A 72089-nucleotide genomic window follows, 5' to 3' on the forward strand; every position below is an offset into this window, starting at 1 on the left:
TTATCATCTTTTTTTTTTTTTTTTTTGGATTCAAAAAAAAAAATGGCGCAACGCACTGCCAAGGTGTTGCGAGCACCAACGCAAGGCGATGTGCGCACCAAGAGCTGCGAGCACCACCGTGGTGCAGTGTGCACCGGCGAAGTGGTGCGGCAGACCCAGTTGCTTGGACCAAGTTTTTCCGACGTCTACGATGCTGCGTGGTAGTCTCGAGCGGCGTCTCTGCTACTGCTGTGGAACGGCTACTGTTCACGTGAACACAGCTGACTGGAGGAAGAAGATGACCATTAGGTCATCTGTTTTCTTCCATGGGCCTGGGCCTCACGACCCATAATGTTTTTTATTTTTTTAAAAAGCCTAATAAAAATGGGCTAGGCTTTCTACAGTTTAAAAAAAAAAATATCTGGGCTATTTTCAAAGCCCAACCTTGTTTAAACCCATTTTTAATAGAAAATAAAAGAAGGGATGAAATTGGCATCCCTGAGACTCGAACCTAGGACCACCAGTCAAAGGCTGCGCGCACCACTGGGTTGCGACTTACCTTTGGTTTAGGTGAGGTTTTTTAAATGTATTTATTATACATTTATTTCGTTTCCTTAAAAAAAAAATTGCATGATTAAATATATACTTAGATATATTGTTATATTACATGTGATCTATTATTTAATGTTTTAGATTAAATGTGATTACATGTGAATATATAGTTGTATTCATGCTATTTTTTTTATTATTCCATTATGTTATATTACATGTGATCTTTTATTTAATTTGTTGTATTAAATGTGATTACATGTATATGTAAATTGAACATGTAGATATGTGATTACATGTATAGCTAGGGTTTGAACTCCAGAATTACACTTGGAGTCATTTGGGTTCATAATTCATTTTCTATTAGAAGTGGCTTTGTTAGACAAGGGATGTGTGTTCCTTTATGGTCAACAACATTTTTTAAATTGTAGATATTCTTTGAATATTTTGTTACTTTTTTTACATTAAAAGCATGACCCCTTTGAGAAAAGAAAAATATTTTATAAATAAGACCGTTGGGAGAATACGATTTTTTTTTTTAATCTAACAATTAGGAAAAGGCGATATTTCGAAAATATGATTATTGCAAAGAGATAATATCTATATACAATTTATTTTTAATGGGGTTTATGATGTTTTAAAAAAGACTAATAGAAACCCATTATTTTTAATTAAGTTTTAACTGTGAGATTCACTAAAAATGTGATTATCCTAATATGATTGAATTACCCACAACCTCTTCCATGTGGAAAATTATATACATCAAGTATTATTTTTTAATGACATTGACATCTTATAATAGAGAGTATCACATATCTGTACTGTGAGACTGCCTGATTATTGGTTGGGGCTCAGACCATTTCCTAGTGAGAGTTATGAATTTTTGTGTCTTAATTATGAAACTATTTTCTCTCTTACATAATTATTGATCTATTCAACAATCTTTTAGCCACATGCTGACGCACACAATTGAGACCGCAATTTGATTCACTAAATGTGTATATATATATAAATATATATATATATATATATTTCTAAAAATGATGGTATTACTACTGATCGTTTCGGACAGTAGTTAAAATAGTAACCATCTCAAGTTGTTTGAGATTGTTATTAATATAAGCATTTGCAACCATAGATATTTTACTCGTGATATTGAGGATCTCTTGTTCAGACAATCTATCAATATTCTATTTATAAATTTTGTCAGAAGAAATAGAAAACTAAGTTTGAAAAACTCTTTCTTCAAACTGTAAATCAGGAGATGTAGGTTTGGGATACCAGTTCTTCGTCAAATTCATTGGTTTGGATCCTTTTGAATAAAATCTGGCGATCTCAAGTTTTCTTAAATCAATATATTGAAAATTCTTTTCAAGCAAAACAAGATCTTTAACGGTAGAAGAATCACTTCAGTAGAAAACTCAGAAATAACAATTTCTTTGAAATTGCTATTTAAAGCACTGGTAGAACGTTACTCTTTCTTAATATCAACAAGCATTTGATTGATTTTATCAAGAATATTGGCATGTTTGTTTTTGAAATCAAGATTTGGTCTAACTTCTGGTAAAATAGTCAAAGATTTTTCAACAGTTTTTAAAATAGTTTTTGAAGACGGACTAGAAATAGATTTTTCTACCTTTTCTTCAATACGATCTAACTGTTGTCCTATAACATTGAGAGTTTGGTTAACAAAATTGTTTTGTTCAATAATCTTTTTTGTCTCCATTGTAATAGTAGCATTTGGATTAGTATTGGGTATCTTGAGGGGAAAAGCTTTTACCTCAGTTCCCTTATGAAAAATAATAATTGTCTCAAAAGGAGGGTGACTAGATTTAACCACTGCCTTGCCTTCTTGATCTTGGACAAAATTAGTTTTAACAAAATTTAAACTATATTTAGAAACATAATGAGTTTTGAGAAAATTAAAGAAAAATATATGTTTTTGAAAAGTATACATTTTTTCTTTCCATTTTCTTTTAACACGTAATTTTTCAGAATTAGAAAAAGTAGTATGATAAGTTTTTCTTTTATCACGATTTTTAGTAGAACTATATTCTTTAAACAAAGAAATTAAATCAATTTCAAAAACTCTATTTATTATAGTAAGCTAGTTGTGATGAATAGGAGCAACCATATCCGAAGCTATAAGAGATAAATTTTAAGCATCTTCTTCTTCTTTATTAGCTTCTTCCTTTACGGTTTTTCCTTTAGATGTTTCGGCATCATTGGTAGTATAATAATCAGAAGTAACCTGAGAGAAGGTAGAAACTCTTTTTAGTTTTAAATCAGGATTAACATGATAAGCTGTCTTTATAGAATCTTCTCGAGACTTACTACGAGTTGTTTTAACAGGATTTCTAATCACGTTGAAATTTAGGATTTTGCAAAAATGAAATTCATGATTTGCTTGCTAAGAAAATTATTAGGCATAGTAGGCCTCGTTTGCTTTCAGGAAACTTCTCAACTTATCTCATCTCATTTCATAATTACAAGTTTCTCAAATTCTCATACAAAATGAAATAAACAATTCAACTTTTTCAAATCTCAAAACAAAAATAATATTAAAAAATATATTCTTACAATATTTTATTCAATTTTTAACTTTAATTTCAACTCATCTCATCTGCAAAAATAAACGAGACCACTTCCTAGTCTTGTGCTGCTTTTTATGTCCAGAAAATGCAGAAATTCAGAGAGGGACACCCCACCTAGTGATTAATTACAAACCTTTGAATAAGGTCTTATAGTGGATTATGTACCCTATTTTCAATAAAAATGACTTAATTCATAGGCTATGTGATGCAGTTGTCTTCTCCAAGTTTGACCTAAAATCAAGATTTTGGCCAATCAAGATTAGTGAGTCAGATATGTATATGATTGCCTTTACCATCCCATTTGGACACTACGAGTGGAATGTCATGCCTTTTGGCCTAAAAAATACCCCTAGTGAATTCCAAAATATTATGAATGATATTTTCAATTCATTCACCCATTTCACCATTGTTTACATTGATGTTGTTCTTATATTTTTCAAGTCTATTGATGAACATTGAAAACATTTACATTCGTTTCTATATATCATCAGACAAAATATTCTTGTTGTTTCTGCTAAAAAGATTAAATTGTTTTAAACCCAGATTAGATTATTTGGTTATGATATATTTGAAAGCAAGATTCGACCTATTAATCGGGCCATTGAATTTGCTGATAAATTTCTTAATGTTATTCTTGATAAAATCCAATTGCAAAGATTTCTTGGTTCTCTCAATTATGTAGTAGAATTTTACAAGGATATAAGAAAACAATGTCGCCCCCTCTTTGAGCGACTACATTCCAACCATCCTCCTTTGTATAAAATTCATACTAATCTTGTTATACTAATCAAGACACATATCAAAACTCTTCCGTGTCTTGGTATTTCTATTTCTGATTCTTTTAAAACTGTTGAAACTGATGCTTCTGATATTAGATATGGTGGCATTATGAAACAAACTGTTTTACCAGATTCATCTAAACAAATTATTCATTTTCACTCTGGAATCTGGAATAATGCACAAATTAATTATGGCATTATTAAAAAGGAAATACTATTTATAGTATTATGTATTTCTAAATTTCAAAGTGATTTACTAAAGAATTTTTTTTTATTATGTATTGATTGTAAAAGTGTTAAATATGGTTTAGAAAAAAATGTTAAAAATATTGCATCAAAACATATTTTTACTTGATGACAAGCTATTTTAAACGTTTTCAATTTTGATATTGAGTATATTAAGGGATTCGATAATTTTATTGTTGATTTTCTTATTTGTGAATGTCTACATAAAACATGAGCAAAAAAGACAAAAGGAAGAATATTGCAACTCCTCTCCCAATTTTTGACACCAAACTTGTTAAACATGAACCCGCTACTCCTTTGGACATTACTAACACGTTTGCTACTCTTGATAGTATGTATACTATTAAACTAGTTTCATTTTCATCCGTCTTTAGTATTCCTTATGATCTTTATGCTAAACCTATTACTTCTTCTAAGTCTACTTAATATTACCTTGCTTCCAGAACCAAATGAAGGTAAGGAACAAGTAATATTCAAGAAAGATGGGAGGAAAAGATGATGAAGAAGAAAAGTGATGCTCCTTCTAGAGAGCTAGGTTCCCTTTTTATAGATGAAGGGTCGTCTTTACAATTATTTGAACAGAAAAAAATAGTAGTTTACACTATTGAATAGTATAGATAAGTACAATAAACAATAGTGAACAGTAAAATTGACTCATTTTTACTATTCATTTGACCATTGGAAACAAACTTCTTTTGCAAAGATGACTTGCTCAACTGAAATTATGGGAGAGTCAATTTTTTGTCTTCTTGTATTGAAAGCAAAGCAATGAGAATCAAAAGCAAGAGGCCAATCAATCTTTTATATATATATATATATATATATATATATATATATATTGAGTCCATGCAATTTTTCTCTAATCAATGATGTATTGAAATTAAAACCAGAAATACAAGAGGAGTAGGGTGCTTCACACAAAAATCCCATTACAGTGATTACAATGCTAGAAGTGAGAGTGGGGTAGAATAAAAAGAAAATGTTGATAAAAAAAAGAAAAAGAAAATGGCAATGAATCATATGTTAAAGAGGAGACCACCAAATACAAATCCGCGCGTTTTAAAGGAAAGGGACTAGATCTAAACAATTAATAATTTGGCTCCATAATTGATATAAAGACCTTTCTCCATTTTATTTGAAGGAAATGTGTACCATTTAATGCAAATATTGGGTACTTTTTGTCATTTCACGTGAATCTACTATTTTCAAACTCAATGATTAAAATACCAAATGATGCTATTATTTGCAAATGAAGTTGAAACAGATCAAAATTTAATTTACTGCTTTACATTGCATTTCATATTTCAATTTCAATTTCATGCCCATGTAACGTTCTCACTTTTGAGTCATCCAAACTAGAAGAGCTACCTATCACCTATCGCCATGATTTTCTCAATCATATTACTAAGATGAGTATAGGTTTTAACAGAACTAAATTCTTTTGCTAACTAAAAAGAAAAGTAATGTTACTCCCACTTGCCATTGAGATTATGGTCCTCCGTATTAACAAGAGAAAGTACTAAGATCTACACGGAGATCTTATAAAAGTAAATTTATAAAATGACGTAGCTTGATGTAATTCGTTAGATCTATTTGTAATAAAAAATATTTTACAATCTAACATACCAAATCAAGCCATGCCAATTTATAAGTTTATTTTTGTAACATTTCTGTGAAGACTAGTTATTTCTCTATTAACAAAAGAAAACAATGGTAATTCCATTTAATCAATTCTGGTGAGTCGCTGAACATGACAACAATCCTCCAATGCGTTTTATTAAAACAGTGCCAGCAACTATTCATGCCTACACCATGTATAATCTCCTCTTGCCAATCTCTTTAAAAGCTACTAACAGCATAGCAAAATATTTCTAGTGGGTACTTGCTTCCTACAAATGATAAAAAAAACTTCACACTAAAGCTAATTACGATATTTTAATGGGTATTTATAACGTCCTAATGGAAGGCTCAAACTACATGACCTATACTCTAAAAGAATTAGTCAATGTTATAATTGGAGCCCCATTAAAACCTTATAAAGAGCAAGAACTTCTTATTTCCAAGTAATGTGAAATCTCGTACACCACCTATCATTATCCTTATCACATGAGTATCACAATATTATACTTTGCTAGATATTACTAGCACTACCACGCATACAGCTTCAGTGCTAAATATTTTTAGAGGGACACAATGTTTGTTCCTCTCCTTGGCGAGCCCAAAAACAACAAAGAAGAAATGACACATTGGATGAATAGCTCGAAGAAAATGTTAAACCTTCAACTAGCATTCGCAATCAGTGTTTTACAATGTAATAATATTACTACAACTTTGCAATCACTTGTTTATAATTGATCATAAAGAAATGGAGAAAAAGAAAAGCTCCAAGCACCAAATAGAAGAGATTCTTCTTTGAGTTTTCAACTTACTTGGGCCACCCAGGTTGGTGAGAAACGGCCGCATCCACATGGACAAATCGAAACAGAGGCCTTCTATTAGGACTGAAAAAGGAATTCACTGAAGACTGTAAATGGAAAACCAGCACACTGCTGCATCTATCTATGGCATACACTGTTTCGATCATCCTCTTTCAAGCAGAAAAAACAGCCTCAACAATGGCATGTTTCTTCTTAGGGTATCCCATGCCGAACAAGTGATTGAGATACACCTTTCCATCCTTCACGGTTGCTGCTGTGGCCAAACGATGCCTAGGCCCGGAGAATGTTGCCACAACAGAAGCAGTCTCCCACCCATCATGACTCTCCACTAATCTCCCAGAAGGATTCCCTACAACTACAAGCTTAGTTGGCGAGATTAATTCCAAACCATCTCCAAATGTCAGAGGCCCACCTACTATGTCTATTAACTTAACCTCCTCTCCATTTGCTAAATCGATCTTAAACAAATTGCCGCTGAATGTATGAATTACAATCAGAAAACCATCTGGATGGTAGACAATTCCATTAAGTCCAGCCAAGGTTTTGTACCACTCTTTTGGAGTGAAGAGTGGACTTCTAATGATCGATAGGAACTTGCCATCAACACCAACTTTCCAGATTTTACTAGCTTTTACATCAGTAACATAGGCATTGCCTTCTGCATCAACTGCTACATCATCCGCGAAAGACTTCTCATCGCCTACTCCATTAAAAAAAATTTCAAACCATGAGGGAAGAAAAACAATCATGAAGTCTATAGATGGTGCTTTGACCTCAAAAATAGAATAATACCAGCCAGACCATGGTTAGGTGTATCAGATCCCATCACGGTTGTGAGCATACATTATTTGATCATGTCATAACAGCGTGTTTCTACCATTTTAATCATAACATTCATTTTTCAACCATTCTTGAGTTGACATAGTCAAACTGTTCCATAATCTATAGACTGACTACACAACTTAGAGAAAACCAAGTTGGCTAAAAAAACCGCACGGTGACAATATTCCCTTTAGTTACCTACAAATACCGTGGCGCCCAGAATCACAAAAAGGCCAAGAAAAGGCTAAAATAAATAGTTGAAAAAAAACCGGCTGGTAGGCAATGAGTAACGATGTAGACCTGGTCCACGGATTCATGGGTTCCAAGCTTTTTAGAAAGAAAAATTCTTCACTCACTATTCACTATTTCACATCCCACAGCCTGAAAAATACTCACACCCCACATCCTATGGGAAAAAAAAAAAAAAACTGTAGGAATGGGTGTGAAAATGAATAGTAGCTGATGGATACAATTCCTCGGTATGCATATATATTCAAGGATCAGACACCAAGAAATCCGTCTTCAGCGTACTCAACCAGTAAAATAAGACTAAAATCGTCCCCAAGTTACTTGCTTTCTTTTTAAACAAAACAAAAAAATCAGTCATAATTAGGCTACAAAATTGAAATTGACGCAGAATCAAAACAATTCATGGCATGACAAGTTCATTCTGCCTTCTGACTCTCTATCAGAAGAGCTAGGTCTCACCAAGTGTTTTGGTTTTGGTAGTCATATATTAGCTTTTTGTTGAGAAATATGGTCATCTGGATTAATGAAAAACAACGGTATTCGAATGCACCAAGCAGAAGAGATTCTTCTTCGAGTTTTTAACTTACTTGGGCCACTCAGGGGGGTGAGAAACAACCGCTTCCAGGTCGATAAATCATAGGCCGCGACCGCACTGTAACGGTTCCCTATGACATCGGCGATCGCCACTAGGAGCCGATTCCTCGGTCGGTCGACGACGAGACCGAGGGAAGAATTTCCGGCCAAGTCAAAGTCCTTCACCACCGTGACCTCCTCCAAGATGGCCTCAGGAGGATACCGGTCTCCATCCTTTTTCTCGGGAATTGAAATTTGGCCCACACCACCCTCGAGGAAAGAGACGAGGAACCGACGATTAAGATCGTCCCACTTGGAGCACTCGCGGAACCAGCCGGAGCTGTGGTAGTGGTAGACATGGGTGGAGGGCTTTGCGAGCTCGAGAGAGATGAGGTAGGCGATGGGTATGGCTGAGAGGAGGAAGAAGAGGAACAGCGACTTGGTGGAGCAACAAGCCATGGCCATGACCGACACACACACAGAGAGATGGGGCAGTAGTAGTACTGGTTTATGTATGTATTAATATTAATTAATATAATTATTATGGGATTATGGTTGAAGAGTGGGCACTGGGAAGTGGGACCAGTTGGGTATTTTATGGGTGAGGGGTTGAAGATTCTTTCTTTTGGACTCTACTTATGGGAAAAAAATATTAACGTTATTTATGATTTTTTTTCAAGAAAATTTTGAATAATTTTTTTTTTTTTTTTATGTAATTTTCTTTTCTTTTCTAGATCATCTCTTAATTGTTCACAATCCAATTGAATTATTGTCTCATTTAATACTTAAACCACAAACAGTTGATCATCTCTTTAATATTAATTGAAATTGTCATAAAAACAATGATTTCTACTAGCTTCAACTATACAGACCGTTTATTAAAAAAAAAAAAAAATCTATCATAAAAAAAATATATTTTTAGAAGAAAATTCCACACGACTTGTGATAACTGATAAGGCAACTTTTACCTAATTTCCTATGCATTGGGAACGTCCTTTGTCTTGGAATAAATGATTGTAATATTTATAGAAATATTTTTATAAGATATTTTATAAAAATATTTTTTATTTAAAATATAATTATATAAAATATTATAAAAAATATTGCGTAGAAATCATTTTCTATTTCAAATAGATAAATATCATATAAGTATTTATAAAAAGATAGATATCATATTAAAAAATATAAAAAATAATTATTTTTTATTAATGTAACTCACTTTTTTATTAAAAAAAATTATATCTGACTTATTTACTTAAAGTTTATATAATATTAATCTTGCATTGCACATGCCTTCCTTGAGTTGATTTTTGCATAAAGAAATAAGCAGAATAGTCCAAAATTGTGTAAAATGAGGCGTTTTAAACAATGATTTTCAGACTAGACTTTGCTTACTTCAATGACTACATTTTTTTTCAAATGGTTTGTTCAGAGTCAGACCTGATCATCTATAAAATCTTTTGGAATGGTTGGCATTATCTAAAAGATGAGACTCTTCCCTTACAAGTTTACTTGGCTTCTGTTTTAAGAAAGTCCTAAAAGTCTTGCATCCCAACCATAACTTTGTAATTATTTACCGTTTAGGTTTATAGATGAGTTAAGATGATTTTAAATAAATTAAATAAGATATTATTATAATATTATTTTTTTAATATTAATTTTAGTGATGTCCAAAGCCCTGCAAAAGAAAAGGGGATAAAATGGGAGTAAATTAATACCATAAATAAATAGAGTTTTGTTATACAACTTCTACCACACTCCACACTTCACATTTTTTTAAATTTTTAATATTTTTTTAAATATATTTTTTGAGTTTATTTTTTTAAAATTATTTTAAATTTTATATTCATTATTCATATAATAAATATTTGATAAAAGAAAAAAATAATAAAAATTAAAAAAATATAGAATGTTGAATATGAAGAAGTTGCGAAGATTTATTAAAATAAATATGCAGTTCTGCTACGTATAAGCAATCTTGTGTACCGATTGTGTACCAATTACTAGGTACAAACATTAATGTTTGATAAAAATAACAAATAATGATTAATTCGTTTCGTTTGAATAATAAATGAATTGTTAATACAAAAATTATATTCTCAAATTAAGATGACTTCTTCTACCCATCAGATCGAATTTTTATTATTCAATCTTAATTATTTATTTGGTTGTTGAGAAAATGTTTGTTAGCTCAAAAGTGGGCTGCATTGTACTGGACAAACGTCCAAAGCTCCACTTTTGAATCCAAAGCTCTACTTTTGAGTTACAGTAATTTTATATTTTTTTTTAAATTTGACTAGTTACTGTTTATCTATAAACTATTATTTTACTGTATAATTATTCCCAACAAACATCTTTTTTCTCAGTTCTTCACTTTTCTTTTTTTCTGTGTTGTCAACAGTGTTTTTTCTTTTTATTTTATTTTTTCTTTTTTATCATGAATATGAAAGCTAAAGCTCTACAAATTGTGCTGAAGTAGAAAAGTCCAGCTAAAGAAAAATTGTATGCTTGCAAATGCTAGAGGACATGCTCATGAAAATTTGTAAATAAAATTTTGAGATATAATATAAATAATTTATTTTGTTAAATTTATTTTACAAAATATAAAAAAAAAAATTTAAAAATTATTAAAATATATAATATTATATTATTTTGACTTTGAAATGATTAATCTAATGTGGATTAACCTATCCAAAGTTTTTGACTTTAGCCAAAACCTCAAGTCTTAGTCAAAATTTAGGTGTCGTTTGGATTCGAAGATGAGTTGAGATGAGTTGAGATGGATTGTGAATAATAATGAGATTTGTGAGTTAAAGTAGCAGTAGTGAATAGTAGTAAGATGAGTTGAGATGAATTGAGATGATGAATTAGCATAAACTGTCTTTCCTAAAAAAAGAAAAAGAAGACTTTTTTTTTCTTTTTTTATTTTATTTTATTTTTATGTTTATTGTTGAAATCTGCAGTCTGCTCTTTGTTAATCAAGATTTACTTCTTACGGAAGTGTGTAATAACTAGATTGTCCCTGTTCAATATGATGCACCGATATATACATACATATATATATATATATATATATATATATATATATATTTATATATTCAAAATTTATTGGCTTGTTAGTTGTACTTTTGTGCCTCTGAAAAGAAATGAAAATGAAATGTTTTCAACTTCAGATTTTACAGGCTTCCATTTACAGAAGAAAAATGGCTGGTTCTGGGGCTGATCATGCCATCTTGAAGGGATCAAGTGTCACTCAAGGAGCTATTCATCGGGATGGCACTTGCTTTGGACGCTGGGTAGCCTCTGGAAAATGCATCACTGGCATGAGCAGTGGAAAAAGGCAATTTTATAGCTTGTTGAAGAAGGGTGAGACGAGCGTTGTTGCTGAAGAAGAATAAGGTCTCATTTGGATGTTGAGTTGAGATGAAATGAGAAATTTGTGAATGTTAATGAAATAGTTTGTGAATAGTTCAATGCAAGAGGTTTATGAACACACAAGCAACCAATACAGGAAAAAACATATCCCCACAAAAATCCACAAATCACTGATCAAAGTTAGGTAAAATTTGGATAAAATGATGACATTCTGGGTCTCAATTGTGATTTATATATACCACATAACCAAACTTCAACAACATAAAGTTCATGTATGCCTGCACTGTTCTGACTTTGACGCCATATTCACTACAAGAGATATGCTTTTTTACTATGAATTTTTTTTCCAAGACACGCCCTCGTGGCAAATAAAGTGCTTATTGCACGAAAATTGATCGTGGGAAAAGAAAGAGCGTTTTTCCCACGATATTTAATCGGCAAGTAAACATTTGTGGGAAAAAATGTTTTTTTTGGCGAGAAAATGGTTTTTTCTGGCGATAAGAAGTCGCCGAAAATAGTTTCACGATTTTTTCTGCATTTATCGGATCATTACTTTTTGTAACGACTTTAAGTACCTTTTGCGGCGACTTATTCCTGCCGGAATAAGCCATCTTGGTATTTTGCAGCAATAAAAGGTCGACGCAAAAATTTTAATGAAATTTTTTTTACATTTATCGGATTTTTACTTTTTGTGACGACGTCATAAATTTTTGCGGCGACTTGTTGTCGCCACAAATAAACCACCCTAGTGGCCAATGATCAGCAATTCAATCTTTTTTTTTTTATTTTTTTTTATGAAGTGATACCATTATATTGGTTTGTTGTAAAATAGATTGTAATATAATTTTATGAATATCATTATTTACCAAAATGATGAACTGTGAGTGAAATCCGCCCCTGGACCACTGCCTTCACTAGCAACACAATATTTCTGCAGCCATCTCTCAGTTTCCCAAAGGAAATGCATGATACTTTCCCTTGCAGCATAGATGTGGCTTTCAAATGGAAGAATCACTAGGCGACAAAGAGCACTATGTCCTTTCAAAGCATGGAAGAAACGACTGGACTGCAGGGCATAACAACACAAAATTAACTGCTGGGTTAATGAGTAGGAAAAGAAGAAAGGAGCTAGCCACAGAGCATAGCTTCAATCCACTTGGAAAAACTGAAACTAATCAAAGGGACTGTTAAGATCTATTGAAGGAAGTTTACATAATTCTTTAGATAATGAAAATGCAGGAAAAAAATGTTGAATGAAACAGGAGAAACAACCGATGAAAGTGGGAAAGAAAGCTTCCCCTTTAAATCTTTTACCAGCGTCATAAAAGTCCTAGGATCATTGTCTTCTTCTCCATGGATAAGCAATATTGGCTTCTTAATTCTATTGGCTGACATGAAAGGACTCATCTCTACGTTAAGTACTTGTGGGCTCCCAAAGAGTTATGTCTTCATTCTACAAAAGCATAATGAAAAGTACATTAGACCATCAAGAACTAAAATCTAACACTAGGCAAAAAGTCTATTAGGAAGAGAAAAGGTTCAACTCCAAAGCATCCAGTTAGTTGAGTGAAAAATATTTCCATCAGTGTCTTACCTGAAAATCAAAAGAAGTAAGAGTTCTGTTGTAAGCACCAGAGCAACCAATTCCACAACAGAAAAGATGAGGGGCATGCGCTAAAAGGTTTGCAGTCATGAATGCACCATAGGAATGTCCCCCAATAGCAATTTTGTCTGGATGAGCCACCTTACCAAGGGAAGCATCAAAATAATTTGGATCAAAATTTCACACTCAGAACCACAAAAACAAAATTCATAAGAAAAAGAATGGTGCAGCTCACTCCACTTCGGATAATTTCTTTGACCACAGCATCTGCACTCGCAACCAACTGCTCTACATACCTGCCCCAAGTCATTTCAAATATACATCCTGAAGCTATATTTGCATAGTTTCTCCAATGAAACCTAATTAGCCAGAAAAGAAAACCAAAGACAAGCAAGCTTATTTGGTTAACAATGGGATTAATCTCCTTGTCATCATCAATCAAATGAAAAATTATGTTGAGTTCAGAAAGGCGTTATATATCATCATGTGATTAGGATGGGATTCCCACGTCCTTGAAATTATTTGAAACTTAGGAGTGGTTTAGATTCAGAAATGAGGTTTGTGAATAGTAGAATAAAATATTTTTAGAATATTATTTTTTAATATTATTATTGTTTTGGGATTTGAAAAAATTGATTATATTTTGTGTGGGAATTTTGGAAAGTTGTAATGATAATAATGAAATGAGTTGAGGTGGTTTGTGAATTCAAACAAGGCCAAACATTCTATCCATTTACCTGTCATTTGCCTCCTCATTGCCCTTGCCAATAATAGGAATTGTTGGTCCGGATAGAATAGCAAACCTGCTCTGAGGAATCAAAAATTTTTCAATCACGTTCACCCCAAACTAGACACTAAATGGAAGTAATCAGACAGAGGATAATAACAAAATGCCAAAGAAACCAAAAGAGAGAGTATAACCAAACAATGGGAAGAGCTAAATCATGCATTCTAGCCAGTCAAAGGAGCGGTGATGTAGGAGCTATGGCAGCAAATTCATTAGGAGAACCACGAACTTGTCCAGCAGCATCTTTGCTTTTCAAGTTTTCAGGGAAGGCCCAAACCAGACATGGAAGAGGACCGTCTTTTGATGAAACATAGCCTGGTGGCAGATATAATGTTGCAGTCCTTTCTCTGGTACCTGATAATCTCTTTCTGCAATGATGCCAGCTGTGGGTAAGGATGAGGGAAATTCATCATTTCACATGATTGCTTGTGTGGCCAGCTTAGGATGTGGTACTGGGTGTTCTCAGTTTTTGACTCTTTGGAAATCAGTATTTTCAACTGATCAAGTCGCAGATCCCCTACTTTTTTACATGACAATAAAGCAACAACGGTCTCATAATATTTCTCTGTCGCTCTGCCATATTCTTTCTTTGTTGCCTGTATTTCTGTGAGTATTTGGTATAGAACCCCAAGGTAGCATTCAGTATTCAGGAAGAAACACACCAGAAAGAAGTGATTTTAAAACACTTACATGTCAAATAAGTCGAGGAATGGAAAGTTCCCTTTAGGTGTAGCACCACTTCCGTTCAGTAGAATGTAAGTGTTTTCGTCATTTTCCTTAATTTTGCAATTGTTCCAGAAGTAGTTGTCCACAGCATTGGAGAGCCAGGATCCGAGTATACATCTTATGATGACCTATCAAACAGAATGCGTGGACTAGCATCTATGGATCCAGGAGAATCACCCAGGTTCTTGTTTGCCGTGTCTTGTACCAAGATTCATAAACTAGAGCCAGCGAATCATCACACCACGAAATACCTCTGGCTGTGATAGAAAAGGTCACACATCAAAACAAGATTCTAAGTTAAACGTTCAGGTAGGTATGCATAAAAAAACCAGAGATGGCCTTAAGGTTGCATATTTCGTGTCTACTGCACCTAAAAGAAGCCTTGACTATGGACATGAAAGGCAACCCTCTCTGACATCTGATCATACATTGGATTTGGTGGATATTATAAGCTTCAGAAATCTAGGGATAACAAGTACCTATTCATCGTATCAATGATATACTTATGTACTAAAACCATTATGCAACTATTTTTTCCAATAAGGTAAGGGAGTTGAAATAAAATGAGCACCAAAATCATGTTTATCAAACTTTTCTGTTCAACAGGTTAAAGCATGATTATCAAACACATGCAAACACATATATAAACATGTCATTGTTGAGTTCAATAAAGGAGGAACATAATCCTACTCTAGCTTCTATTAAACCTACTAGTACCTTCTTGAGATTGGCAAGTCTTCTAAAATAAAGTTTGTGGGAAAACCTCATTGCCACACAAAGAAAAGGAAGGTCAATCAATGTTATTAACAAGACTTTGGGTTTAGATGCAGAGAAAGATCAATCTCCTATATATATATATATATATATATTTTTTATAAGTAAAATAAGTATTATTAATCCAAGAATGGGCAACAACTGTCAATTACAAAGTAAGTATGTCTTATCTACGTAGGCACATTAGAAATTAAGAAATCATGAAGGTCCATGCCATTAAAGTCCACAGCAATGGCCCAAGTACAAAGCGTTCTGAAAAAGAAAACTTTTAACTCCTCCATAGATCTCTCTTTGTCTTCAAACATTCTCTCATTTCTTTCCAGCCATAAGCACCACATAATATATATAGGGATCATCTTCCAAATCACTTTGATCTGATACACACCTCGGATAGAGGTCCAACACACCAATATATCCACTACAGATTCCGGCATAACCCATGCTAGTTCCATCCTTTTAAACACCTCATTCCAGAGAGTCCTGGCTACATCACAATGTACTAGTAAATGGTTCACCGACTCACCTCCTCTTTTACACATACAACACCAGTCTGCAATGATTATCCTCCTCTTTCTCAGATTATCTGTAGTAAGAATCTTGCCTAGTGACGCTGTCCACACAAAGAAAGACGCTTTAGGAGGCGCCTTGTGTTGCCAGATCCTTCTCCAGGGAAACTGTATCTCCAGCGTTTGTGTGAGGACCTTATAAAAGGACCTATCAGTGAAAACCTCTCTCCCTGTAGGACTCCACCACAGGCTATCTTTATGGTGGATACTTGGACGACACGAATACAAGAGACTAGAAATCTGCAAAACTCTCGATCTCCCAATCCTGTGCCGCCCGGTTAAAGTTGATATTCCAGTGAATACGGCCTACTAAAATTCCCATAACCTTCGTCACTGTGACATCTTTGGCACTTGCTATCAGGAAAAGCAAAGGAAACAAGTCTTGGAAAGCACCGTTGCCACACCAAATATCCTTCCAAAATCTAATCCTTGAGCCTGTACCCAACTGGAAACTAGTATGTTGTTGAAAGACCTCCCACCCTTTTCTAATATGCTTCCATAACCCCATACCATGTGCCCCTCTAACTTCTCTAGTGCACCAACCCTCCCCTAAACCATCATATTTCTTCACAATCACAATTTTCCATAAGGCTTCTAGTTCCTTGGTATATCGCCACAACCATTTACTAAGGAGCGCCCGATTAAACAACCTTAAGTTTCTAATACCCAAGCCTCCACTCGAGATAGGACGGCATACCATCTCCCACCTGACAAGATGAAATTTAAACTCTTCTCCTAAGTCACCCCACAGAAAATCTCTTTGTAACTTTTCAAGACGACCCGCCACGCTTGCCGGTATAGGGAATAATGATAAGAAATACGTGGATAGATTAGAAAGTGTACTTTTAATCAATGTAATCCGGCCTCCTTTTGACAAGTACATTCTCTTCCACCCTGCTAGTCTCCTCTCTACTTTTTCAATCACTATATCCCAGATTGAGCATGCCCTTGAAGCTATACCCAACGGTAATCCCAGATAAGTCATCGGAAGAGATGCTATCTTGCAACTCAATGTGTCCGCCAGTTCCCTAATATTATGAACCTCTCCAATCGGCACCAGCTCGGATTTATCATAGTTCACTTTTAAACCAGACACTACTTCAAAACAAAGCAAACATGCCTTCACTGCCCGCAACTGGTCTAAATTAGCTTCACACATTATAAGTGTGTCATCTGCAAACAGCATATGAGAAATAGAGATAAAACCCCTGCTCGGAGATCCAATTTGGAAACCACTAAAAAACCCATTAGCCAACAACGCCGCAATCATTCTGCTTAGTGCTTCCATAACAATAACAAAAAGTAATTGAGACAACGGATCCTCTTGTCTCAAACCACGAGAACTCTGGAAGAAACCCTCGGGGTTGCCATTGATCAACACCGAGAACCTTACCGTAGATATACACCAACTAATCCAAGACCTCCATCTTTCACCAAAACCGCATCTATCCAGTAGGTATAGAAGGAAATCCCAGTTTACATGGTCATACGCCTTCTCCATATCCAACTTACACATAATTTCTGGGTCCTATATATAATTCCTGACTCAACTTACACATAATACCCATAGCGGAGATCAAGTTGGTGTAAAATCACTGGCTGTTCACCTTCTAGTGGCTTAGCAGGCTGTGTATAAACTATATCATGTGGCAAAACTTCCACTTTCGCATCGCCTCCATCTTGTGTCTCTACACTATAAAAGTCAACAGTCAGAGTTAACCAAGCATTTCAAAATTGTCGTCTGTGAAACAAGTAATTGAATGTTTGAAACAAATTGGATACTATTCATTTCAAGTGAAATGGAAAGGGTTCTATCTTCTTCTCCAGAGTTGTACATGTAAAAATTCAAAATAAACAGAACAAAAGCGAACCATTGAAACAAAGTGTAGAGGAATGACAACATTGGTTAAGACCATTATTAGCAGGCTCAGATAATTTACTCAATAGTCACTTGAAAAGCAACTGAGAAAAAGAAGCTTGTAAAATACAAGACTGTTGTGTTGAAGGCGGAAAAATTAAAAGAAGAATGAGATTTTGAAAGTACATTTATCTTGTCAAACTTACCAATCAATGGCTGTAATTGAGTACTACAACTATTTTTCTAATAGAGTAGGGACCCAAAATATTGCAGCTATTTTCTTTCTTGGACACATGTGAATAGAATCTTGGATATGTACCAGTAGTGTGTTGATGGCTTATCTGCTTTCCAACTGATAGAGCGCATCCTTTTTCGCACACTATTGGATGTAATGGCAATTTCCTCAGCAAGGGGCAAATCACAGAGTTCCCTAACAAACTCTCCATCAGTTGTCCACAAATCAACCTTCTTAGGAAATCTTTCGCAAGGTACAATGAAAGAGGACGGTTTGTGCATTGAACTAATCAAAAGATACTTCCCATCTGGGGAGGGTTCCATTGATGTATACACAGCTGGTGGGCCGATCTCCTTCACAGTCCCACCTAAAGAAGCCAATACAAGTTGCATAGTAGTCGAACAGATCTTCTTCATGTTCATCTTTTGGCAAATCCTGGAAGGTTTTAACTTGAACAATGCTTTTCTGCTCATTGGACTGTATCTTTGGGCCAGTGGGAAGGAGAGGTTTACTTGGCGGGCCTCCTCGAGACAAGGGGATGATGGAAACTAAGTGAGTAGAATCGTTAATCCAAACATAAATATTTTTGAAAACCACATTTAGATAGACATCAGGCGACTGAAACAACGGTCTAGCATTCCTTGTCTCCACATCAGCAACCCATACTCTAAGCATACCGCTACTGTTTTCTTCCTCATCGACTTGAACACTGAATGCTAAATTCTGGCCATTTGGGGACCACGTAATGGAATTGATCTTAACACCATCCGGGTAGCCTCGTACCTCTTTCTCTAGCCCGAGTGTACCATCTGGCAATAAATGATGAATGTTAATGCCTGTGTATGATGACAAGCGACTCCTAGTATTAGATTTTCCATCGATACGAATACCGGCAAACTTTTCTTCTGGTCTTGCTAGTTCTGCCAATGGAGGTAAACCTCTCCGCTTAATAAACAATATCTTATTCTTATGCGGTTAGAATGACCATGCAGGAATTGGAGGAGCATCCACAATATCTTTAATCTCCGGTGGAGGAAGACTATATCCAACTCCCAGCGCCAAATCGTCTGCATAATGTGAATCCAAAGTACATGTCACCCACGTTACATACACTCATGGTAAAAATAGCAGGACCTCATCGCACTTCATGCAAAGATTATAAAATGTCAAATTCAATACAAGTACAAACAATCGGAATCCATTGAAGTAGTATATATAATTAGCTTCAAATTTGAAGAAACGAATGCATAACAAGACTACCTCAAGAACGCAGAATGCAAGTTGACTAATAAGAGTACTATGAGCAAGAGCAAAGTCCAATTTGGATCATTAAACTCAAAATAAAAAGATCGGGAAAAAAATGAAAAATCACTTCCACCATCAGACACATATAGCAATAAAACTTTTTAAGCTGAAAAGGTCAGAGGTTTGCCCAAAAATCAGCTTCTGTAAAAGATCAAACTAGTGGTCAGCATTCCGGAAACAATTCCCCTGCTTCCTGAAACAATGTAAGGTGGAAGCAATCCAACAAAGCCCATTTCTTAAAATTTTTATTTCAAGTTAAAGTCATTATCAGTGGGAGTAGAAGCAGTAGTAGAAGAAGAAGAAGGAGAAGAAAAAGAAGAAGAAGAAGAAGAGACAGCACCGTTTTCTTTGCTGACAACCAATGCCGCATTGCCGGAGATGAGATTGCTGAATCTAGAGGTGGTCATAGTGGAGGCGGTCTTGATGGCGTATCCTAAGGGAGGCAATATGAAGATTACGAGAGGAGAGAGGAAGAGAAAGGAAGGGTAAGTGAGAGGAGATCGAGCGAGGGAAACAAGGGAGCAAGCAGAGTATATAGGCTGTGAATCGCCTGCGATGGTAGACTTTGTGAAGTATTTTTGTAAGAGCGCGGTTGTGCAGTTTACCTATTTGAATTTTCAAAATTATAAATAAGTAAATAGAAAATCTACTCCAAAGCCGGTCCACCTCTAACTCCACACACTAGCTGATGTGGCAGATCCGGTTTAAGTAAATGGTCGAGTAAAATCTTGAAATCTCTGAAACTCATTTGCAAAAAAACCTGTCTCCCCCACAGCACACCTCCATCTACGCAATCTCCCCCCTCTGTGCCCTAACTCCACGCACTTTCGCTCCCTCCATCTACAAACCCCCTCCCCTCCATCTGCGAATCTATCTTAACGGATCCCGAAATCTACGAAACTCATTTGTGAAAAACCCATCTCCCCCACAGCACACCTCCATCTATACAATCGCCCCTTCCATCTGCGAATCCATCTTAGACGCAGAGAACCCTAAACACAGAACCCCCTCCATCTTCTCCTTCATATTTCTCTAAGAAGTGCATAAACCCTAAACGTAGAACCTAACGCCATTTCTCTCTCCCATCTTCGAGTGTTGCGTTGTTGTGTCTGCTGGTGCACGTCTTCCACTCCATGACGGTAAGCTAATCCCCCTCTCATTCTGTGCAAATTTTCTCTACATTGAAGAGTAGTAATTGCACTGTTCATGAGTCTTGCCCGTGCGAGTAGTAATTTGATTTTAGCAATTTGATTCTATACCCAATGATGCCAACTATTGGAAGAAAATCTTTACAATGGGCATGATCTTCTAATTGCATGCAAATGTATTGTTAGTTGTGGAACTTAGCCAAAAAAATGAATTTTATCCTCTAAAGAGAGAGATTATGGTTTGAACTCTATTTGTGAATTTGTTAACTCTCTGTTTTGAATCTATTTCCTTGTTTCCTTGTTTTGAATCTGTTTTAATTCTTTTTATGGAGTTTTTCACACATTAGTTTTTCATGCTAAAGTAATAATTAGTTTTGATAAATAGTAATCACTTCAACAAAACTAAAAAAGGGCAAAGCCAAAGCACATGGGGTGTATGGTCCATCAATAAACTACAGAAAAGAAAGTGGGTGGAATCGGATGAAAGAAAATGAAAGTCAGATTCAAACTTAGGTCCTGAAGTCAAATCTTTGGATAAAAATTATTTGCTTAATATTTTCAAGTTTATACAATCTACTCTTAAGATATCCATTATGAGCTCTTAAGATATTGGAAGAAACTCTTTACAATGGGCATGATCTTCTAATTGCATGCAAATGTATTGTTAGTTGTGGAGCTTAGCCAAAAAAATGAATTTTATCCTCTAAAGAGAGAGATTATGGTTTGAACTCTATGTGTGAATTTGTTAACTCTCTGTTTTGAATCTATTTCCTTGTTTCCTTGTTTTGAATCTGTTTTAATTCTTTTTATGGAGTTTTTCACACATTAGTTTTTCATGCTAAAGTAATAATTAGTTTTGATAAATAGTAATCACTTCAACAAAATTAAAAGAGGGCAAAGCCAAAGCACATGGGGTGTATGGTCCATCAATAAACTACAGAAAAGAAAGTTGGTGGAATCGGATGAAAGAAAATGAAAATCAGATTCAAACTTAGGTCCTGAAGTCAAATCTTTGGATACAAATTATTTGCTTAATATTTTCAAGTTTATATAATCTACTCTTAAGATATTCATTATGAGCTCTCTCTCCTATAAAAAAAAGTTCTATGTTACCTATAAAAAAAAAAATCCATTATGAGCTCCCCCCCCCCAACCCTCCAAACATATGTTATCTACAGGAGCTGCTCTCACATGGGTACCTATGGAGGAGCAGAGCCATATGCATGAATGCATGCATATCAGAGAGATTCTTTGATTGTTACTTCTGGTTGTTGTATTTTTATTGTTGGTGGAGCCTGGTAGTTTGTCGGGTATTTTAAAGGTTTGAGGCATCATGTGTTTGATTACCATTATTAAGTGGTTATTGAAGTGTTGGGTTATTGAAGTGTTTTCGATAATGATGCATTTATCCTTATCCATGCTCAATGCTTCATTTAGATAACCTATGGCCTCGAATCAATCATCATGTGTTGTTGATGAGTTGCAAATCGAAGCACCAACTTGTTGGTGTGGGTTGAAAGTTTCATTAAAGACCTCCCATACTAACAAAAATCCTAGAAGGAAATTTTACGCTTGCCCAAAGTTTAAAATAGTAAAGCATATATTTTTTTTTTTATCATAATTTTGTATTACTTTTTAACTTGTCATATTTAACATTTGTCGAATTGACAATTTGTATGCAGGGAGAAGCAATGTGTCAATTCTTTATCTGGGCAGATATACTTCAATTGGTAGAGGAGAAAATAGGCACAAGAGAGAATGCAGCTTGAAAAATGGAGGATGATTTACTGTTGCGCGAGTATGAAGTTTAGAAAACGAAAGATAAACTAGTTGAGAGAGAGAATGTCCTTTACAAGCAAGAGAAGAAAATTAGAAAGCAGCTCATAGAGAATATCTGTGCATGGATATTATTATGTATTTATTATTTATCAATTGTAATAATTTTTGTTTGCCTTGGACTATAAATGTATTTTAAAGAAGTAAATTGTAGATGGATGGTACATATTAATGTATATTAATTGTACTATTTGTATTAATGTTAAGGCCTGTGTTGGAAATATATTGTTAATTGTACTGTTTTGGGATGACACATATATTGTTAATCAGGGCTAAAATCACTACCATGATGTTTTCCTAAAATTACACATATATTATTAAACAAGGTAAAATCACTACCAGACTTTGGGATGACACATATTGTACAAATAATTGAATTTTCTCCTAAATTACAAAGTAGAATGATGTTGAGACAAAGTACATCAAAATATATCACAATCTTCCAACCTTGATAAAAATACATCACAACACTCAATATACATCAAAATACATCACAGTCTTCCAAAATTCATAAAAATACAAAACAATACCCAAACTATATCAAAATACATCACAGTCTCCCAAACTACATCAAAATACAAAACAATATCCAAATTATATCAAAATACATCACAGTCTTCCAAAATCCATAAAAATACAAAACAATACCCAAACTACATAAAAATACATCACAGTCTCCCAAACTACATAAAAATACATCACAGTCTTCCTGGAGCACCTACTCATTGCCCTATGGCTTTAGTTGTGTGACAGTGTTGCACTGTGTTAGAACCATAAAATCATCATTGCTTGCACTAGGTATCTGCTCCTAATTTCAAGTAAAAAAAATTGCCATTAGAAAATGGTTATGAATGCAATGAGAATTAATATACATAAAAATTTATTACCTGAACACTTTCTGGAGCTTCCAACACCTCAGAATCTTAGGATGTATCATCAAATATTTTCTACGTGTCTAAATAAATTTCAAATACAAAAATATACATCCGTTAGAAAGAAATATGCATGCAGTGGCAATGCACATAATAAATACTTGTAATAAATTTATTACATGTTTCTTCTTTCACTTGGTCCCAGCCTTCTCAACAGACAGAACTTTCTGTTTTGTTGGCGGCCTCCATTTCCCTCTGACAATGAGTAGGCTTAATATTTTCTTACCATTGTTCGTGGTCACAGTCTCTATTACCTTGGTTGAACCAGACTCAAGTGTTAATCATTTAAATTGATTCTCAAACTCATTCAAGTGGTGCATAAATGCAGTAACATGGGCATGACTCGACGATACACGGGTAGCTAATGTCACACATTGTCTCACCACAAACTCATACCTCCGTGAGTCCACATTTTGCCACAAGTCGTCGTAGCTACTTTTTACCATTATGTATCTCATCTTTAAGTCCTTCATCCATTGATCTAAGAAGTATTTCTCTGGTAGTGCATGAATTTTGTTCATCTGACAAACATTCAATGCATGCCTACAGACAATCCCTTTCATCTCAAACAATGCACATGTGCATTTCACATCAATCTCATCATCATTAAAGTAAATTGTGTACTTTATGCTCTTGACATGGTCATCATCAGTCGTTATTTCATCCAAAATATCGTAGGTGGAAATGCAACCCTCTTTACTGATAAGTATGCAGTTACATAAAATAATTCCCCAGACCTCTCTTTAGACCTCTTTAAATTTTGCATTCGTATACACCGCTTGAAACTGTATTTTAATGCGGAACGCGGATAAACATGGGATGGTTTGGTTGTAGGAATTGAAATCAGTTGTCTTCTCGACCTCCACCTTCTTCCTAAGCGTATTGTCAAATTGATCGACAAATTATTGTAATGTCTTACCATAATGTACAAACCTATCAAAGAAAGCATTCATGCTTTCAGAACGCTGTGTTCTGCTCATGTCAGCCCAAAAAACTCTCTTAAGGTAAACCGGTACTCAAAATGACCTCTCGTTGTACAATCCTTGCAACCATGCATTTTCACCTCGTTCATACTTCTGAATAAGTTGCCCCCACTTCTCCTCAACCTTATCACATGTCTGTGAATCATATATGGCAGTCTGGATGGCAGTCTTCAAACCTGCATTGAAGGTAGCATGAGATCTCAATTTTTTGAACAATTTTCACATTATATGCCATAGACAATATCTATGGTGAGAGTCTGGGAATACCAACGCAATAGCAGCCTTCATTGCTCAGTCTTGGTCTGTTATGATCACTTTTGGAGCCCGATCATCCATCCACTCCAACCATGCTTGAAACAACCACACAAAAGTACTTGTGTCCTCGCTTGAAATCAAGTCAACCCCTAACAGTATAGATTACCCATAATGATTTACACCAATAAATGGAGAAAACGGCATACTGTATCTATTTGTTAGGTATGTCGTATCGAAGGTGATAACATCTCCAAAATACATCACGCTGCTCTACTACGTGCTTCAGCACAGAACACATTTATCAGTCTCTACTCCTCATCCACATCAATCACATAAACAAAACCATCATTCTGCAACCTCATCCTCTTGAAGTACTCAGTGAGTGCTTCACTACTACCTTTACCCAGCCTTAATTGTTGGGCTTTATCAATAAAATTCCGATAGTATTTTTCTTGAAATTACAGATTCTTGAAACCCCCATCAAGTGTCCTAGAATTCTTGTTCATTCGAATACCTGCTTTGTCGTTCAAATAAAGCATCCTCTGACTATATTCGTCTAAATACTTGTGCGATCTAAAGAGTCTAGACTTTTGTGGGCTGTCAGTACTATGATTATGAGCAATCTCAACAGTGGTTACCACCCAAATACCCTCCACCTAGTGAGCATTTATCATTGTCTTATAATCCGTTTTAATAGTTGGACATGGCCTCAAGCTATTACTATGGCTAGGATAGTACTTTCCACCATGCTCATACCCAATCGTCAAATACTTCACCCTCTCATTAGCCTCTCTCTTCGTCCTTTGTGTTATAACACCAAAACCTTGTTGCTTGGCATATAGCATGTAATAGGCCATAAGCTCATGATCAGTGACAAACTTCATACTAGGTTTGGGCTCCTCCTCAACTCGGTCATGATCATAATTTTCTTCATTTATCTCCTCGGCTTTTGTCTCTACGTCTAATGAAGTACCTCCAACATTATTTTCACTTTCAGATATAAATGGCGCCGTCTCCGTATTACTTGCGGTCTTTTCAAAGCTTGTCAAGTCCTCTCCGGTACTCGACGGAGTGCATGGCATTTGTTGAAGACGGCCTGAACCCTCCACATTAGTTGACATGAATGTTATTGGAAAATGTGGCATTGGTGGGGGTTGCAATCAGGCACGGTTTTAGAACATGTAACAGCGCACTCATCCAAAAAAATAAAAGATTTGAAATGAATCTACCTGGTTCGTTTGTTGAACACGACCTGACTCCTCCACATTAGTCGACGGAGGGTAGATGAACGTTGTTGGAAACAGTGACATTGGTGGGGCTTGTAATCTGACTCGGTGTTAGAACGGGTAATAATGCACGTAAGGAAAAAAATTGAAAGGTTAGAAATGAATCTACCTGGATCGTTTGTTGAAGACAACCCGACTCATCCGCATTAGTCAATGGAAGGTAGATGAACGTTGTTGAAAAAAGAGGCATTGGTGGGGGCTGCAATCAGACACGGTGTTAGAACGAGTAACAACGCACGCACTAAAAAAAATAAAAGGTTAGAAAGAAATCAACTTGGTTCGTTTGTTGAACATGTCTCGACTCCTCCGCGTTAGTTGATGGAAGGTAGATGTATGTTGTTGGAAATGGTGGCATTGGTGGGCCTGTAATCTGACTCAGTGTTAGAACAAGTAACAATGCACTTAAGGAAAAAAATTTAAAAGGTTATAAAGGAATCTACCTGGATCGTTTGTTGAAAACGACCCGACTCCTCTGCATTAGTCAACGGAGGGTAGATTAACGTTGTTGGAAAATGTGGCACTGGTGAGAGCTGCAATCAGGCACGCTGTTAAAACAGGTAACAACACGCTTCCAAAAATAAAAAGGTTAGAAATGAATCTACTTGGTTCGCTTGTTGAACACGGCCCGACTCCTCCGCATTAGTCGACGGAGGGTAGATGAACGTTGTTAGAAAATGTGGCATTGGTGGGGCTATACTCAACCACGATGTTAGAACAGGTAACAATGAACTTAAGGAAAAAAATTTAAAGTTTAAAATTGAATGTACTTGATTACCCCATGCATATGTATATAAATTCGGATATGCATTTGGATGAATTATAAATGGTGTGTAGTAAGTATTTCCTAGACAGAGAGAGACCTACAATACACAAGTAAAAATACATTAACTAGCTGGAATGGAGACACATTTCTTTGATGAATGACCAATGTATCATACCTAAGTCGGTGGAGCTGGTGTAGAAGGACTGGGTGGCCTTCTATCTTCATTTTTGCCCATCACGCTATTTCAACTGAGGTTTTAGATCAACATTACAAGAAAAAAACCATTAATCTATTATCATAATAAGAAAAAAAACCATTAGTCCATGATCCGTTTTTCTATCTTATTTGAAGTTTCATGTGATGACTGCATTCATATACTCTGTCATTTAAAGTAATTTCTATCTTATTTAAGTAAATCATATACTCTGTTAAAATATATAGTTGTGTGACTGCATTCATTTAAATGTTGATCTCATTTACTTAAAATGTCCTCAGTTAGGTGTATGTGCTGCAAGGATAAAATCAAAAAATTACTGATTCTGAGATTTCTTTGGGCAGATCTAAACCATATGTTACTCTCATCTTTTTTATCTTCTCCCTTGTTTTTTTTTTTTTTTGAGGAACAATATATTTTTTATAAGCAAAGATACAACACTTTTGAATATAACACTTTATTCAACAGTTCAAAAATGTTGTTGGTGCAACCCCATGGATCATATTCCTTAAGATATAAGACTAAAAAACGTCTCATCAAATCCAACCAAAGAGTATATTAAAGAACACATAGGAATTGGGTCAACCAAAGAGGATTAAGCAATAAAATGGATGACCTTGCAAGAGCAACACAATGTAGACGGCGGAAGGTAGACGGCATGTGAACTACGGCAGATGGCACGTGGACGACGAGAGAAGAGCGGGAGGGGCGAGGTTGGAGAGAGAGAGAAATTCAAATGCACTGTTTTGGGGGAAAAATTCGAGAAGATGGGTTTTGAGTAAAACACCTACGTTTTACTGTAGCAAATTAAAAATTAAAAATAAAAAAAGCCACATAGGCAGTATGTGGTGTTAGTTACTGTAGCGGCTTAAGTATAGAAGAACTCGTTAGTAAATTCTTTTATCTAATTTTTATGGGTAGTGCTATTGTATCCCAAATTTATGCCACATGACTTATTAAAAAATTTACATTAAAAAAAATAACTCTAAAAAACAAAACAAAAAAAAGATTAAAATCTTATATTCTTTTCACCATTTTATGTTTGTGTTTTAAATTTTTTTATTAAATCACGAGGTATTGTAGTGTGACATGAGGAATAGTAGAAATTTAAGTGCACATAGCATTTTTCAATTTCTATAAATCTCCAAAGGACATGTTGTCAGTAATTTATGCTTCTAATTTCTTCTCTTTTTATGGTATTTTTTATTATTATATATATATTATTAGTTGTAAAAGAATATTGTTTTTTAAATATTTTCTTTTATTAGATTTTTTAACTCATTAATTTTTATTAGTTTATCTATAGGTAGTCTTAGAAAATAATAAATTATATTTATAATAAAAGAAAATTAAAATTCTAGAAACTTTTTGAAAATGAGAAAAATTACATTTTGCATCAATCCCTTTTCTTTTCTTCAGTTGTACAGCTATGCAGTTAGTTGAACACTTTTTTCTTTAGATGGGATGTAGTTTTTGGAATAAGAAATATTGACACTCCATTTGAATACTAAGATAAGATGAGATAATTTTAAATAAAAATTAAAAATTAAATAAAATATTATTTTTAAATATTATTATTATTTTAAAATTTGAAAAAATTAAATTATTTATTATATTTTGTGTAAAAATTTTAAAAAAAATATAATAATAAAATAAGATAAATAAAACCGTTTATATATATATATATATATATATATATATATATATATAAAAACTCTATCCAAAACTAGCTAAAAAATAAATCCTATTGACATGTGCATGTCCAAAACAAACACGACCAAAAGCTAGCAAGGCTGCCCTTTTTTGTCCCTTTTGGTTCAATCATATAAAGAGATTCATTGAAAAAGCAAGGTTGCTCGCCCAATCAAATGAAAATCCAATAAATACATCACATGATTTAATAATTATATTTATAAGTCGATATATATAACACATTTAGTAAAGTAAGATTGTATGGTTTTGAATTTTCGATTCTCATAATGGGGAATCCTTTTCGCTAAGTGAATGTGTGGTGTCTTTATTGACCTGTAAGTATCAAAAGCAAGCAATAATGTGGAGAGAGAGAGAGAGAGAGAATTGCCATTTGGCATTTATGTGTGTAAAAAATCCTTAAGGTTTCAAGAGAATAATAATAAGGAAGAGAAAGGGAGATCTAGGCAATGTCACTTGCCATTCATACATGTAGAGGATCCTTGGGATTCAAGATAGGTAATCATAAAGAAGAAAGAGAGGGGAGTTTGGCCATGCCGCTTGGCTCCCTTACAATGTCTCTCTTAGGGTTCCAAGAGAGTAATCATAAGGAAAAAGGAAGAGTGGTGCTCGGTTTTAGCTAAATTTTGCCACTTGATACCCATGCAATGTATTTCTTAGAGTTTCAAGAGAGCAATCATGAGGAAGGGAGAGAGTGGTGCTCGGTTTTGGCTAGATTTCGCCACTTGGCACCCATGCATTGAATCTGTTGAGTTCCGAAAGAAGGAAATAATGAGGGAGAGGGAAATGACACTTGGCAGCCCTTATTTGTTGGTGTCCCTTAGGCTTTCCGAAAATTTCAGACAATAAGAAGGATGAAAGGGGGCGAGACACATGGCAAACATGCATTGGGGTTGCGTTAAGAGTCTTAAAAAATGTTTAAATAGTCTTGAAAACTCTTTAATGAAAAAACTAGGTTGTTTGGGTATTTCATATTAAAGCACTTATAAGCTAAACGGTACATTTGAGGAAAGACATCATTTTTATACTTTTCCTCAAACGTGCTTTTTCAGATAATGCGGAACTAATTCGAATTTTAAAAAGACTATCAGTGGGCAAAAACACCCATTCAACTTTAAAATAATTACAATTTTTAAACTTTCAAATATATAGTCATAATTTTTAAAAATCAAATAATCGTCATTTCTACCTAAGAAAGTACTTGTTTAATTTGTTTTAAAAAAATAGAATATATTTGAAAGTGTTCTAAACATATGTTTACCAAACAGTAAATAACTTTTTAATAGTATAACTTATTACTTAAGTTATAAGCCTTAAAAATATAAGCTATATTTCTCACCACAATCCCAAACATGCACTTACTATTTCCAAGAGAAATGGTCATGAGGATAGAGGAAGAGAGAGAACTGGTGGGTGAGAGAGTATTTAAGGGGAGGCATTTATGGCACTTGGATACACCTCTAGAGGAGAAACCGAAAGGTCACTTTGTCTCCATCAAATTCTTTCTCACATTTTCTCCTCCCCTTCTCACACCCAACTCTAAGGAAACCCTAGTTGCTTCTTTCTTCAACACAATCACCTTTCACACTCAACTTCTTTGAAGGTTTAGAGTTTAGAAATCAAGCACCGTGAATGATTATAGTTTGGTAAGGAAACTTTTGTTCTTCTATGTTCTTTTCCATTTTTGTGGGGGTGTGAATATTTTAATCCAATGTTTTGGATGAAGATCAAAGAGAGTCGTGAGTTGAATTGTTGGTTTTAAAGTTGAGAAAGAGGATGGAATAAGACACTTGTGCTATGTAGGTCGTGGTTAGGACATGCAAATATGTTTATTTTGGTTCCTTATGTTAATCTCTTGTTTTAATGAATTTCAAGGAATGATTTAGATGAAGAATGTGACAAACCTATTGTCATTTTGCCCCTTTAGGGTTCTTGTCTGTGTAAGTAAAGTTTTGTGACAAACCTATTGCCATTTGGCCTCACTAGGATTCTTGCCCGTGTGTATGTGTATGAGTAAGCCAAGTTTATGATTAAAAGTTGGGGTTGGAAAGGTTTAATGGCCACCACAGTCGAGTGGATTTAGGAGCTTTTACTTTTTAGCAATGGACTTCTAGATCTATTAAGTACACGGGTTAGTATGATAGTGTAAATTTGTTTTCGAATCAAATTCTAACGTTTAGAACATATATTTTTCAGTTTGATTGTTCGCTGGCATTGTTATTAAATCAAAAGTTTACAAGTTAATCTCTAACTTACTCTTGGATAATGTGCTCATATTTTCGTTTAAATGCTGCATACGTACAATTTGTATTTATCTATAAACGTTTGAATTCTTGTTATGTTATATATCACATGCTTAGTTTCTACCATGATTGAATCATGTGTGTGCTTGGTTTGTCATGCTATGTTCGAATCTTGTGAATAATTGGAATCTTGCTCGTATGACATGCTTTGATTGTTGCAAATCATGCTTAAGTGATATATTGTATCATCATAAGTTGTGCCCATATAGTATGTCCTAATGTAAAGGCCATAATTACGTGATATGTTATCATCGTTATCTTGCCATGCTACTTGCATTTTACATACCATGATATGATTACATGTTATTATCTGATGCCATGAAAGTTTATTGGGTTGTGCATTATAGTAAGTTTTGACACGATCCCAATACTGAGATGGAGGAATATTCTAGTGGAACTCTTCTGTCTACTTTAGAGTGACTAAAGATAGAGTGGTAACTTCTGAGTTGATGAAGTATGGTCAATGAGCTTCAAATGATACCACAAGATTTTTCGGAGCAAAGTCATAACGCCTAACACTAATGGGTGCAAAATGTTGTAAGTACGATGAATGCATTATGAACTATCCTATTGAGTAAGGGCTTTTTGTGAAGGCGTATCGATCTGCCAAGAGTTTAAGATGACTCATGATGAAGGTGTGTCGATCTGCCTGGGTACCTCTCCTACGACGTATTCACAACTTATCGAAATGTCTGTGATGTGGTGCGGTAACTAGCAGTGCACACTATTCGTAGGGGTAACAAGGTATCCTTAATTGTTTATATTGAATAAGAATGTATGTGATTGAATGAGAAATGATAAGTTCATGCAAAAGATTACATTGTTACAAGTTCAAATATTTTTCAAAAAATAAGTTTGAATGAGTGAAAAATACAATTTTTGAAATTGCATGTTCATGCTCATGTAGCTATGTTCATTACCTTATGCATGTTTACGTTATCTCTGTACACGTTTTTGGCACAACTTGTTGAGATTTTTCGAAATTTGACTATGGTAGTTTTCACTACTACTCTCTCCTGAATGATAAAAGTTGTGATAGGTATAGAGGACTACGAACAAAATCAGGAAAAGTAAACCCTGTTCGCTGCCAGGATTTGAAGAAAGTCGTACATTGGAAAATCGCCTCGAGGCGATTGATAAATTTATAGTGACTATTTTGAAGCTATTAATAGAGAACCAGAAGATTTTAGGCAAATAATGATAATATTTTTAACTATGTAACACAAGACTATATTTTGATGGTTATAAAGGGTCAATGTTTTGAAACCCTAATTTTGTAATGATACTTAAACTATGATATATTTAAGATTAATAGATTATGTTTTGGTACCATGATGTATTGCTCAAGCCTTGTTATTTTCCTATTATGATCTATTCATATTGCTAGTAACATATTAGATGCATTGCATGTTAACTATCATGAATGAGGGGTATGTAACCCAGTGTTGCATGTCCTAACGCTTCAATCACTACTAGATCCCAAGCAGGGGTTAGGGCATCATAGTTGGTGAAGATATTATGTCTATAACTTTTAATCTAGTTTGTAAATGACCTCAATCATAATTAGGTGCGTGAGTAGATCGATCTTTTAGTTAGGAGTGACAATTCATCTTCGTGAGTTGTGTTCGTGTCATATCAAGTCATGAGTATTAGATTATATGAGTTAATCTGAATACAACTCGTTTAATTAAACGGGTCAAATCTAAAACCCTAATACAACCCATATAAATAATGAGTAACACGACATGCCGCGCTTAACTTTTTGAGTAGTTAACTTTTATTGTGTTAACTTATGACTTGTTTCAACCCCTTTCAACCTCCTTAACTTGTTTCAACCTGTTTAATCCATTTCACATAAAAGAGTTGAGCTAATTTATATATTTATTTTTTAATTCAATTAATATAATTTCATATATAATATAAGGATAACTATATAAATCATTCATAATAACAACTGGATTTGTGATAAGATATTTTATTATCAATATCCAAATCAATAATATATAAGAAAATTAATATTTTCATAAAATAAAATTTCCTATTAAGAAAAAAAAAAGTAATAGTTTGAAATATTAAGTAGTCAAGTAATAATATTAATATTACATGTTCCAAATAACAAAAAAAGACATATGAGGCTAGATATTTATAAAATTTAAAAATAAAATTTATTCGTTTAATACAAGTTAATTGTAGGTTTTGCAGGTTCACTCACAATTAACCTATTTATTAATTATGTCTTATTGAGTTAATCTTTCTTGATCCAAATCTATTTATTCGTCTCATATTTCTATCGAATTCATGAATTGTGTTATATATTGAAATCCTTACTTTGGTCTAGAAAATCCATACATATATAGCTTAAGATATATATATTTATTATATATATATATATATGTATAAATATGTCAAGTACTAGGGATAAGAGATTATATTATCATTGTAATCGATATTATTGAACTTCGTATTATTTATGGACAATATTAAACGAATCTGTACAAAATATTTTGATTGCAGAAGATATAAATCCCTCGATTACAATATTGACTGATATTTTTTCTCCTGAAATATCTCAAAATTTGTCAGACGTGGAAGCTCATGGTTGGCTGTCACCTGATAGGAATTGTGTGCTCGTAAAACATTGCGGATTCCAATAAGACAGCTTCTCAGTCTAATATACCCCAACATAACACCCATTTCACCCAAGAAAACTCGAAACAACAACAATGGCAGCAGCCATAGCCGTTCTAAACCTCTCGAGCCCTAGGGTCTCAGCCAAGGCAGCAGACACACCAAAGAGCGCCCAGACCATCAAGCTCCCCTGGCTCGGCCACCCTTGGAAGAGGTCGACCCAGTTCGGAGCGGGTCGCATGCACGTCCGACCTGTGGCTGCAGCCCCAGATAAGATATCGGAAAAGGTGGCGGACAGCATCAAGGGTGCAGAGGAAGCGTGCGCGGGCGACCCAGCAAGCGGGGAGTGCATTGCGGCATGGGACGAGGTGGAGGAGCTGAGCGCGGCTGCTAGCCATGCACGGGACAGGAAGAAAGAGGCAGACCCCCTGGAGACTTACTGTAAGGACAACCCGGAGACCGACGAGTGCCGTACCTATGAAGACTGAGTACTGATCAACTGGTTATTTTAGCTAGTAACGATCGATGACTTTTATCAGATGTTTGGATTTTATATATTATTATTATTATTGTTATTTATGGATGGAATTAGACATGTGGATTAATATTTATGATCATGAATCTTATCATCTGTTGCTTTTCTTTACCATATCATGCATGTAATTATATTAATAGTTGATACCATTTTATCTCAAAATACAATATGAATCAAGTGTTAATTAATTCCTTAATTTCTTGAGATATTGGGAACTTTCATACCCAATCATTTTTTCAATATATTTGAAATAGTTTTCTTCATTTGTTTTTTCTATTTATTGAATTTTATTTTGAGGCTGAGAGCTAGAGTGGTCAATAATTACACAATTATATGAGGCAAAAAAAGAAAAAGAAAAAAGATATAGATAGAAGTTAGATAATTAATGATTTTAGTGAATTTTATAAAAATAAATTTACAAACTGACATTATTTGTTGTGATATGTAGAATTATAAAATTATTTTTATTATAAAATATATTTAATATATTCTATAAAATTAAATAAATTTATGAATATATATATTTTTTTTTGAGTGGCTATAATATTTTTTTTAAAATATTCTATTTTATCTCGCTTTGGTTGGTGGGATACATGCAAATCTACAAGTGGACCGAAGTTGCTTAGGCTATTGGTTCTTCTATGATTGATTGATCCGATAACCGCACAAAGAGTTGATACGATGAAGCTCAGGACATGAACTACTCCAATCCATATTATATATTTGCAAGTACTCATAAATACATGCATTAATTCCGAAACCAAATTCCAGGACCCTTGACGACTGATCCATGCAAGTAAGATCGGTTGATTAAAAAATCTCCACTCTCACAAGAATTTCGTACGAATATGCTACCAATTGCTTAATTTGTAGTTTAGCAAGTCTATAAAAAAACCTTTTTCTCAATTTTTTATTTATTTATTTTAGAATAGAAGAAAACTCCAAATCCCGTACCAAGAGTAATAAGGCATGTTTGGACACTTAGAATATTATTTTAAAATTTTAAAAATAGTAATGAAATAGTTTAAATGAAAATATTTTATTGAATTTTAGAAAATGAGAGAAAAAATTAAAAAATATTATAAATTTAAAAAATTATTTGAATATATTTTTTCATTTGATTTTTATTTTGAAATTTGTAAAAGTTGTATTGGTTTTTGTATTTTATTTTAAAATTTCTAAAACTTGTATTATTTTTGTGTTTGAATTATGATTAGGTAATGAATAGATAAAAAGTTTAAAAATTTAAAATTGAGAAGTATTTTGTGTTTAAGTATTTGGCCGGGAATAAATTTATGAAAAGTTTTGATAATTTTGAGAACTCTGTGTATTCAAACAGTACCTAAATGCCCAACATTTTAGAGGTACATGTGTAAATCAACAAAAATAATAATTTATGAGTCGTAGTAAATACATATATTTCTTGTGAAGTTAATTGATTATTTTCAGAGTACTATTAATGAAGAAAATATATTTACAATCATGAATTGTGTAATTGCAGCGTAATCATTTTGAAAAAGAGTGATATCTAATATTAAAAAATTAATTTTTTTTATGTGGATCTCATATTTTATTCACTTTTTTAAAACGATTACACGACATTTATGCACTTTACGATTATATATAGAATTACTCTTTCTAATACCATCAACCTAACACCATTTGTTGGTACTTTTAATTCAATGCCACGTCACTTAAAATAAAATCATGCAACAAAGAGTACTTAAAGTTAGTACTCTTTGTTGCTTAAAGTTAGTAGGAGGTGGTCAGGGAATGCTTAAAGTTAGTATATTTTTTAAGTCAAATTCTTCACATCATACTCTCATCCATTATAATTTTTATCTTTTATTTTTAAAAATAGAGGATGATTTAAAGGTGATAAAAAAAGTGTCATATTTTGCAGAGTACGTCGAGAGTGAGATGATAGTGTGGTTGGTAGGGCTGGGTAGTGGGCCCTTGCAATCCAGCCCCTCCGCCCAATCTACTAGGCATGTATGTTAAAGGGCAAAAAATCCACCCATTATCCCGGGCAGGTGGGCAGGTTCTATAAAAAAATAAGGATAACCAAACGTGTAGCAATTTTCACTTGCCTATCTTTTACCCACCCGCCCATTTACTTAAGTGTAAAAGGAAAAAAAAACCCTAACATGCCTTACAGTTTTGTTTGTCCAATTGCCTCCTAAAAATGTATAGAATGAATATCGTATTCAACTTACAATTATCATGTACATAGTAACATATATATACAAAAGACAAAGAGCACCAAATGCCATAATCAAAGGAGTGATTGTGTCACTATGTAAATGTGACAAATAAATGCATTAGCCATTGCTGTCATTCAGAATTGCATGATTTGCTGAAGCTGTCTCTTCATTGATTTTGGATTGATTCTTGGATATAGATGAATGGTTGACTTTAGCTAATTTAGTGGCAAGATTCGTGAGTGCTGGAGTTGCATTGTCAAGCCCCCACAAACTCAACATGGAGGGATGAACGACGAGTTTGGAGCAAATTGAAGAGAATTTAGGTGCAACCGATGATTTTGTCAGGATATCCGCAGGTTGATCTTTTCCATAATTGAAACAAACTTATAATTGTCCAATGCCAATTCTCTCACAGACAAAGTAAAAATCAATAGCAACATATTTAGTACGGGCATGAAAAATAAGATTAACTGAAAGATAGGTTGCTCCAATATTATCACACCACAATGTGAGAGATACTAGAACTTGGTGTTTATTTACATCAAATTCAAAAGTAGAATTCGCTAAGGCTTTGTACTCAGCTTTAGTGTTAGAACGTGTAATAGTTTGTTGCTTGCAAGAACTATAAAAAGTTAAATTATTGCCAAAGAAAACAAGATAGCCACTAGTGGAGTAGTGATCATTAGGGCATCCTGCCCAATCAGCATAAGTGTATGTTGTAATAGAGAGGAATGATTAAGAGTGATACGTAGTCCATGCATAGAGATGGCTTTAAGATAGCGAATGATCCGTTTGACTGCAGTCTAATGATTTACTGTAGGACGATGCATGTATTGACATATATGGTTTACAACAAATGACAAGTTAAGCCGAGTAAGGAGGACATACTATAGAGCTCCAATTGTACTGCGATACAATGTGAGATCATGAAAAGCATCACTGCCAAACAAAGTGGAGATTATGATCGGAAGCCATTAGAGTTGCAATAGGTTTGGCATTGATCATGTTGGAGAGATGAAGAATGTCCTAAATATATTTGTGCTGACTGAGAAACAGTCCATTTGAATCAAAATGAGCCTCAATGCCCAAGAAATAGCTCACTGGCCTAAGTCATTGATAGGTTAGCCAAACCGAAGATTGGTCAATAGATCATCAATAGCATGAGAAGAGGACCTAGTGACAAGAATATCGTCAACATAAACAAGAACAAAGAGCTCTAAATGGTTTTGACGAAAAATCAATAACAAACTATTGGCCTTGGATGAGAAGAACCCAAGTTCAATAAGTCTGGAGCTTAATTTGGAGAACCAGGAGTGTGGTGCTTGCTTGAAATTGTAAATGGCCTTGCAGAGCTGACAAACATGATCAGGGTACTATGGATGAAAGAAGCCGGGAGGTTGAACCATAAAACTGATTCCATGAGGTCACCATGTAAAAACACATTTTGCACATTGAGTTGGCGCACTAGCCATTTTCGAGTAACAGAAAAAGATAGAATTAGTCGAATGGTTTGTGGTTTCACAATAGAAAAGTTTCTCTATAGTCAAGACCAGGTTGTTGGTGAAAACCCTTGACTACTAACCGAGCCTTGTAACGCTAAAGGCTACCATTTGCATTTCTTTTGTTTTGAGGTGATACACCCACTTACAACCGATTACATTCATTTGTGGTGTGGCTAGTACAAGTGTCCAGGTTTCATTGCTCAAGAGAGCATCAAAACTAATCGTTCATAGCATGTCTCCATTCAGGATTCGTGCTTGGTTGCAATTGTGAAGCAAGTGAGTTCTTGATCAGTAGAAGCACTGGTGGAGAGCAGCGCACGAGGTGGATACAAAACAGTGCCATCTTTTGGGATGTTAGGGCACCTATATTATTTTGCGATTTGGCGTGCATTTGATGAACACGAGGGGCTGCTTGTTTGCTGGAGTTGGTGCCTGAAGCAATGATGGAAATTGGAGGAGGTGTAGAGTTATTGTGCACATCAGAGGAAGTGGGTGACATTGTTGAGTCATAGGGCACTGGTGCATGCAAATCTTCCTGTACTGGAGCACGTGGAGCTGTAGGAAAATGGGCTGGTAAAAACTGTAAAGAAAAAGGTAATGTGACCAGATTTGAATGGGCCGAGTTAGAATTGTGTGCTGGGTTGAAACTTAACTCTAAAAAAGGGAAACATCCTTCATAAAATATAATGTGTTTGAAGATATAGACATGACCAAAAGGAATATGAAGACATTAATATCCATATGAAATGGGCTATAGCCAAGAAACACACACATGTGAGACCGGAAATCAATTTATGAGAGTTATAGGGTCGTAAGTTCGGCCAACAAGTATATCCAAATGTTCTAAAAAATATGTAATTAGGCTTGACTTGAAAGAAATATTCAAGATGTGATTTTTTTTTTTTTTTTTTTTATCACTGGAGAGGAGAATTGATTGATGAGAAAAAAAAAGTTGTTTTGAAGGCATAGGACTAATATTTTTGTGAAACTTTTATATGTGCCATGAGAGTAAGTCCAGTTTCTACAAGATGATGATGCTTCCATTCTACGAAACCATTTTGCTCATGATTACGAGTAGAAATGAGACAGTGAATTTCCCATCCCAATAAGTTTGAACCAATTTTATTTTATTGCCAAATTGACGTTCAACAAGCTTTTGAAATTGATAGAAAATGGGTTCCACATCAGATTTTTTTAAAGAATAAAGTCATGTAAATTTACTGTAATCATCTAGAAAAAATACATAGTAACGGTATCCTTCACCACATAGAATGGGAGATGGGCCCCATACATCAGGAAAAATTAAATCTAAAGGTTATTGAGAGTGAAAATGAGACAAATAAAAAGGCAATTTTGACTTTTAGCTTGTTGATAGAAATTGCAAAACAAAAAAAGTTTTATTACTAGAAACTGAGAGTTTATTAGAAAATAAATTGTGCTTGACTAAACGAAGAGAGGGATGCCCGAGACGACAATACCAAATATCCAGTGAGGCTTTTTCTTCGATGAATGCAGATTAGAGTGGTGCAGATGATGATGATGGAGAGAAAGTGTAGAATTCATCTTTAGTTGGCCCGTGAAGGAAGAGGGTCTCGGTATTGAGGTCCTTCACACAAAAATGATAAGGATGAAGTTCAAGAAAGACATGGTTATCAGGAGTAAATTTACTAACGGATACCAAAATTTTTTCAATGGATGGAACATGTAAGAGTTGATGCAATAAAGAAGGAGATGAAATTTGAGAGGCACCAATGTGTTGTATAAGTAGACTTGCACCATTACAAAACTGAATTTGATCAGTTCCCATGTATACATCAGCCTGCAGCATCAAATTATTGATGTCTGAGGTGAGATGGTGAGTTTCGGCTATATCGAGGTACCAACTAGAATCTAACTGAGAGGTTGTAGTGGACACATGTGCTTGAAAATTGTTGGTCTATTCAACTTGATAGGCAAAATCAAAACAATGATATCACTTCAATGTAGCATGTCCAGGCTGGGAAGCATTAAATGAAGATGCTTGATTTCTTCCACGTCCTCGTCCTCTTGAACAATGATTTTGGGAATGTTTGTTGAAATCGTTGGAGTTATTGGGACGAGGACACCCATTATTTGAAGATTGCCTGGAAATTGTATTGGCGGTGGCATTGTAAAGAGTGAAGGAAGCATGTTGCTATTCCAAATAAAGCTCATAGTTAAGGAGATGCCCATAGATCTCTAATAAATTCATGGGTTCAAGCCGAGTAGTAATGGAAGTGATAAAAGGATTATAATTTGACCCAAGTCTAGCCAAGATGTATATGATAACCTCACAATCAGTGAGTGGTTGTCTGATGGCTGCTAGAGTATTTGCATAGGATTTCATTTTTTGAAAATATTCAACAATAGATTGGCTTCATTTTTTGAAGAAAGCAAGGTTAACCCATAGGTTGATGACCCGTGCATTGGATTGCAGAGAAAACATGCTCACAAGAGCTTGCCACACTTCTCTTGATGTGTGAATACCGACAATTTGAGTGAGAACATCTTCTCTGAGATAAGACATAATGGCAGAAAGGATAAGCTGATGTTGTTGTTGTCATCGATGGTGTTATAGATTTGGAATAAATTCAAGTGCAGTGCTATTAGTAGAATCACTATTCACTGGCGATGAATGGAGGTGGAGGGGAGTAGAGCCATCAACAAAACCATAGTGTTGTTGGCCTCTCCATAATAGGTAATTATCTCGGTTTAGTTTGATAGAAATGAAATGATTGACACTAGGTAGAGAAGGGGAGAGAGATAAAGCATAAGAAGTAGAGCTAGGGTTTGAAGATGAGGAAGCCATGAGAAAAAAGGATGACGTGTGTCTAAAGTTCTTTGTATACCATAAAAACGTATAAAAGGAATATTGTATTTAGCTTACAATTATCATGTACATAGTAACATATATATACAAAAGACAAGGTGCACCGAATGCCATAATCAAAGGAATGATTATGTCACTATACAAATGTGACAAATAAATGCATTAGCCGTTGCTGTCATTTAGAATTGCATGATTTGCTGAAGTTGTCTCCTCATTGATTTTGGCTTGATTCTTGGACATAGATGAGTCTCTGACTTTAGTTGATTTGGTGGCAAGATTTGTGAGTGCTAGAGTTGCGCTGTCACCTCCACACCTTCCATCTCTCACACATCTCATTTTTCATTTATTCGACTATTATTCTCCTTGTTTATTTATCTCTTATACTTTTTTTTTTTTTTGTATTTCCATTGAAATGTTAAGAGTTAGGTTTTCCAATATACTTTTGGTATCTCTTAACCTTGTTTGATTATCACCCATATTTGGGATTCTTTCTCTTTCAAATCAAAACCTATGTTCGGTTTAAGAGTAAGAGAAAAGGGGAGACAACTCTATGTCTTTTACTTTGAGAAGAACATTGAGGCATGACAAAAAATCAATGGACGAGATGTTGTTTTGATTGTCATTTTCCAACCTTAGTTGTCCTCGCCAGCCCCATCCTTGCGGGGGCGAGGGTGGTCTTATGCTACCTCATCCCTGTCCCAATCTCTATCTGCCTGTATTCGTCAAATGGGTGGATGGGTTCCAAAATATAATCATCCTTAAATCTACCATAATAATGATGTTCAACGCCGGTAAAAAACTCAACTAAAAAAAAAAAAAAAAAACAACCAAAGTCGATAAATTTGTAAATAACCAATCAACTTCAGCAGATTTGCAAATAAAGTAACCAAACACTATAAGTCTATAATAAATTAAGAAAACTCAGCAAATTTGCAAAATTATGTCATGCTATGTTGCACAACAACCTATAATGGTGGTCACACTACACTGCATAGCGAGAGAAAGTTGCTTGCCCGCCTAACAAGAGGTGAGGAAGGAGAGGTGTTAACATGGTCGAAAGTCCCAAACCAAAGAATAAGATAAATAAAAGGAAGAAGAAGAGGATGAGAAGAGAAGGTAGTTGGGAGTATAGAGGTAGAGTTACTCAAATCATATCATTTAAATATGATAGAATGTGAGTTTCATGTGTTCATATAATTATTTAATAATGAAAAATATTTTAATAATAAAAGATTATATAAAAATAAACTCATAAATTAAGATGAATTAATACAATAGATGACATTGTAAAATTACTTTAAATAATTGTTGGTTCGTAATTTTATTTTATTATTAAATCAACTAACCGGTTGCAGACCCTCGCAAGTATATGGGAATAATTACTTTGCTGTCTATATAGTTTTTTTATATTATATAGTTAAAAATATGAGAGAATCTATCGACAATAATGAACTTAAAAAAAAAAAAAAAAACAATAATAAAATAATTATGTGAGAAGAAAAATGCTTGGCAAACCAAAAGGTGGTCACAAGATATTTTTTATTTAATATTTATTTTTTATTTTTACTTAATGAGTAAAAAAATATATTTTAATAATATTATAATTATTTAAAATTATTTAAAAATATAATATATATATAAAATAAAATTCCAAATAACCTTATCGAAGAATCTCTTGTACTACATGGAGAGATAGATAACTATTCATTATTCATATATTAAATATTTAATAAAAAAAATTAAAAAATATGTGATGTGTGAATGTTATGTAAATAATAAGAGATTGTGTAGATATTTTCTATTCGTCAAGAACACTCTACCACTTGAATAGTACTGTCTATCTGTTAAGTCAAATTGATTTTTTTTATTATTTTAAAATATTTTAAAAAATATAAAAATATATTAATAATTACTTTCTTAATTATTAAATAAAAAAATAAAATACATAAAATTCAAATTAAATAAATATCATTTCTCTTCTATTCGTTTAAATACTGACAGAGTGTAGAGGATGCTATAAAATATGTGAATTAATTTGATCGAATTAATAAATAAATAAGAAAATCCTTATTATTAATCAGCTTGAAAGCCCCAAAACTCCACCACCTAAAACCCTAATTCCAAGCGCCGTTCTCCTGTCTCTCTCTCTGCTACATGCACCCTGCACTTACAGGGAGCGCGAGAACAGGAGCATCATGGCCGGTGGAAAGATAAAGAAGGAGAAATCAAAGTCCGGCACGGGAGCTCACGCTCCGTACCAGGGAGGAATATCGTTCCACAAGTCGAAAGGGCAGCACATCCTGAAGAACCCGTTGCTGGTGGACACGATAGTCCAGAAAGCAGGAATCAAGAGCACCGATGTCATCCTTGAGATCGGTCCCGGTACCGGTAACCTGACCAAGAAGCTTCTCGAGGCCGGGAAGATGGTTATTGCTGTTGAAGTCGACCCTCGCATGGTTCTCGAGTTGCAGCGTCGCTTTCAGGGCACCCCTTTATCCAATCGCCTCAAGGTATTTTATTGCATTGATTTCTATTTGGTTTCAAACAGAAAGAAAATATGCAAAGAAAGCCAATAATTTCCCCAGTCAATTGTATATGATAGTTCAAGAATAGAGTGATCGGGGAGAAACATCATTATCAGCATGCTATGGGGTTTCATTTATTTCATTCTTCAGGGTTCTTCTTTCGGCTAATTCGAATTAGGTTATTTTTAGATTTCCTGAAAAAAATTTTCCATTTTTTTGGGCAGTTAAAACCCTGTTCTTTGAACTGGTTTTTCTTCTATGGACGTTTGTCAGGTTTGGTCGCTGAGAAACTAGAGTAAAATAATAGAAAAAACAATTAAGAAAGTGAGAATTTTCTATTTTTGTGAACCAAGTCTAGTCCAGGTACATGTATGTTTGGCTCGGTCAGGTTTGCAAAACTACTTTTTTAATTGTTTACTTGGCATGAAGCAAAATAGCGTTATCGTTTGTACGTGATGTTCATCATATAGGCACCCTTTTCACATGCTATGTTATCACACTGGTTCAAATTGTTGGTACCAAGAATTCAAGTTAACTGGAGGCAGCTTGTTGTTGACAGGTTATACAAGGAGATGTTCTCAAGACTGAACTTCCCTATTTTGATATCTGCGTGGCCAACATACCTTATCAGATCTCCTCTCCTCTGACTTTCAAGTTATTGAGTCACCAGCCAGCATTCAGATGTGCGATTATAATGTTTCAGCGGGAATTCGCTATGAGACTGGTTGCTCAGCCTGGTGACAAACTCTACAGTCGTCTTACTGTGAATACCCAGCTCCTGGCTCGAATCTTCCACCTCCTCAAAGTCGGAAAAAACAATTTTCGGCCTCCCCCTAAGGTTGATTCCTCAGTAGTTAGAATCGAGCCTAGAAAACCACGCATTGAGGTGAAGCAAAAGGAGTGGGATGGATTTCTGCGAATTTGTTTTAACAGGAAGAACAAAACCCTCGGTTCAATTTTTAGGCAGAAGACTGTCCTCTCTTTGCTGGAGAAGAACTACAAAACCTTGCAGGCGCTACAACTTTCACAAGGTTTGGTGGAGAATAAGGATCCTGACATGGATTTCTCAGGGCTAGGGGATTCTAATGAGAACGGAGCCATGGAGATTGATAATGATGAAGTGGATGAAGAATTGGATGTGGAAGGTGGTGATGCAGAAGGGGAGGCATCTGAATTCAAAGATAAGGTTTTGGGTGTGTTAAAGGAGGGAGATTTTGAAGATAAAAGGTCATCGAAGCTCACACTACAGGAATTCTTGTACCTGCTCTCTTTGTTCAACAAGGCTGGGATACATTTTTCTTAATTCTAGGAGTGTCATGTTTGTCTCAGTGGTTATTTCTTGTTCACCTCTCCTATATATATACCCAATTTTGTTTGCCCTGTTTTTTATCTGCTCAAGAATTCTTTTTGTGCTCTCATGCATTTTAGCTTAAAAAGTTTTGGGTTAATGTAGTTAGAGAATGATATTGAGAATTAACTTTTTTTAGATGTACTTGGATTGTTCTGATCAAATTCAACCAATTTATTTTTTGCTCTGCAGTAGTTTAGTTTGCCCGTGCCAATAAGATCAGTACTTTGAATGCACAAGTCCCAACTCGGGCGGTAAGGACTTTGGTTTTGGAGTATGCTCTCTCTAGGTCTAAGATTTACACCCTTTGGTGCAAACAATTGTTAGGACTACATTTCGAAAAGTCAATTTTTTTTTTTTTTTATCAAAAATTCTGTGTAGTCACTTTTACATTCTCTTTGCGCACTCCACTGATGTGATTGGCTGCATCATTTTTTTTTAATATAAAATAACTACTTTGGCCAATCACATCAGTGGAGTGCGTAAAGAGTACGCAAAAGTGACTGAATGTAGCATCATAACTTTTTTTTTTTTATTCGTGTGGTGTATATTCTTTACATGTGTTAAGAATTTAATTGAATAAAAGTGATGTTGCGGTTGCACCTAAATAGATCTTTGTCATGAAACTACATTATGTAAACACATTGCCAATCATTAGGTAATCTATTTTCTTTTGAATGAAACAGATTTGTTTTGTTGATAATTAAGAAATGCATGCATTGTCTTTCATTACAAATTCCATAACAGTAGCAGGAGCTTCTTCTAACCAGATCTGTTCCTATTCATGTTGTAGTCCAAGCTTGGCAATCAGGTGGCTCATGCCTTCTCTATAGGTAAATGATCATTTCAATGATAATTTCCACTGGGGCCTACCTTGTAGAATTTCTCTGACATCATCAATGACTTGCCCATACCAGGACCAACTTTCCTCTGCTTTGATGATGGCACATATAATAGTTTGTGCATCCCCTTCAAGCTGAACAACCTGAAAGCCCAGCTCTGCACATAATTCTTTTTTTGTTAAGTAATAACATTCTGCTAGGACAGGTTGAGAACTAAACCTTTTTGAGGCACACAGAGTTGCTAGTATATTACCATCACAATATCTAAGTATGGTCCCAATTCCCATCTTCTGGTTTTTGGAATCTATGCCTGCATCCCAATTAGCCTTAACAGTATTCTCATCAGGTTTTCTCCCGCAGGTGAAACTTCTAGCTTCTACCCTTGTATCTTGCTGTTGAGAATGAATAGCTTGTTGGTATTCTTCTAGTTCTACCTTTGCTGATTGAGTCACTACACTTGGGCTTGAAAACTGGCCTTTGAAAATATAACCATTCCTCAGCCATATTCTCCTGCGATAGCAATACCTTCGACCTCTTGCAAAGTTGTAGACAATTGTTCCCATAACTGCATGGGCCATTTGTGGATAGGATTAGATATATCTGCCCACACATCACTAGCTGCTGGACAGCTCTACAGAACATGTGTAACCGTTTCCTACTCTAGTTGACATATTGGACATCATTACCAATAACCTTCCTATGGAAAAGATTCATCCTTGTATGTAAGATATTGTTTCATGACTTCCACATAAAGTTTTTCACCTTCCCAGGCACTTCCATCTTCCAAATCCTTTTCCACCTATCATCTACAGCATTCCCCTTAGATGTTTCACCCTGTGCTGCCTTCTTACTTGATAAAGCCACATAGTATGCACTTCTGACACTGAATTGACCACTGTTAGTATGGCCCCATATAAGTTTTTCATCACTGCCCCTCTTACTGATTGGAATATTGGAAATTAGTTCAGCTCCCTCTTCACTGAATATTTCCTCAATAACATACTCATTCCAGCATTTTAATTCCTCATTATCAGTTAACTAACATAAGAATCACTGCCTACCCTCTTAACTTGTGACTGAACATAGAAAGAGGAGGGTTTAGGAAGCCACTAGTAATTTTAATACTCCTTCCATTGCCAACTCTCCACCTTGATCCTTGTCTCGCTAAATTGATTGCTGTTCACAAACTTCTCCAAATTAGAGATGGACCCCAACCCAATTTTGCCTCCATTAACTCTCCATTCTTGAAATATTTTTCTCTGAATATAGTAGCAACTAGAGATTGTGGAAAAGGTAAGATCCTCCAGCATTGCTAAGTCAACGTTGCTTGATTGAAACACTCAATATCTCTAAACCCATGCCGCCTCTAGCTTTTGAATCCCCAATCCTACTCCAGCTTCTCCATTGAATTTTCTTTTCTTGTTGTTAATGGCCCTGCACTGTTTTGATAAGGATTTCTCTCCCAGCTTGAAATGGGAAAATGTTTTTCCAATTGTTGATTTTGTTCCAAATCTTTTCCTTAATGCATCTGAAAGTGTTGTACTTAGGTCTCCCCACCAGAGAAGGCAAACCCAGTACTTCTCATTCATAACTTCCTCAAATCAGCCCTCCAGCAGCTCGAATTATCATGTTCTTATCACTATCACTAGTGTTGGAGCTAAACAGAATATAAGATTTCTATTTATTTAAGACATGACCAGATGCTCTTTCATAAGTAGTTAGAATCTGCTGGAGCTTTGTCCAATTTGTCATCTTTGCTTTGCTGAAAAGCACACAATCATCTGCAAACAAAAGAGGATTAATCTTTGTCCCACCTTTAGTCACTAAAACGTCTCTTATGTCTCCTCTTATTTTAGAAAAATTGATCATCGAACTTAAGCCTTTAGCACACATGATAAACATGTAAAGAAATAGAGAAAATCTATTCGTAACTGCTTGGGGGAACTATGGGAAAACCGCGGCCCACATGGCAGAATTGAAAACAACGTCGTTTTCTTTTTTTTCCAAAACGAATTCGTTTTTCCCTCATTTTAGACTTCCATTTTTTAATCTTCCCAAAGGAACGATTCCCCCATTTCTTCCGATCATTCCAAAGCTCTTTCGTTCTCGAAAACTCACAAAGCGGACAATACCTCATACCCAAAAATTAGAGAAGAAATTAGCAAACGGAAGAAAAAAAGAAGAATAAAAATCTAGAAAAGTTCGTGGCGTTTTCGACATCAAGTGGTTCCTCGTCGAAGCACAAGTGATTTACTACCCATTCATTTTTTTTTTCTTTTCTTCTTTCTATCTTCGGTCTTCTGAAATGGGTTATGAGCGATTTGTATTATAGTTCCCTCGCGATTTGCTCAGCCCGAGCAAGCCGACCCAAGCCCAGACCACTCTCTCTCTCTCTCTCTCTCTCTCTCTCTCTCTCTCTCTCTCTCTCTCCTTTGCTCTCTCTCCTATGTTAGGGTCTAATATTGAGAGGAGGAGAGCCGATAATGTTTGGGTCTGAGATTCCCTGAAGGATCAGTGCAAAAATAAAAATTGAAAGACAACCATTGCGAGCAGAAGATTGAGAGGAGGGGTGCGAAAATGAAAGAAAAATGAGGACATAAGACTTTCAGCATTTGGAAGAAAAAGAAAAAAGAGAAAATAATACCAACGTTGGATGGGTGGTAAAGCTGCTGTTATGGATAATAAGGGTATCATTACCCTGTTGTGGCCAATACTTTATCTTCCTGATCCGAGAACTCCTTCTTTCCCTTTCTTCTGTTTTGTTTTTTATTTTTTTAATATATTTACTGACGTGGTAAGTGCAATTCCACTACGGTTGCAACTGCTGGTTGTCTATAGAAAAACTCAAAGAAATAGGGGATCTCCTTCTCTTAGACCTCTTGATGGGACAATTTTCTCTCTTGTACTCCCATTAACAACGACTGAGTAAGTAATTGAGGTAACACATCTCATCATCAACCCTATCCATCTCTCATTAAAACCAAGCTTTCTCATCACAACTTCTAAATAAGGCCACTCAACTTGATCATATGTTTTGGACACGCCTAACTTCATTGCCATACTCCCTACTCTTCCACAATCTGGTTCTCATAGAGTGCAACACCTCATAAGTTATCATAATATTATCAGTAATAAATCTGTTTGGTATATAGATTTGACCATATAAAATCTGATAGACTTATCATTGACCATATAGAATATTTTTTTATTGAGTTTGTTACATAATCCACATTAATAAGTCACTTAGTTCAATTTAATATTTTAAATAAATATTTTTTTATTAATTGATTTAAAAAAAGAAAAAAAAAGAAAAAAGAAAAAAGTAATTAGGCCGAACCGAATGGACTAACCGGACTGATAGCTACCGGTTCGATCCGGTCCAAAAAAGTGATGGACCAAAAATGTTCAGTCTATCGCTGGACCAGACTGACCGATTTGCATCCTTATTCAAGATAATAGGCTTTTGATTAGATCATCTAGCTACCATCCCTTCTAGCCAAAATTCATTGAATAATTTAGACCATAAGGGATTTCCTATAGTCCAGTCAAGCCTTTCCTTAGTAAAAGTGCCATCTACATTTTTGTTGCTCAAAGTGTACATGTCCCCCTCTAACCAAGGTCAAACAACTCACAATCTTCTAGCACCTTCCTAAATCGTCCCATCTGAGTCTCGATCTAAGGCCTACCCCCTATCTTCTCATTGTGGTACAGATTCTCATTAAAGTTTCCAATGACACACCAAGCAATCAGAGTGGAAGGCTTAAGAGCAAGAAGTGAATCGCATGCCTCCTGTCTCTTACTTATTTCAGGTTGGCCATAAAACCCAGGTAGTAGCTATCTAGAGCTTGTAACCAATGATCCATACATTGATATGCTTGTGTATAATTTGCAATTTCGACATTTGACTCCAATTTTCAAAATAGAGCTAACCCACCCTTCCTACCCATAGAATCCACCACAAAACATCCCTCAAAGCCTAACCTTCTCTTTAACCCCTCATGTGTGTTCATACTAAGTTTTGTTTCCATCAAGAAAACAATATTGAGATTCCTTTCCTCTACCAAAAGGCATAGATCTTAAACTGTCCGTGAGTTCGCAAGCTCTCGACAATTCTAGCTTAATAAAATGATGGCGATTGGCGGGTCTGACTAGCAACTACTGTCAAAATATGTTCAGCACCTTCATTTCCTGAACCACACTTGAATCTTTTCTTTTTCAAACCAGTTGGTTCAGAATTTGTTGCTCTTGCTTGTCTCTTCCATTTGCCATTGTTATGTTTTTGCTTCACCTCTTCTCAAATCTGAATTTCCTTTTCTATAGTCATCGATCGACTGTTATAGTTATCACACAGTAGCTTAGCCGAATGGGTTTCAACCCAAAATCTTTCACATACCTACTATCTTGCCCAATTCTATCTTGGTCCCTCATAAAGCCCATTTATGCCCTTACCTTGCCATTTTCATTTTTGAAAACCCAATCCTCCTCTTTGATTTTCTCCCGTGATCTTGCATTCTTTCCATCAAGAGTAAAGCTACTCTCACCGCTCTCGGTCCTGTTATATATTTTTTTAATTTTTTAAATTTTTTTTTACTTAGTGATTAAGTAAGTATTTTTTAATGATATTATATTTTTTTTTATTTTTTTAAAAAGTATTTTACAGTATTAAAAAAATACATGTATAAAAAAATAAAATAAAAAAACACAACATTTTACACTATCGGAGGTCCCAGCGGGACTGGGAGCGGTGGTTGTAGAGCCACTCTTCCTTCAAACTCCTCCCATTAATTTTCAAAATAAGCCGTTTGCCCCATTTTCTTCGTATGACCTGTTTACTCCATTTCAAATTCCCGATTCCCACGAATCTCATCATCTTCCAAGTTCTTCCATGATAGCGAATTATTCCCAGGATGTTCCGCCGTCGTCAGTCCAACTCTGTTGTCAGAGGAAGTTTTTCCCTCTGGCCTGATCCGATCACCAGCAGCCTTTTGAAACCTTGTCTGTTTGTTTCCCCGCTCTATATGTCTTGTTGTTGATTTAGTTCTCACTTGTGGATCAGCTCGTAACCACGAACCAAATTGGCTCGCATCCTCACCAGTGTATAAGTTCTGATTATTGGTAACATAACACCCTTGGACACCATGCTTAATCCTACCACATTTGAAGCACATTCGGGGAAGCTTTTCATACTTTACTGGCACCTATAATCTTTTTCCTTTTACATGAATTGATCTACCGCTGGCTAGGACTTTACTCAGGTTTAAATCTATTTTGACTCTAAGAAAAGCCCCCCATCCAACACCATCATCCTGGACGTCAATGTCTAAGACCTCCCATATCCTCTCGCCAATTTGGATTCTAGAGTCTCTATTCATGCATATGCCAAAGACAGATTATATAATTGGAACCAAAAGGTTTCAGTCTCAAAATTCATCATCTTTGGTTGAGAAAAACCATTGAATGGTTTAAGATTTAGAAGCAAGTTATCGAATAACCATGGACGTCCACTCATCACCTTCTACTTATTCGCCTCGGTGTCAAATATAATAATGAAGAAATTCTGCCCAAGGTTAGTGAATATAGCCGGCTTACTCACTTTTCACACTCTCCCCATGGTGAAACTAATAACTTCCTTGCTTATAATTCTATAAGCAATGCTACATACAGTCTCTATTTGGGGACTGCAATGCAAGTATAGGTAATTTTATTTTTAATTTTATTTTTTTAAATTACAAAAATATCACTTTTAAAATAATGATTTTTCTTATTTAATAAAGGGCCTGCACATACAGTCCTCAAGTGGGGACTGCAAATAAAATTTTTCTAATGTTCTATCCGAGCACAACATTCCCATCAGACTTCTCTCACCCTTCCATTTCACTTCGTCAAATATTTTACCATCCAGATTGATCAACTTGTGTTCCTTTTCCGTTATCTGGAGTTGATCCCACTTTTTCTCTAAACCCACATCCTTTCTTCTAAAGACAACCACTGTACACGGTGGCCACTACCTCACTTATTCTGTCGGAATAAGTTGGGACTAAAAAACTCCACCTCTAAACTCTTGAGAGAGAACAAAGAGGAGAATAAGGTGTTACTTGTACTTCGAAAGGAGAGGTCTTGGTATCAATAGGTAATCTTTGACTATAAATAAGTTGGTACTCATCTTATTAATGGCAACATTATTAATATTTCCGGCATGTTTCGAGACAAACTATATAATAATTAGTCAACATGATATTTTTCAATGGTTTTTTGAATAACCCACGATTGGTATGGTACGTACCGCACATTAAAGTCCCATTTGGATACTTTGCCTAAACGAAGTCTATCTAGAGTCCACATTATTTTGCATTGACATTAATTTTCTAAATAATTTGAAATGCAAATTTTGATAGTTTTGCAGTTTAATTCGAAGAAAATGAGTGTTTCTATGCTTGATTGGGGACCATGACGACATCCCAAATCAGGGTTAATCATTAATCTAAATAGATAAATAGATATGACATGTTATTTTTATTCAATCATTAATCTAAAATATCACTAGTAATAGGATTAGAATACTGCGTGTCGTGTCGATATGATTGAAAATTTGTTATATATTTGTAGAATTCATGGGCTGTTTGTTATATAACTTGTATCCAGGAAATAATCTGCTAGAAACCCGATGATGAGTGGGATAAATATCGCCTTAAAAAAAGCAACTGAATGCATGCACTTCCAAGCCGAACTCAAAGTTCTAATATTTCTTCCATCACACAAATGTTTCCTTCCCAACCTAAGCAAAGGTACAAGCATTTACCAGTTTCTGTTCAAAATTTGTTGACTTGATCAACTACAAGAAAAACAAACATTTTTGACGGATTATTTACGACGAAAACAGACTAATTTTAACAGGAAATAGTCATTTTCGCAAGAAGTATCTGGTCATAAATAAACAGTTTTCTTGTAGTGCGATCTAAAATATGTTGGCAAGCACAATATTGCATCTTGCTGTCTACCATTTCATGCTTTGATTCCATTTTTTTGTTTATCGATATGGGATCTGTTCATTGTATTGGTAATTAGTTAAACAGCATTAATAGAAGTTTTTGTTATGTTTTTGGAGACTTTTTAGTTGTGGTTGTCTCTGTTCTGGGGGACCTGTTTTAAGATCCTTGGCAAATTGATGATGAACTTCTGCATCTAATTACACAAGTTATTTCTATGATACCAAGATTTCAACTTTGATGCTTTTTAACTTGATGTGATGAAATGAAGGTCAACAGAAAAAGACAGGTCTTATTATTCCTGCATGTTCTTAGGACCATTCCCTTAAATTTCCGGGGGCCATGTATGTTTAATGTCTGAAACTATTATAAAGACCAGTCGCCCTTATAGCATATATAAAGAAACCGATCAAGATTTCCTATAATTTTCTTATCCAAATATTTTCTACAATTCAGAGAGAGATGAACATCGGATGTGGACCTAGGCACGAGCAGTTTTAATACTACATGCCTAGGATCCATAAACTATATCTATATCTCTCCGAATTGTAGAAAGTATTTGACTAAAAAATTGTAAGAAATCCTGATACAGTACTAGTACTTCATTTATTTTCTATGTATCTAATGGCTTCCAAGAGATGTTCCCTTTTCAGCGGTTTGCCTATATAAACATCCATTCCAGCCTCAATTGTCTTTTTTGCTTCCTCATCCGTATGAGCAGTTAATGCAATGATTGGAGTATGGACACCGAAATGCTTCTCCATTTTCCTGATTTCCTCAGCTGCTTTATACCCATTCAGGATAGGCATCTGTCAAATACAAAAAAATCATATATGATTTAGCTGGAAAGGGAAGACAAACAGATTGAATATGTTATGAAATCAAGTTAATTTTAACTGTAGTACAGAAAATACAACAAATGCAACAAACCAAAAAATAATAAGCTGTTACCTCACAGTCCATTAATATGTAATCATATGGAAGACTCATAGAAGCTCCAGCTTTCCTTTGATCGGTTAAACCTTTGGAAACCAGCTCTAAGGCTTCTTGCCCATTTTCACAGACTTCAACAGTTGCACCGAGCTTTGCAAGTTGGGAGACGGTCAACCTGCGTATCAGTGCACTGTCCTCTGCAACCAAGATTTTCTTTCCCCTCAACAACAACTCATTACTTGGGTCACCACATTCTTGTATTTCTTGCTCTCTTGGTGGATTTTCATGACTCCGATGCCGTCTTGACTTGGGCCAAACATTAGATCGATTTTCAGTCTGTGACAAGACTTTTTTCCCTTGAATCTCACTGCTGCTACGATGGTCTTGTAACTCTGCATATAACTGACTCCTTGATGAACTGGGATCTCTAGGCAATTTTCCAGCTTGTGACATTTTACCGCCAAACTCAGGAAGAAGTCTTACCACTTCATACAAACGGGAACCATGAAATGGTTTAGATATTATAATATCATTTGGATCGATCATAATGTCCTCATCATTACTTTTTAAATTGAAGCTACGCATCATTGGTTTGTCCAACCAAACAGCCTTGCAACAAGTATTTTGAAGACCTCTTCTGAACTCGGCCACAATCCTACATATTTCTGGCAGTGGTCCAGCACTGGCATCAATCACAGTTAGAATGAAGTTTGATGCTAACCTAAGATTAGTCCTTTTGAAGATTGATGGTATATAGTCTGACCCACCCATGGTGCTCCAAGGCACATCCTTTTCTGCAGCAATGGAGTCATTAGAAGCAGACCTGCTTAAGTTGTCACTTGGAGAACTCAAATCTGATTTTATCGAGTTGTGATGTGAATGGCTTTGCCTGTTTTTTATCTTCTCGAGAGTAGAAGAAAGATGTTCCCATTGCTTGACAACTGATACGTTCATGCCTAAGTTCGACATGAATCTTCGCAACATCTTCCGACGCCCATTACTTTGAATCAAGAGAATAACATGAGATGCCTTCATCTTGGGGCTAGAGGTGAGAACTGTCGACTTTGGACTTGGAGTTCTGAGAGTCATCTGAGGACTTGGGGCTGGACTGATTGAACCTGATAGATATGTGGCACCTCCCATTTCAAGGTCTTCTGCTTTTGCATTATCAGAAGATGCTGTTTCACTTATAGTGAGCAAAGCATTGAATCTAAAGCAAGTTCCCTTCTCCCCAACATCCTTGTCCACAATTCCTATATCTCCATGCATCAGACGTACCTAAATCATAAAATTTAAAACCATAATGAATCAGTTAAGGGATATTAGTCATGTATACAGATCACTACCTCACTAGCAAAATAAGATAGATAATCAAGCAGTTTAGTTAAATTTCAGAATTATATGAATCTAACCGGGTTATACTCTTCTTAACTGCACCATGCATCCAAGTACAGTAGAAGAATTATAAGAAAAAAGAATTTGGTACAAGATATTTCCATCTGATATCAGTGATTAATCTATAAATTATCAAAGGGAAAGTTGAGATTCCATAACCCAGGGGATTATAAGCAAGAACAGAAGAATTTGACATTGTAACAAAGACGGTTTCATTTACCAGAGACTGAACAATGCCGAGTCCTAAGCCAGTGCCTTCTTGTCCAAGAGCCGTTTCTTTGACTTGAACATAGTTTTCAAAGACTGAATCTTGCTTATCTTTTGGAATTCCTTTACCTGTATCATCCACCTCAAATACAAAGTCCATAGTATTTGGATCATGTTGGGCTGTATCCACGGCTTCAAAGTCATTATATGCTTGACTGCTCTTGTATAAAAAGCAAGGCAAGCAGTTCTGTTTAGAAGCATTGATTGAATTCTGCAAACCGGGTTTCCTAACCCAAGCTCGAATGGTTACATGCCCCTCAGAAGTAAATTTAACCGCATTGCTTAGTAAATTACACAGTATCTGTTTGAGTTTTCCCCTGTCACCTTTCACTTGGGAAAATCTTTTGGTGGAACCATCACAAGGATCCAATACCACATCTACTCCTTTTCTGATTCCAACAGGATGATATAAATCAGCTACATCCTCAAGAAGTTTTTCCAAGTCAAATTCCTCTTCTTCAAGCGGCATCTTGCCTGCTTCAATTTTGCTTGTGTCGAGAATAGAATTCAAAATACCTAAACAGGTATAGAAATAGATGCATATATACTAATCATTAAAGAGAATATATATATGAAATAAGAACAATATGATCATTACCTAGTGATCAGATATGAAAAGAGAAATATATATATAACTAGCCATCACAGTTACCTACCTAGAAGGTCGTTTGCACAAGTATCCATTTGTCTTAAATTTGTATCCAATTCAGTACCAGGGGCAACATCATCATAGCACATCTCTATCAAACCAGTAATGCCTGCTAGTGCAGCACGAACATCATGGCTGGCACTAGCAAAGGCAAGAATCTTATTCATACTTTTCCTCTCTGCTTGTTGAGTTGCTTCCATCTGTTTTATGAGGTTAGCACACAAATGCATCTCTCGTTTGGCAGCTCTAACGATTGTAAACACAAAACTTGAGAGGAAAATAACCAATGTAGTGATCAGAACTATAAGGAGCAACATCGCCACTTTCCTGCTCTTGTGGACAAGCCTGACTAATCCATTTTCGGGGTAAGCCAACACAGAGACCTGAAAAGGTATACATGCAATTATAAATTATGAATACCGGCCAAGTAATCAATGTACGGATGGTACATAAATAGACTGTTTCCTAACTAGAAACATTAAGCTAATTAGGAGTAATATGGATACCTTTATACAAACTAAAATCCACAAATTGACCATATATCGATATAAAATAATGATCGCGAGCATTTAATAATTAGCAACGCTACTTATAAAATATAAATACAATCTTTCCTAAAATATATATGTATATATATTGGATTAGGATTCTTTTGGAGTTCTTAGACAAAAATATAGAAACATGAGACGGATTCAGTTAGAGTATTTATTCGTTGATCATACGAGTTTATCGAATAACATTAAATACTCAATAAATTATATTAAAGAATCCCTTCATGTATCTATTTCTCTTGGAGATCTTATCTCAATTTTCTCGTGACCAGCAAAAGAAAAGGGGAAAAAGATGAGTAATATGATCTGACCTGCTAATTGAAAACTGAAATAAATTAATATCTGCATGCTGAATGTGCAAAAAGAAAGATCAATGCAATAACGAAAGAAAGAAAGAAAGAGAGTAATTGCATCCGCAGATGTGAGGTCCTTGATCATCAAATAACTAATTGACAGCGATCAGGAAATGATCAACACCAAGAATTGCAGCAAAAATAAATCATGTTCGATCTACTCATGGAAAAATTATTTGAATCATGTAGATGAAAAGGAGGTGCAAAGAATTAAAACATACCGATTGCACTCCCACTATATCAAGAGGCAAACAATAAAAAGTGTATTTAGTTTCCTGAATATTCAAAGTAGAAGCACTTGGCGTGCCATCTTTTAGGTTGCAGGAAATGTTCCCAATGCCTATTTGATCCCCATTTGGTTTGATCAATTGGAATGAAACCACGTTACCAGAAAGAACCAAATGAGTGTTTGGGATCCCTTGGAACAGCACTTTCCTATCTTGGACAGCCAAAATATCTAATCTCCCGCCTCGAAGATCTATATCAGTGAAAATGGAAGTCAATGCTTTTACCGGAAACCCTAGAGAGAGAACTGATGATCCTCCATTGATTCTAGCTGAGTTAAGGAACACAGGAACTTGGTCACTGTTCCATCCAGTTTCCAACGAGGCAGATCCATGAGTACTATTCAAGGCTTCTTGAAACCAGATTTTGTTTTTCATATTCAAGGGAGGGACTTCAATGGCTTCTCCATGTAACTTTCCTGTCTCATTGTTCACAGATTGCACGTACCAAACGTAGTTATTTCCAACGTTTGGAGCAGTACTGGAATCATGCACAAATGAGGAGGAGTTGGAGTACATTGAAAGAGTTTGACTGCCGTCGGTGTAGTATGAGAAAAATAAGCCGTCCGATCCAATATAAGAGATTTGAGATAAATATGGAATTGTAGAGAATGCTTGAAACAGCACAGGAGCCACCTGGAAAATTAAATTCAAAAAAATCAGAAAGAAATCCTTTAGCTGTTTGTTTCTATGCATGACTAATCCGATAATTAAATCAGAATCTTCATATATCTGAGAGGATCAGCAAATATAGATACAAACCCTAGTCTCAATCTCAGAGAATGAAAGTGCAGCTTCACCGACGGAGGAACCCAGGAATCTTGCTAAGTTCGTTGCAGATGAATTCAACGGACGTAAAAACTCTGCTTTGTTCGCAAATTCAGATTGCAACACTGAAGAAGGGAACTCGGCCTGTGAGCTCAAGTCGTTCTTCACTTGGCGCTCAATACGATTGACCAAAGCATGCCAACATGGGGTCAATAGAATGGGAAGTAGTAGCACTGCGAATGCCTGCATTGAGATCAGTTCTACCAAGTCATCAGTAGCCTGCTGGGTTTGGCAGCCAAGATTACTCTCAAACACTCTCTATTATTCTTTATTTTATTATTATTTTTCACCTCAACACTTCTATTCACTTTTATTATTTTACTACTATTTAATATTTTATTATTATTTTTTCATTATTTTTTTTATTACTATTTATAAATATTTTCAACACTGTATTCTAAAACTAAGAGATCAAAGTTAGAAGAAAATTATTTATAAAAATGGAGAGAGAGAGAGAACTTTTATTCATATCTTTTAACCTTAATTAATTTAAGTTTTACCAATAATTGATCAATTTACAAAGTGTGGTAAGAATATGTATATATATAAGATATATATGTGTGTGTATGTGTGTATGTATATATATATATTAATTCATGATGTGGAAATAAATGATTAAAAAGTCATTAGTTATATTTTACTTATTAACCATTTGATCATGGCACATGATAATTAAAAGAAACATGAATAATTAAAGAATTACCGGGAGAAAGAAACACACTGGTCGTAACCCTGTCAATGCTTTGAATGGCCTCATGGATATATAATATTGCAGATTTCAAGTTTTGATTAATCTGCATTAAAAAAAAAATCAATACAAAAAACATTATAAGTATATATGCCACGTACAGTTGTGAAGTGCATAAGCACCGTTCAGTCGTTTTGAAAAAGAGTGAGGTCCACTATTAAAAAATTATTATTATTTTCATGTAGATCTCATATTAATTAGTTACTTTTTTTCAAAATGATTGAACGTATTTGCATACTTACGATTGTAACTATCATTTCTCCACCACATATATAGGGGTGAGATGAGAAGGCTAACATGTCGCCGCGCTAAGCGACAATGATGATGGGGGACAAGGGACACCATCCCTCGAGACTTGGAATGATAGAAGATTTATGATTGAGAATCAATGGGAGGCACATTGGCTTCTTTGGAAATAGATCTCATTCCAAAATTTTCATCTCATCTCATCTTATTTCTAAACATAATTCAAATACAAAAATTTTCAAATTAATCATTATAACTGTTTCAAACTAATCGATCATTACAATTTTATCAAACTTTCAAATAAAAAAAAAATAACTTTTTCAAATCTCTAAATAAAAATAATATTATAAAATTATATTCTAACAATATTTTAACTTTATATAAATATTTTTTATTCAATTTTTTCTATCTCTTTTTTCAAAATCCAAAAAATAATTAACTTTCTCTCTTCTCATTTAAGGAAGAGACATGAGACGATATTCGTACGTATTTAATAAGATAGATCAACATTCAGTGCCAAATGTTCCAAGGACGTCCCGATTAGATCAGGGCGAAATCATTAAATGAGCATTGAATATATATATCATATAAAAGCATAAATTTGTCGTGAGAACGCCCTTGACCAATGTACGTCAAGGCCGCACCACTATATATATATATATATATATATATATATATATATATATATATATATATACTCGAGGAAACGAGGTACGTTAAAATCTTCTTAGACACAGTACTATTTCATGCATTCTAAGTTTATTCTATCCGAAGTTTAACCTAATTTATAAGTACGTATAAGAGTTCTCACGCCACACTGATCTCTCGATCGCAAGATTTCTGTCCTACTTGTAGGCTAGCTGGCTTACCAAGGTGGAGACCTATCCTTAATATATAGACACACACACAGAGATATATATATATATATATATTTATATATATAATATAAGAAGATTCAATATATAATTTAAGATATATACTTAAAAGAGATGCAATTGCGGAATAAGTTAATAGAAGAATTGACTTACTAAGTAGGAAAAAATCTAGGGATCGACATGCAGAAATTAAATATTGGGATTTCATATAGTTTTTTCTTTCTAACAATGATTGGGAGTTTCAGCAATAACAATTCATCCAACTCAACCGATAGAACTCAGTGCAACCCTCCATAAATGAGAAGCTCAAAAAACTTTAGCCTTGCGTTTTGATCAAAAATAAGAAGAAAAACTGAGAGAGAGAGAGAGAGAGAGAGAGAGAGAGATTATATAGGACCTGCAATAACACGTACGCGGAGGCCATAGAAGAGTAAGAGAGAACATGAGGGAGAAAATCTCTCTGCCTTCTCATCCGTCTCTAACAGATCGACATGGTTAACATGCATGCACATTCGAAGGTGTTTTCTGGTTTCCATGTCCAAGCCATATATATATATGCATGAAGAATAGAAAAGAACAAAGAGAATTCTATGCTAAATATAAATAAACCTCTATATATTAATTCTTCAGAGGCATGCATATATATATATATATATGTATATATATATATATCGTACGAGGACGATATCTCTTTCTCGTGGCAATGACTTAAATATGAAGAATCTTGATTCATTAATAAAATCTTTAACAATCTTTTGATTTGTAAGCTTGCTGGATGCTGCTGCCGTTTTCCTTTTGGGGAACTTAAATCCTGACGTTTGCTAACCCTAAATTAAACTTGTCTGAGCCATCGGATTATATACACGCGTACAGATCCCAAATATTATATATTAATTTAAATATGGTATTTTACTTTTCCCTTTAGTGACAGCTTGACCTATTTGAAGACTCAATTCTCTACATTAATTAATGTATTCTAAAGGGTTTGACGTACGTAGGTCTTGAAGAAAATTAATAAATTTAGGACTTTGATCCCCGAAGAAAGTGGTACTATTGCTTGTATATTTTTCTGGTTTAGTCTCAATCCTACATTTATTTATTTATTTTCTCACTTTAATTAACAATATAAGCTAGCTAGCAAATTAACTCTATGCATTAAAACGCTGAGACTCGAGAGTATTAATTATAAATAATTTGCTAGAATAATAATCAATAATAATAATAATCCTTCACATCTATCTCTAGTTTCCTAATATTTATATGTATGTATGTATGTATGTTTATACATGCTTATGTAGATCACAAATATGTATAAGCATATATGTGTGTGTGTGTATGCACAAACACATGATATGTAACACATCTACATGAGTACCCTAGTATTAAATTCATTGAACTGAATGTGTAAGGATTTTCTATTTTAGTTTCTCAATTTTATTTAGAATTCCTAATGTATGTGTTGCCATAACATGAATTAATCGATTGTAAGAGGCTTTTAGGGCAACTCTATTTGCATCATGTACTTTTTTATTTTTATTTTTATTTTTTTATAACCATAGTTGTGACACAAGAGTTTCCAATAAACTGATAATATTAACATGGATTAATTATGATTTATGTTTAATAATTATGCAGAAAAGGATGATTCATGTCTAGTATCTTATATCTTTGTGTTCAATTTTAATGTTCCAATTAAATTTATAAGCGTCATCAACTCAATAAATTGGATGTTTAATTTTGGATTTTTTTAAGATAATGACTACATGAATTTAAAGTTAAGAAAAGATAGGACTTACTAAACTTACTAACTGAGAGCATTATGCATTATTGTTTTCGAATGCATACCTTAAATTATATATAGGCTACAAATTATGAATATATACTTTCTATTTAAAAAAGGTAGCCTTTGCCCACTCAAATCACTGTATTATTCATGGAGTCATAGTTATTACTTTTACTAAGAGAGAGATACATTGAAACCCTTTGCATAGAGGGCTCGTTTGGATAGTGAGATGAGATGAGATGGTTTTAGATGAGTTGAATAAAATATTATTATAATTTTTTTTTTAATATTATTATTATTTTGAGATTTGAAAAAATTGAATTATTTATTATATTTTGTGTGAGAATTTAAAAAAAATCGTAATGATGAGATCATAGGATATGATGAAACTATCTCTGTATCCAAACAGAGTTTGTTTTCCTAGCTTTAGAGTGAACCTCGAATCATGCATGTGCGCGCCTCTCATAAATAGTGAGAGGTACGTATAAGTGGTGTTTTAATATAGTATTACGCGGGTTTTTGCCCGATAAAAAGGGTATGCATGGAAAAGCAAAAAATTCAAATTTATTTTGTAATTTCTTTCTTGATCATGAAAAGATCATATCCCTCTCAATTATATATAATCAGAAGGGATTAACAAATTTTTGTAGCTATGAGCCTTATTATTGATGATCAAAAGCTAATCTTACAGAAGAAACAAACAAACAAACAAACAAAATGACTTATATCATATCTTTGTTGAACCTGATCCTCGACAATCCATTTGTGTGAGAGGGGTTAAAAATCAGACCTGTATATAATATGATCTTGTTCAATTATATCGATCGTTGCATGCTCGTCCTTCTTTTGATTCTTTTCCTCTTGCTTGCTTAAGATTTTCATAATTAATGAAAAATGAAGATGCATGATAGATCCATGCATTTATATATATATATATATATCCCTCTCCGAAAACGAGAACAAGAAATAAAACAAACTTGCATTGAAAAAGATCGTGTGAAATTACCAATAAAAATATAAACCAAGCAAGTGATAAATCACATTAAGATATACTTCTAGATGACTCTTTTCGCAAGCACTGTTTTAAAAAGAATTTGTGGTGTGAGAAATGATTTATCCATGGATATCTTTTCTCATATTTCATGGATCTAGCAAGAGAGACAGAATACTCATCTTGAGATGAGTTCTTTACCCACCAAAAACAAAGAGAAATATAGCACAGAGAGAGAGAGTGAGAGAGAGAGAGAGAGAGAGAGGACCTGCAAGCTGAGTACTATGGCGGAAAAGGGTACTGATGGAGTAGAAGCTCGAAAATCTGTCTTCCTATGTAACTTTGTCTACAACATGAGATGTTGGTTTCAGTAGTGTTTTGTGGTTTCTAAGAGAATCTCCAACTTCAGTTTCCCAAGTGAAGAGAACTTAAGTCCTCTTCTAGCATTTATTCTCTTTATGATAGCATTTTGCATTAACATTGCACGTATCTGGTATAGGAAGTCTAGCTTATTATTATTGCGCAACGTGTAGATAAAGTATATTTACAGCCTACTCTGGTATTTTTACTCCTTAATTACGTCTGGTATTGGATATATAAACCAGAAAACCTGCTTTTCGTGTGGAGAATGGTTTTCTTTCTGAGAACACAGGTTTAGAATTCTGGCTGTCAAGTGGTAAACTAGTGTCATGAATAAGAGTTACGTTAACAGTTTATATAAGGTAACCATCCAATAGTTTTTTCTTTTTCTTTTTTCCACCTTTTTTTGTACATATATCTCGGATAATTCTTTCAAATAATAGAATTTTTTTTTATTTATTTTTCATTTGTTTAAATGGTAAAGTAGCCAGGTTGCTAGTGTAGCATTCAAGGCTTGTAATCCAGAAAGATACTGTATTAATATCCATATCATGATTGCCTAAAGTATTACATTAGTCTTGAGGCTCCTCTGGCAATTAATACATTTACAAACTTATAGAAGTTAAAAAAGGCAAGAAATCCAGTAAGATAGTAAGCAATCTCTTGAAAATCTAATGACTAAATTATGAACTCTAATATGGAATATCTTGTTTTACATGAATGGTTACTAATAATTTGTACTTGAATATATAGGAGAACGTCTGGCACATAAGCTAGCAGCTAGCTAGCTAGCCCTTTCAGAATTAACCCATTACTTAATGTAAGAATTGTACATGTATATATGTTATACTCGACATGCCGATCCATGATTCAATATTGGAAATCGTGGGTGTTCATGTGGACCTAATTCACATACACATAGAAAAACATATCACTAAACTGGCTTGAACGTCCTTGATCATCAACAACGATATTAGTCGATAGCTGCAGAGATCAATACGGTTGAAGTGATCATGGGTACGGTCATAATTCAGGAAGTCCCTTTGAGAACAATTACCATACAATTCTAGATCATATTGTCTCATTTATTTTCACAATCATTCTCATTTCATCTCAGTTAATCATTACAACTTTCTCAAATTCTCATACAAAATAAAATAAACAATTCAACATTTTCACATCTCAAAACAAAAATAATATTAAAAACATATATTCTAATAATATTTTATTCAACTTTTAATTTTTATATCAACTCATCTCATCTATGAAAACAAACGAGGTTCAGATGAGCTTCTGCCAATTATGCCTTTTATTAATACAATAGGTAATACAATAGGGCAGCTTGCCTGGACCAAATCTCAGCTCTAATTTGCTTCATCCATGGAGCATATGAATTTTTTAGAATGTAGATAGACCAAAAAAGGAAATGAACGAATTATAGAAATAGGAATTATAATACCATTTGGAAAAGGAGGCGGCTTGCCCCGACCAAAACTCCACTCTAATTTGCTTCATTCATGGAGCATATGAATTTTTTAGAATGTAGATAGACCAAAAAAGGGAATGAACGAATTATAGAAATAGGAATTATAATACCATTTGGAAAAGGGGGCGGCTTGCCCTAACCAAAACTCCGATCTAATTTGCTTCATTCATAGAGCATTTGAATTTTTTAGAATGTAGATAGACCAAAAAAGGGAATGAACAAATTATAGAAATAGGAATTATAATACCATTTGGAAAAGGGGCACTCATGGGAGCATCTCTGCTGACAAACCATTTCAATAATAGAGTTTTGCTTCTCTAGAAAATATGAGATGCTAAAAATCAAAGTGTTTGCTATGCATACCGTAAGGGTCTCAAGAAGCTCTCCCAGTGGTCTCAAGAAGCTCTCCCGGTGAGTGAGGCATCTCCACAAACTGAGTATGTAGTATCTTTACAGGACCAGAGCCAAAGCTGGATTGAGTAAAGAGACTCTTCGAAGAGTTCGAAGCGTCTCCTTACTCAATCTAGCTTTTGCGGCCAAAACATTTTGCAGTGACTAAGGCCCTGTTTGGATGCCCAGCATATATGAGATTATCTAAGATGTATTTAAACAGATGAAGTTACTCACAAACCAAACACACATAACTCATTTTTTTATCTGTTTCATCAATGCTCAATGAAACAACACTTCATTGGCTCTTGATAGAGGGGAGAGAAACGCTCTTTCATTCCGCACCCCACCCTCTCTCTCTCTCTCTCTCTCTCTCTTTCTCTCTCTCTCTCTCCCCGAACCCCACCCTCTCTCTCTCTTTCCCATCGCACTGATTATTATCATTTGTATTTATATTCTTCCTTATAATAGTATTTTATATTTCGGGTAGAAAATATGTGGAATATAAAATCCCTATTAATAATTGTTAATTTTGGAAAAATTCAAATTAAATAGATTTGGGGACAAAAAGAGTGAGAAATTAACTTGTAAATGCTTTGGCAGAATTTCCAAACAATAATTGTGTTTTATTAATAAAACATATAAATAAAATAATTATTGTAACACCTCAAACCCGGTTGGCTTGGAGAATTACTACTTGTCACTTAAAAACATGTTTCCCACACAACTAAAATAAAACTCCAAAACTTTATTAGCAAAACTCAATCTCATGTATTCTAAATAACCACATTGAAAACTCCACAAAGTCATTACTGCAGCAAAATAAACTAAAGAGTCCACAATCTCCCGATAGCCGTAACAAATCAAACTAATAATTTCATAAGTCTTACTAAACCCAAGATATAATTAAAACTAAAGGACATTAAAACTAAAGGACATCATAATTTCCTTCTTCTAACATCCACTTCTCAACTTAATCATGCTCACAAATCTAATCCAGGTCCTCAGTTGGACTCTCCACATCATCTGAAAAATATTATAATGATAGGGGTGAGTTATCAACAATTCAGTAAGCAAGAGACATATGCTAGTGTGCAAACATGAACATTTACAAAATACAATATGCATAACAAAATATTTTACAGAGTTATCATACAGAACAAAACATGTCTTCCAAAAGTAATGGAGCGATGGTTTAAGACAAGTAAAACCCGTATTACTTTGGCATAACATAAACTGAGTATCATCATCAGATCAAAACAGAGCATCACACATAGCAGAGACCATGTTTCACCCCCGTGGTAGGGTTGTGCTAACCCCGGTGGCCAAACCAAGCAGAGACAGAGGTGAAATCTTTCCTTTATTCTTCTCGGAGCCCTGAGTGTGCATACAGGAAAGACCACAATAAAACCATTTTGTTTCCAAAGTGGGTGCACTCAGAGACAGAGAAGTTGGTACCAACCCAAACAGAGCAGAGCATAACAGAGCAGAGCAGAGCAGAGACAGAGTCAGATACAAATACCAATACACCATGCCAAAGGTTTTCAGATGTTATATCAAAATAATACAGAGTACCAAAACAGAATCAGACAGTTTACACACACTGACAACAAAAGTCAGAACATCTTCTAAATAAATACACAATTTTCCATATTCTCAATATCGCTCCTTTTTTCAGATTTTTAGAAACCACATGATAGAATTTAGCTCATGTCTACACAATGCATGTTAGAACAAATTTTTCCTTTTTCACACAGATTTGATGAATAATGCAGATAAGCGACCGATGTTGATTTTTGTTTTTCCCAAGTTTCCATTACATCACAAAATATACAAGTTTTCTTAAAGTCAAGCTCAGTCTTATTAACTTGTATAAAACCTAGCATAGGAACCCCGCTTACCTGACTCCTGCAGCATTTTATCTATACCTTGAATACGGTCTCTATCCGTCTCGTCACCTGTTCATAAAAAAAAATATATAAACTAAGTATTAAAGTCCAACAACACAAATTTGGTCTAAGACAACTTAAGACCCAATTTTTAGACCATAATTCAGCAAATTTAATCCAACTCAAACAACCAAATAACAATCTGAACAGCCCACACTTCGACCCAAAATATTCTATACCAATCTCAGTATTGTCCAATACAAGCATCAAAACCATTGTCAACTCAAATCATCAATACTCACACTTATTTCAGCAGCTCGTAATCCCAAGCAATCACCAACAATTTAATCAAAACAACACTACACATTGCACGTTTCTTTCCGTTCCCAACTCCACAACAGAAAACAAAACCCAACACTTCATAATATTAAACTCCACTCGACAAAAGAAAATTCCCTTCTAAATATTTCTAAAGCACCGATCCAACAAAATCAACTCTTATTTCTCACGAGAGAAAAAAAATACAATGAAGTGAAAACTTACGGTGAGGCTCAACGTTTATGAGAAACAGAGAGAACTGGAAAAGAGTGAGCGTCTAAAGAGGGAGTTCAGAGTGGGGAAGAACACAGCGGCCCTGCCTGGAAAAATTCTAAGTCGGAAAATGCATGAAACCAGAGAAACAAACTAAGAGGAAGGCGTCGACTTGAGAGAAGAGAGAGGGAGATATACCTGAAGACGAAACACTGTACAAAAGGGAGAGAAGAGCCGAGTCTGAAGAGAGAACACCAACCGCAAAACTAGACGGACGCGAGATAGAGAAACTTTGTGTTCTGCTGAAATGGAGAGATGCGGCCGAGTGAGAAACTGATTTTGAGGGGAAAAACCGAAAGTGAGGAGGTTTAAGGCATGAGATTCGGAACCACAAAATAGAACCAACGACAAGAAAATAAAATGAAACTGGAAAGAAAAGAGTAACGTGGGAGAAAGGGATGCGGGAGAAACCAGAAATTGAAACCGAAATGTGAAAGAGAGGGAGAAAGAAACGGGAGCTGAGGAAGAAGACACTAACCTCCAAAACGGTGTCATTCGGAAGACTACCAAGACAATGGCTGGGCCTTTTTACGCACTGGTCCAGGCCTCACAACGCCTGGGCCTTACAATTATTCAATTATTACAAAAACAAACCAATGATTGATAGGACTCACTATTTTTTCAAATTCTTATAAAAACTTAAAACTATCTTAATTTACTTTATACATCAAAACACATCTTAACGAGACACCCACACTCTTACACAAAACACACTAAAAATCTTAACTTACCATTATTCACAAATATTCTGGCATATTCTTCGGATCCAAACGGGTCTTTGATTTGGACGTAAAAAGCACTTAGTTATTGTTTCCACGTTTCAGTTCTGGCGAGTAAGAAAGTTGCCAAAAATACGACTTTTGTGGCGAAAATTTGTAGTCACAAATAATATTGCCAGAAAATAGACGAAGATAACGTATTTTACATCTTTTACGGTGACATGTTGATCGTTGTTCAAAGTAATTTCTAGCCCATATTGACCGAAAAACCCTAACTTCTTTTCTCGCTTTGTACTTTTCCCCAACTACCCCGATACTCTCTTTCTTCTTTGTGAGATTTTTTCCACCCCTCCTCACACCATCTAACTGCTGCCATGCCATCACTTAGCCGACGACTATTTCTCTATTGTCTCTCTCTTTCTCTTTCTCCGTCTGTGTCCCTCTTTCTCTCTCTATAACTAATTAAGTGAAAAAATTGTAGTAAATGAGTATTTAAATTAAGACTTTTGACCTCAAAATCACTACAAATACTTACTTACACATCACTTTTTACTAAAAGGACAATCCAAAGTCAATAAGAAAGGATAAAGGGGTAATATGGTCATTTCACACTCAGGATTCCCATTACACCTTCGCACTACACTTAGGATAGTCTCAAATACTCTATTACTCGAAACCTAACTCTCTCTCTCTCTGCGTTGTGCTTACAGATTCTACACTCTAGGAGCCGAATGAAATTGGAGAGGATTCAGTTAAGGGTGCTGCAAAGGATGAAAAGAAGGGGAATAAAAAGGCAATGGAAGGGGAATCAGAGTTGTTGTTGTTGGTAGGGGAGAAAAAAGAGAAGAAAAAAACTTAGGGTTTACTTTCATTGTTGAGTTTTCTTAGGAATGTTACCATCGAGCAATGTTTATTTGTAAGGGTTTCTATTCCTTGATTGTGGCGATTTGTTTCATTTCATTAAGTTTGTTATCCATTTCTAAATCAAGTCAAGGATTGGGGTTCTTTTCACTTGTTTTGATTTTTCGTTAATTGAGAGCACGTTGGATGCTTGAAAGGTGAAATCCTCATTTCTCTGAATGTGTTAACCGAAACTGGAATGATATAAATTTATTGAGAATATCTTTATTAATTCTCTTGTTGCGCTTACATTTTATCCATTATCCAAATGTTTTACCCTAGACTGGATTAACAAATTTAATCCAAATTTAAAGACGACCATATGTTCATAAATAATAATGCAGCAGAAGATCACATCAATAGTATGAAAAGCTTGTTTAAGTCATAATCATATATTCATAATCCTATAGTTCAACAAAATCAAACCATAGTAAGATTTAATATAATTGTCTCAAACGTATAATATCCAAAACAATGGAGAATTGAATCCTAGAATCTTAAACAATAGATCTTAACATATGAATTGAAATAAAGTCAAAGTATTTTCACCAATCAATTTACACCCTAAGATTTACCCAAGATTTAGTTCTCCATGGAAGAACTAAAAATAAAAATAGTATTTTTCTCTTCTTTAGATCTGTGCCTCCTCCCTTTTAAAACTCCTAATTTCGGGCTAATTAAATGCTTATATAGAATAGGAAAGAAACCCTAATGCACTCATCCAAACTTTGTAGTAAGATGGTGGTTTGACATATGTAGCTAAAGAACTATTTTGCTTAAGTATTGATGTGAATTTTGGAGAGGATTGAGAGCCTACAAATACAATAAATTGTGATAAGCTTTCATTGATCTGTTGAATTGGACATTTCTTTTGAGAATATCATTACATGGTTTGTGGTAAAATGGTGAATATACTTGGAATATGACAATGGTCAACTTAGAATCAACGTTTGAGCCTTTCAAGTTAACATTTTCCATCGTAGCTAGCTTTGAGCCAATAAATACATGTAACTTTTTCTTCATATACCTACATTATCCATACCTCTCCACATTGGAGTATAACCTATACACTGATTTTCTCTACCCTTGTTACTTCCAACTGTGTACTAGATGTGAAATTCTTCTTTTTTTGCAAGGAATAAAAAAAGAGTGAAAAAATGGAAGAACGTGAGTTACAAGATGTTCAAGTGAGTGAGCTTCAAATGCAAAAATATCAAGACTGGGTAGAAATAGCAAAATACCAGGGTGACATATAATTTTTCATCAAATTATAAACAAAATGATAAAAGAAAAAGAAAAAAAGGCATTATTCAATGATTTGAAAGGTTGAATAGTACATCAAGTGATAGATGTGGTTTATTGAAATGTTCAATAAGATTCCTTAGGTATGTACTTGGAAGTTTTTGAATCTCTTTCCTTTTCTTGTCATATAGCCTAACCTAAGCCACATCATAACGTTTGGTTTTGATTGTTCTGATCATATGTAAGCATGTGGAAAGAATGATTTAATTCTCATTTGTTAGTGTTCCTATCATAAGATCAATGTTTGTTTGTTTGTTGCTTTTTCATAATTACCTAAATCTCTATGAGAGTGTGTGTACACCCATTGTCAACTCCATAGAGAGAATCCTCACACGAAACACTTTTAAACCTGTGAGTTATGGAGTTGAACATTTCGCTTGAGATGTTCTTGAAGTTGCATGTGTAAGATCTTCTGGTTAGATGGATATAGTTTGGAACACACACACACACACTCTATGGATTGCTATAGGTGGATAACTTGTAATAGAGTTATTGAATTCCTAAGATTGCTTTGATATGTGATTTTCTTTGGTCTCCTTCGTTGTTTTGGCATGAAAATTGCTAGGAACTAGCAATAAACAAGTTGAGGGGTGTAATGAGTGTACGAAAGTGCACTATAAATACCTTATTATTGGACTAAAATGCTAAAATGTAAATAGAAATCATAAAATTAATGTGTATTCTTGAATTGAGTTCCTATTTACTTTGGGATACTCCTAAATAGAATTTTATGTTTAATTTCAAAGTCTATAAAAGAGCAAGTCCAAACCCAGTCAAATTCAAAAGACTTCAAGTGGAAAAAATATTGCAATAACCTAAGAACTTTCAATCAGTGTAGGACTCTTCAAATAAGGATAATGATGGGGTTTGAGAGTAATTCGAATCAAGCGAAAAAATCAGTCCGAAATTTACTAGAAGACAGCATGTACATACTTTAGTATTTTGATCAAAACTTTCCGTTCAAATATCGGATTGATGCGATTCTTGATGCGTTGGAAAGGGCTACAAAGTTGTCTCTAATAAATAATTCTAAATTCGAACTCGTAAATCGTGTACGTGGCTGCCAAGATGAGTCCTAAAATTTAGGCGATTTTGTATGCGGGAATATGAAAGACATTAGGGGTTCTGTGAATGCTTCAGCAAAAAATTATTATAGTGGGTTTGGTGAATTCACAAAGATGGTTATGAATGAGAATGAGTACACATGTGAAAATATGCACGTGTGATGCAAATTAAAAAAAATTTCACACATGAAAATATGCCACAGAGTTCCAACAAGCATTTTAAATACTGAATTTGCACCACCACCCCCAACTTAAATGAAACATTGTCCTCAATGTTTAAGAAACAAATTTGAATAGAGAGTAACTAAAAATGGTAGAATATACCTGATAAGTGATGTGGGTAGCTTGCTAAGCACCAAAGATGGTAACGTGAAATAACAAAATGAAACTAACCTGCAAACAAAAACAAAGAAAATAGCAAAAAGCAAAAAGGAAAAGAAAGAAAATAAAACAAAATAAAAATAAAACAAAACAAACAAAACAAATCAAGAAAAACATACCTAAGTAGTGTGGTCAAGGTTGATAAACCGAATCAACAAGTGGAATGTCTTCCACTTGCGAAACTTGCCTATCAATTAATACTTTAAGGCGTTGACCATTTATTTTAAAGATATGACCATCCTTAAGATCCTCTATTTCTATCGCCCCATTTACAAAGACATTCTTCACTACAAAAGGGCAAGTCCACCTAAATCGAATTTTTCCTCAGTGCTTGTGAAGTTTAGAATCATATAAGTATACTAGGTTATTAGGCTTAAACATCTTTATACCAATATTTTTATCTTGAAATGTTTTCGTTTTAGCTTTATAGATTTTAGAGTTCTCATAAGCATCATTTCTCAACTCCTCCAACTCGGTCAACTGAAATTTTCTAAGCTAACCAACATTCAATTTCAAAAAAATACTAACAGGAAAAGTATCACCTTGGTCGATAAATGCATGCTTAAGACCTGAGGGCAGTGGCTTCAATTCCAATTTGGGACTATCCATGCTTGAAGGAATATGCTTTTCACTTTTTTTAGACATCTCCTTAAATTTCGGTTGCAAATATGTGAGTCATAATCCCGAGGTTAATTAAAAATAACACAAACATCAACAACATCAGATGAATCATCCATAGTATCAAACTCAGAATTAACAAGAAAATATTCAAGGGAATCAAAATCATGAGTTGTGTGA

At 34.7% G+C, this 72089-nt stretch overlaps 4 protein-coding genes, 1 non-coding gene and 1 pseudogene across 5 annotated transcripts; 2 read left to right on the forward strand and 4 right to left on the reverse strand.

Annotated features, from left to right (window-relative positions):
* Positions 1-6398: 6398 nt before the first annotated feature.
* On the reverse strand, positions 6399-8755 carry LOC109007319. Its single transcript, XM_018986949.2, has 2 exons — positions 8244-8755; positions 6399-7285 (listed from the first exon to the last, which is right to left on the reverse strand). The coding sequence occupies exons 1-2, from the start codon at positions 8692-8694 to the stop codon at positions 6738-6740; spliced, it is 999 nt and encodes a 332-aa protein (XP_018842494.2). The 5' UTR covers positions 8695-8755; the 3' UTR covers positions 6399-6737.
* A 3711-nt stretch (positions 8756-12466) lies between these two features.
* Positions 12467-25733, reverse strand: LOC108985367 (annotated as a pseudogene).
* A 7821-nt stretch (positions 25734-33554) lies between these two features.
* Positions 33555-34200, forward strand: LOC108985369 (calvin cycle protein CP12-1, chloroplastic). The gene has a single exon (XM_018957648.2). The coding sequence runs from the start codon at positions 33612-33614 to the stop codon at positions 34002-34004; it is 393 nt and encodes a 130-aa protein (XP_018813193.1). The 5' UTR covers positions 33555-33611; the 3' UTR covers positions 34005-34200.
* A 5744-nt stretch (positions 34201-39944) lies between these two features.
* On the reverse strand, positions 39945-40083 carry LOC118349371. Its single transcript, XR_004802341.1, has one exon. It is a non-coding gene; the product is annotated as a small nucleolar RNA Z247 (small nucleolar RNA).
* A 2607-nt stretch (positions 40084-42690) lies between these two features.
* Positions 42691-44622, forward strand: LOC108985368 (ribosomal RNA small subunit methyltransferase). The gene is made up of 2 exons (XM_018957647.2): positions 42691-43115; positions 43690-44622. Exons 1-2 carry the CDS (start codon positions 42801-42803, stop codon positions 44431-44433), a joined length of 1059 nt encoding a protein of 352 aa, XP_018813192.1. The 5' UTR covers positions 42691-42800; the 3' UTR covers positions 44434-44622.
* An 8201-nt stretch (positions 44623-52823) lies between these two features.
* LOC108979164 (histidine kinase CKI1-like) lies at positions 52824-58324 on the reverse strand. Its single transcript, XM_035693543.1, has 7 exons — positions 58270-58324; positions 57501-57749; positions 56676-57374; positions 55558-55933; positions 54855-55417; positions 53258-54517; positions 52824-53115 (listed from the first exon to the last, which is right to left on the reverse strand). The coding sequence occupies exons 1-7, from the start codon at positions 58321-58323 to the stop codon at positions 52909-52911; spliced, it is 3408 nt and encodes a 1135-aa protein (XP_035549436.1). The 5' UTR covers position 58324; the 3' UTR covers positions 52824-52908.
* Between the last annotated feature and the right edge of the window lie 13765 nt (positions 58325-72089).

Source organism: Juglans regia, chromosome 8 (assembly GCF_001411555.2).
Source record: "Juglans regia cultivar Chandler chromosome 8, Walnut 2.0, whole genome shotgun sequence".
NCBI lineage: Eukaryota > Viridiplantae > Streptophyta > Magnoliopsida > Fagales > Juglandaceae > Juglans > Juglans regia.

Bases quoted from the DNA above. Each gene is read 5' to 3' on its own strand.
- LOC109007319 (XM_018986949.2), bottom strand. From the start codon at position 8,694: ATGGCCATGGCTTGTTGCTCCACCAAGTCGCTGTTCCTCTTCTTCCTC. The intron at 7,286-8,243 runs GTAAGTTAAAAA...TTAATGGAGTAG, and splicing joins CACCCCCCTGAGTGGCCCAA to GCGATGAGAAGTCTTTCGCG.
- LOC108985369 (XM_018957648.2), top strand. From the start codon at position 33,612: ATGGCAGCAGCCATAGCCGTTCTAAACCTCTCGAGCCCTAGGGTCTCA.
- LOC108985368 (XM_018957647.2), top strand. From the start codon at position 42,801: ATGGCCGGTGGAAAGATAAAGAAGGAGAAATCAAAGTCCGGCACGGGA. The intron at 43,116-43,689 runs GTATTTTATTGC...TGTTGTTGACAG, and splicing joins CTTTATCCAATCGCCTCAAG to GTTATACAAGGAGATGTTCT.
- LOC108979164 (XM_035693543.1), bottom strand. From the start codon at position 58,323: ATGAGGCCATTCAAAGCATTGACAGGGTTACGACCAGTGTGTTTCTTT. The intron at 55,418-55,557 runs GTAGGTAACTGT...ATACCTGTTTAG, and splicing joins TTGTGCAAACGACCTTCTAG to GTATTTTGAATTCTATTCTC. The intron at 54,518-54,854 runs GTAAATGAAACC...TTTATGATTTAG, and splicing joins TCGGCATTGTTCAGTCTCTG to GTACGTCTGATGCATGGAGA.